This window comes from Peromyscus eremicus, chromosome 17 (assembly GCF_949786415.1).
Source record: "Peromyscus eremicus chromosome 17, PerEre_H2_v1, whole genome shotgun sequence".
Taxonomy (NCBI): domain Eukaryota; kingdom Metazoa; phylum Chordata; class Mammalia; order Rodentia; family Cricetidae; genus Peromyscus; species Peromyscus eremicus.
The window spans coordinates 27,553,988-27,626,076 of NC_081433.1; the positions used below are offsets into that span (position 1 = coordinate 27,553,988).

At 43.9% G+C, this 72,089-nt stretch overlaps 1 protein-coding gene across 1 annotated transcript; it reads right to left on the bottom strand.

The window, feature by feature from the left end:
- Window positions 1-22,514: 22,514 nt before the first annotated feature.
- Window positions 22,515-56,040, bottom strand: Lonrf1 (LON peptidase N-terminal domain and ring finger 1). Its single transcript, XM_059244532.1, has 12 exons — window positions 55,269-56,040; window positions 42,488-42,606; window positions 39,593-39,715; window positions 37,847-37,996; window positions 37,140-37,380; window positions 36,942-37,038; window positions 35,257-35,371; window positions 31,718-31,839; window positions 29,349-29,507; window positions 29,100-29,262; window positions 26,096-26,248; window positions 22,515-23,932 (listed from the first exon to the last, which is right to left on the bottom strand). Exons 1-12 carry the CDS (start codon window positions 55,987-55,989, stop codon window positions 23,771-23,773), a joined length of 2,325 nt encoding a protein of 774 aa, XP_059100515.1. The 5' UTR covers window positions 55,990-56,040; the 3' UTR covers window positions 22,515-23,770.
- Between the last annotated feature and the right edge of the window lie 16,049 nt (window positions 56,041-72,089).

Sequence of the window (72,089 nt, forward strand, 5' to 3'; positions counted from 1 at the left end):
AAGCCCTCTCCACCATAGATCAAATAGAAACTCTAAGGAGGTTCCCATAGCTACCTAAATCCTTCCTGATGACAGATATATCTAAAGAACAACCTAGGAGAGGAGGGATTACTTCATTACTGATTCAGGGATACATACTCCATCGTGGCATGGAGGGCACCATGATGGGAACATCTCCCAGGTGGGAGCACCTCCCTGGAGTAGCATTGGGAAAAGAGACTAGGGCAGAAATGGGGCCAGGCTTTAACGCTCAATGCTTGCTGGTAGCAACCCATTTCTTCTGGCTATGCGTTGTGTCCCATAGGTTCCACAACCTCCCCAGTGTCATTGGAGAGGATGGACTGTTGAAACACTTGAGACATTTCACATTCAAACCACAGTGAAAGCCTTGAAGGAGAATGTCTTTTTCCCAAGAAGGAAGAAGTTTGAGACTAACTTGAGAATTTGAAAATGTCAGTCACCTTCCTGATAACCAAATGCTGTGGGAGGCAAATGGCATCCCCCTGCATCAGTGAGCTGCTGTCATAGTCTGAGGAGTCCACCTGGAATTTCTCCCTTTCCACAGGAGAGCCAAGCCCCATGGAATTGCCCTGTCTTATTTGTATGTTTAGTACTTCCAGGAGTATGTCTAGGAGACAATGATGTCATTTTACACAGGTGGCCTCTGGGAGCAAAGAAACCATACAGCCTTTCCTGTTGTAATTCAGGACAATGGCACCTACAGTTTTGTGGAAACAGCTCTCTTAAGGACTTTACAGGAGTCAGAGAAGAGCCTATTGGGTATAGAGGATAAGGTGTCAAATTTTGTGTGATGTCAACTCTTTCTGTTGTGGCTCTGTGATATAGGAAACCTGGGGTGGGGTGGGGGTAAAGTCTGTGTTACTGTGTTAACAAAAGCATGTGTTAAAGATTGTAAATACATTTACCACTGTGTCTGCAAGAACGATCAAATTGCTTGCTAAGTGGAAATGTTTCTCCTAAGGAGTTCCTTTTCCACCTCCTCCTTAGATCGTTCCCTCTGATTCTGGGAGTCTGTCTTTCTGGGGCTTCCTTTCGACTCCCAAATATCTCAACTAATCCTCACCTCAGAGCATCCACACATGGCCATCATTTCACCTGGATCGCTCCTGCCCCGCCTGACTCTTCTCAGGTCCTTCTTTATAGCCATATCTCATTAGATTCTTTTATGGCACTTCCTAAGGTTTGAGGGAAGAAATGGTTGATTTTTTTTAAACTAATTGCACCCCAAATTATATCGACATTTGAAGTGATCGTCTTAAAACCTTAATGTGTGTTCCAGCAATGTTGTCAATCTTACCAATGTTTTATGCGCCCACTCTGTGTCCCTGTGAGATAAACGTTACCAACCATGAAATACACTTATGTTGTCATCCTGGAGACTAGAGAACTTATTTTATGTGCGCATTTCATCTCTTTGACATAATACTTGTATAAGTAACTTAAGGAACATTTTGTTTTAGTTCATGGTTTCAGAGGGCTCAGTCTGTGGTTCCTCAGCACCGTGCAAGTGGGCAGAGCCTGGTGGAGGGCATTTGTGGTTAAGAAGACTTGTCATCTCATGGTAGTCAGGAGTCTAGAGAAAGAGGGAGAGAACCAACAGCAGAGGTAGCAGAGAGGGAGGAAGGAGACTGGGACAAGATAAAGCCTAAAAAGGTCCCCAGTGACCTATTTCCTCCAACAAGGCCCTACTCCCTAGAATTTCCCAGACCTCTCAAAGAGTGCTACCAGTTGAGGGTCAAAGTTTCAATACATGAGCCTTTTGTGGGACGTCTTTATGTCTAAACCATAACTGAACCCAATAGTATCTATAAACACAATCACACACCACTACTTAGTGACATTTCCGTCAGTTGCAAACTATGTCTACAAATGTGTTTGCAAAAGATTGTCATGGAGCTGATCAATCAATATCATCTACTGACATTACAGATGTCACGGATTGCAGGGCCTTCCTCACCTGGCCATCGTGATGCTACTGTAAGCCCCAACTACTATGACTCAAGTAATGGAAATCTACAGAGCAGAGTACTTGACCATGACAGCAGGCTGTGTCACAGGTTTCGGTGTTTACTATACTTTTCTCTATTTTAGTGTTTTCCTTCTACTCAGTGAAACAAGGGTAGTGTGAAAGAGGGTGTTGCGTCACACTGACGACCGTCAACTATGTCTCCTGGTAACAGCATCTCTAGATTGCCTCACGCTCTCTGTGCTTGATTTAATTTCATGTTGCTCTGTCCACCTCGGCCCCAGGGTATCAAGGTCTGCTCGAGAGACTAGGTGTGGGTAGGCAACACAATTTATGTTTATGTGGGTACACTTTTATGATGTACCCAAATCTCCTAACCATAAGCAAGAGGCATGACCATATTGGGAAGGATAATCCTTCATGGTTGAGACGCCAACGACATGAAAAAAGCGTTCTCTTCCTAAAGCGATAAGAAAAACAGTGTTCTCTGAAACAAACCAGCCACCTCTAGGATCAAGTTCTCGTTCAACTGAGAGCGAAGTTGCTTAGCCATTTCAAACACAGGCCCATCTCTTCTACCATGACCGGCTGTGCCTGTCACCTCTCACCACCACCTGGTGACATAACAGATGTAGAACAGTACAGAGTGGCTTTCTTCACTTAACACTTAATCCCATTTTGTTAAGAGTGATAATGGATTAAGAGTGATAACGGCTAGATATGATGACTCAGTTCTGTAAGCCCAGGGGCTGAAGCAGGAGGGTTGCTGTAAGTATGAGAACAATCTGGGCCACTGAGTGAGGTTCAGGTTCCCTCAGATCCCAAAGCCCCTGACTCATAAAAATAAAAACGAATAACAAAAAAACGAAAGACAGAGACACATTTTAGATTCTAACTAAAATAAAATGGCAATGCACACTTATCTGTTCTATCCGGAGAAATTGACTAAAATGGAGATAATGAAAGAAAACTGTTATTAACCCACAGAGACCAGGAGAAGGGGAGATAACTTACAAGGGACAAAGGCCCTACAAATGCTTCAGGGACAGAAAGAAGATAAAAGAGGTAACGGATCCACACAACAGCAGTAGCTAAGACCAACAGCAGCCTGTGTGAAGTGGAAAGGTGGGAGGTTGTGCTGTCTTGCTCAGAACTTGACACTGTGTGGTGAGACGCGGTACTGAGTCTGTTCAGCTCCGATCCAGAGAGCGAGGGGTGGGTCCACTGGGAGAATCTGAAGCCAGAGTTCTAGTCTCACAGCCAGCTGGCCTTCACAGGCCGGAAGGACCAAGAGTAAGTCCACACACTGAATGGCGGCCTTGTCTCCACCTCCTTCCCATACTCTACCAGTGCACTCTCCACGGAAGGAAAAGATGGCAGTGGTGGTGGTCAACCTTAGGAGGAGAGAACCTAATTGAGGAATTGCTTCCATCAGATTGGCCTGTGGGACACCGTGGGGGCATTTTCTTGATTGTTAATTGACATACGGGCCCAGCCCACTGTGGGTGTCACCATCTTTAGGCCGGCAGGCCAGGGCTGTCTAAGAAAAGTGGCTAACTAAGCCTGGGAGGAAGTCAGTAAGTAGTTTTTTTCTCTGTGGTTTCTGCTTCAATTCCTGTCCTAACTGTTAGAATCCTGCCCTCACTTGGGCACATGCACAGCTTGGGGTCTTGCTTCTTGAGTCTTCAGCAGGCGCTGGCGACTAGGTGGTCGCAATCTGCACCTTTGGCAGAGCCAAGCGGATCTCTGTGAGTTCGAGGCCAGCCTGGTCTCCAAAGCGAGTTCTAGGAAAGGCGCAAAGCTACACAGAGAAACCCTGTCTCGAAAAACCAAAAAAAAAAAAAAAAAAAAAAAAAAGGTGGATGCAGATCCCCACCCTCTCTCTGTGTTCTCTTTCTGTTCCCTCTCCGCTCTCTGCTCCCTCCCCCGTAGGGCCTGGCTCCCCACCCCCTTTCCCTCCTAATAAAACTCTAAAACTAGCATTGGGTTCTGTCATGACTGTGACCTTTCCACATAGTAACCAGTGCTGCCACCAGTGAAGTTTATCATAACTATCACTAACTTTCCTCAATGATAGATCAAAATCTGGAAGTGTAGGATGAGTAGACCCTTTCCTCCAAGTTGCTTTTGGTCAGAGCAGTTCATGAAAGCAACAGGGCAAAGCAGAATGAGCACACCACACACCACACACCACACACCACATAGAAGTCTCCTGAGCAGAGGACGAGCCTGGGAGTCTTAGATGAGACTAGCATTCAGCAAAGCTGACCCATATCTGCTCCTTTCTCCCTTTCTCTCTCTCTCTCTCTCTCTCTCTCTCTCTCTCTCTCTCTCTCTCTCTCTCTCTCTCTCTCTCTCTCTCTCAGATGGAAATGGGGAAGCCAGGAACCAAAGGTCGTCACTCATTCCAGGACTATCACCAACAGAGGAATGAAGACTGGAACTAACAAATGGGAAATGAAGGTAGGAGAAACAGAATACTGGGAAGGAGGGGAAATGACGCTTATTGTTTGTTACTGAAAGAGAATGTTATACAAACCCAAACAAATTTAAAAAAAGAAAGAGAGAGCTCTTTGAAATTCATAAAATTTACATAAAAAAGGTAACAAATTTATAAAAATGGTAACGTAACTGAAACAACAATTCATGTTTTCAAAGACTGAAGTAGAGGAAATTCTATGAAAGGTCAACAGGAAAGAAATGATGTGAAATGAGAGATGGAAGAAAACTGGAAGTTGAGAAGAAACCTAAGGAAGAAAACTGATGGATAGTCTGACAGAATTTTTCAGGGAAAGAAAAGGGGAAGGGACAACTTCTGTTTGTGACTTCCCTTGGGGCATTTCCTGTGTGCTATGATGGCTGCTGGGTTTCTGGGTGAAGACTTGGGACCTTCCCTTCTCAGGGACGTCCTTGAAACACTTAGCAGAACCCACCAGGGTCCATTCATTTTAAACTCTACGTAGAGTTTAATGGTGTCCTTAATACCCACTCTTCTGCCAGCAGCAGATTCGGGGCTCTCCTGACTTTTTTTTTGTGCGTTTGTATGACGTCACAATGTTGCAGTTAATACCATGTAATCCTTCTCCTTATCGGTGCCTGAATACTTCTCAGGAATTTACCTTAGAGCAAGATTTCTGTATCGCCAAATATGAAAATTTTAAATTAAAAAAATTAAATGGCACTTTCCTTATGACACACTGATTTATACTCCAACAGGTATACTCTGCACACCTCAGCCAATACTGAGTGTTAATGACTCTCTTTATTGCTTTACAACCTAGTAGGTTAAAAAAAATAACTATTTTCTTTCTTTCTTTTATCTCATATTGTTCCTGTAATTTACATTGCTCTTAAGACTGAGCAGAGGCAGATTTGATTTTCTGTTTCTTTGTTTTTCATGGCTCTCTGAACAATAGACTATTGCTTACACACACATGTAATATGCCTCAAGTATCTTCTAGAAAATGGATAGCCTCCACACACCTTCCCAAATGCTTTAAGTCTTTAAATTACTAGAAATACTACGTACAATGGGCAGGCTCCGTAATCCGGATTTGGCTGAATCTGTGGAAAGGGAGGGTCCACTGTACTAGATGTCTGTGGCATGAAGGAGTTTAGGGAAGCAACTGGGGTTTTACAATAGCCCTGGAAAGGATCACTCACGGACTGCACCAAGCATAGCAGTCCCAGTGTGCTTTCCAAAACCAAAGCCATAGGAGAAGGTTGTAGGGGATGACATAAATGTGAATTAACAGGTATCATGAGGTAATAAGGGAAGAGGATGCTGTGAACTTACACTTGTTAAGAGGTACAAGTGGACAAAAATCTGACAATAGATCACAGAAGGTATAACCCCTGTCAGCCTGAAATCAGTACCTAGCCAGTGATATTCACTTAGCAAAAAGAGAGAAATGTTGACATTTGACTACCTGGCAGACATGCATATGTCGTTTAAGATCAGAGACCTGTGAAAGGTTCTTTTTTTTTTTTTTTTTTTTTTGTTTTTTGTTTTTTGTTTTTTGAGACAGGGTTTCTCTGTGTAGCTTTGCGCCTTTCCTGGAACTTGCTTTGTAGACCAGGCTGGCCTCGAACTCACAGAGATCCGCCTGCCTCTGCCTCCCAAGTGCTGGGATTAAAGGAGTGCGCCACCACCGCCCAGCCGAAAGGTTCTTTTTGACAAGTGATTCATTCACCAAAGAGCCTGTAAGGATGGACATGTACCGTATCCAGCATGAGGTGAATGTTTGGTTTTTATTCACATATTATGGTCAATTATTATCCATTTTGGATCTTTGAAAGTGTGGTGTAGGGGCATTTTCAGATTTATCAATTGAGATACTTTATACAAATCAGAAAGTGTGGCATATGACTGGCACTTCCTGCTGCATTCATGTTTTTCCAGTTTTCTATCAATTTAGCATGACTAATCTTCCAGCAAGCCTCATCCATCTAAAAACATGTCCAAATGGATGGAAGTTTACCACTAATGGGACTGGATCACAGGAACAATGGGGGTGGGTGGGGGGATGACTATGTGCTTTGTGCTTTTTGCTTATCTGCATTGGTTTTCGAAGAATATATTGTCATTTGAAACTATATTGAAAGAAACAATGTAATAACATAATCATTTAATATCAGTGCATCTGGGCCTGGAGGGCAGCATGGTGGGAGAGTCACCTGGCCCTCCCTCACATCGACAGGACCTGCTCTTTAGTGTTTGTTGCTGTGGAATGTTCCTTTACACTGTGTGAAGATGTGTCACTGTGATTGGTTTAATAAAAAGCTAAATGGCCCACAGGTAGGCAGGAGGTACAGCAGTGACTTCTGGACAGAGAGAGCTCTGGGAAGAAGAAATGTGGAGTCACCAGCCAGATGGAGAGGAAGCAGGATGGGCAATACAGAATAAAGGTAACTGAGCCACATAAAGGAATGTAGATGAAAAGATATTGGTTAATTTAAGTTATAGGAACTAGTTAGGGACAAGTCTAAGCTAAGGTTGAGCTTTCATAATTAATAATAAGTCTCCGTGTCATTTTTGGCGAGCTGGCGGCCCAAACAAAAATCCTTCCACAGTTTGCCATTGTGCTTAGATTCCCTCCCCCATTTTTTGGTAGCAGTTGGAAGTAAGAAAGGAAACCCAAATCTAGACACTGAAAAACAAATCCTGTTTTTTTGTTGTTGTTTTTGAGACAGGCTCTCACCATGTACGCCTGCCTAGCTTAAAATTCACTATGGAGCCAATGCAGGCCTCCGACTCACAGAGATCTGCCTGCCTCTGTATCCCAAGTATTGGGGATAAACGTGTGAGCCACCATACTCTGCATCTCCCTGTTTCCTTCACATCTTTTTCTACATTCCAGCCACACAGGCTTGAAGGAGATTTTCGGTTTGGTATTCTAGTGTGCTGTTAATCATCATCGCCACTAGGTGGTGCTTGTGTCCCTACAAGGGAAACCAACTCTGAGCAGCATTCATTAGTCCTCAGAGAAGTTTTTTAGAAATCTGGGAATTTAATGAAGCTCCAATTTAACTCAACAGAGAAAATAAGAATAAGTTATTTCTTGACAAAATTTTATGTGATCAGAAAAAGAAGTTCCATAAATTCCTCTTTCTTCACAGGAAAACATGATGGCTGATTTCTGTTCAAACAGCCCACATTCGAACTCTAAATGTATATTTACGATCATGGAAGCGTAGTTCTTGTAAGGAAATGGTGCATGGTGCCTACTTCAGACACAGGACTTGGAGGCTCTGAGCTGGATCTGATCTGAAAGCCTCTTTCCTGAAGACTGGCTTTCACAGTCTGAGAAGGTGCAGCATAAGCTGCCCAGGGAGCGAAGTAGCAAATAGTCCCACACAGCTGTGGCACCCATGAACGGCAGCAATGGCCAGCGTGGCAAGATGTCCCTAAGGCTCATGGAACAACAGTGTGCAGGTTCCTCAACGAGCTAGAAATAGATCTGCTATATGATCCAGCTATACCACTGGCGGGTACATACCTAAAGGACTATCTGTTCTCCTGCAGAGACACTTGCTCATCCATATTCATTGTTGCTCTGTTCACAATAGCCAGCAAATGGAAGCAGCCCAGATGCCCATAACAAAATGTGGTATATTTGCATAATGGAATATTATTCAGCTATTAAGAAAAAGTGAAATCCAAAGCAAAGGAGTGGATCTGGAAATAATCGTTCTGAGTGCTATAATGCAGATGCAGAAACCTCCTAAACGTATGTTTACATAATTTATCATTTATGAAGTCTTTGTTCAGCCCCGCCTCTTGACGTTCATAGCTCCTACGGCTTCCCAGCTCGCATAACCTTTCACGGAATTTTGATAATGCATGTGCAATACATCTGTTTTCCTACTAAACTAAGTTTTGAAGGGCGAATGTTGGCACCCAAGTGGCCGTGTCAGAGCAAGGCACAGAGCAGACCGTAATGAGGAATTTGGGGGACCAAAGAACTAGATTTTAAAATGGCGCTAGCTTATTTAAAGGACCTAAGTTTTCTCCGGGTTGCCAATGTTACTCTTCAGATATTACCAAAGTAGGTTTCAAAGCTTGCAGAAGAATGCCAATAACTTAATGACTAGGTTACATTATTCTAATAAATGCATGGGTAACTTTTGACCTCCCCAAATTCCATTCTCTTGTAGAGTCTGTTCATCTTTTTTTTAACTTTCTTTTTATTGATTCTTTGTGTCTTTCACCTGTTCATCTTTTTATCTTGAAACAATTAAGAGGTTGCCGATAGACAGTGTGAAAGCCATGTAGTCAGTGACTGACAGGCATTTGTTGGCCGATTCCTGGGCGCCTGAGTTACTGGAGTTTTTCAGATACTCTGACCTGGTGTAAGGACATAGGTTACCTGTGCAGGTCTCACAGCTCACAACGCCTCGGAATGGACTTGTGGTAACATCTCAGGAGCCAAAGGCGTGATGCCTTTGAGTCTGCAGGGAAGCTTCATCCTGGACTCCACACTTTTCCCATCCGGGCAACTTTTTCTGTACCGAAAAATCCCCCAACACCAGGTCCCTACCGTCAGCTGCCACACACAGTCTCACCACATTCCTTCACATGGCTGGGTTGACATCTTTGTCATCAATCTGAAATTAGAACCAAGTTTTCTAGGGCTTCCACAACAAAACACCACAAACAACAGAATTATTCCCCCATAGGTCGAGGTCCAGAATCTCAGTCTCTCTCTCTCTCTCTCTCTCTCTCTCTCTCTCTCTCTCTCTCTCTCTCTCTCTCCCTCCCTCCCTCCATCCCTCTCTGCTCCCTCCCTTTCTCCCCCATCCCTGTCTTTTCCCCTCTCTCTCTCTCTCTCTCTCTCTCTCTCTCTCTCTCTCTCTCTCTCTCTCTCTCTCTCTCTGTCTCTCTGTCTCTCTCTCTGAAAAGATTCCCCCTCCCCATCCCTCTCCTGTCTCTCATTATTTAGGGAATGATCCTCCCCCACTCCCCCCACCCCCCACCCCCATCTCTCTAGGGAATGATCCTCCTGAGCCTCTCCTGGCTGTGGTAACCGTCACAGGCTTGCGGACTCTGCCCTCCTGCCTCTGTGGTCACAGATTTTCCTGTGCCCCGTGCCTGCTCTTGCCTCTCAGTGGCCTCTCTTCTCCTCCATGATGTGATAGCAATCACATGGGATTAAAGACGCCTTCTTCATCGGGACCTCATTTTTAACTTAACCCCAACTGCAAAGATGCCATTTCTGTAGAGATTTACCCTCTCAGGTGCTCAGGGTTAAGACTGCAACATAGCACATTTGGGTGATAAGCAGCTCAACCTACAGCAAGCAGCTTTAGTCAGCAGAGCTAAACACTAAAAATAGCCCAAATGCCCTTCAACCTGGGAATGGATGAACAAACATGGTATTTTTATACAACAGGATATTACTCAGAAACACGAGCAAATGACTTACTGGTGTGCACAACACCTTGGATGGAACTCAAGTGCCTCGTGCTAAATGGGAGAAAGTGGAGAGCCACACTCACCAGTGGTTCTGAAGGGGCTATTTATAACATTGTGTATGAGAGAAACATACAGCACAGAAAACAGTACTTCCAGGTACAGGGAAGACGGGAAAAAATATCAAGAGGGACTTGGGACTGATAGATGATTACCATCAGCATTTTGGCATTAAGGCTGGCTTAATGACTGTACATGTTTTTAAAAAATCCACAGAAACATACCCCAAAAGAAAGAATTTAGCATATGCAACTTATACACAGTAAGCTTGACCGATCCGATCCATCCACAAATGGTATATAGGAAACTGGATATCAATGGCTATGGGCTGAATAGAGTTTGTTCCCCAAAATATTTGTGTTGAAATTGAATCCTCATTGGGACATGCAGAATGGGACCGGGAGGGATATGGAAAAGGTAAGATTAGGGCTCCACTTTCGTTCATGGGTGAGTCTGTTCATGTGATCAATGGAGTCGTAGCACAATAGGTTATTGAGAGAGAGGATCTGCTGTGGAAACTAGTCTGGCTTGGTCTCAAATATGCTCCCCATCTCTTGCCATATGATGCCTCATGCCACCTTGAATGCAGGCCCTCAGCCAGGGGCCACAAGTGTGAACCAAAGTAAGCTTACCCAGGGGCTGGGGAAAATGGTTTGGTGGGTAAGAGCCTGTGCTTTGCAACCCCGAGGAACTGAGTCAGAATCCTCATGTAGACCCATGGGGCATGTGCACTCATAGACACACACACAGACACACACATGTCCATATACACAGAAAACAATGCTAACAACAACAAAAGAATAGGCTATACCTATACTGTGGTACTGTATAAAATACCAATAAAAACTGGAGAAGACATCCACATATGAAATACACACACACACACACACACACACACACACACACACACACACACTTCCCTGTCTGTGGTGGTTTGAAAGAAAATGTCCCCCATCGGCTCATGGGGGGGTGGCACTATTAGGAGGTGTGGCCTCGTTGGAGTAGGTATAGCTTTGCTAGAGGAAGTATGTCTCAGTCACTTCCTGTTGCCTGTGGATCTGGATGAAGAACTCACAGCTCCTTCTCCAGCACCATGCCTGCCTGCACCCAACACAATGTCTGCCTGCATGCCGCCATGCTTCCTGCCATGAAGATAATGGACTAAACCTCTGAAACTGTAAGCCAGCCCCAATTAGATGTTTCCCTTTATAAGAGTTGCTGTGGTCATGGTGTCTCTTCACAGCAAAAGAAACTGTAATAAGACACCGTCACACAGAAAAATTAACTTAAAATTGATCACTAACTTCAAGGTAAAAGCTAAAGCCACCAAACTTCTAGAAGAAAATAGAACAGAAAAGTCCTCAAAACCCAGGAGAAAAGTAAAGATTTCTTAGATGTGATATGAAAAGCAGAGACTATATAAAGAGAGGGAGACAGAGACAGACAGACAGGGAAATGGGACTTCACCAAAATTTTAAACATGTCCTTTTTACAAAGGAGTTCTCTCTGGGATATTTGAAGAAGTCTCCGACGACGACTTCAGGAAACAAATGATGTCAATGAGCAAGATTTAGCAAGTGTTTTTAAAAATGGATAAGCATAAGAGATGCTCACAGTACATAGACATCAAGCAGTGCTGAGAATGCTTTAGAACAGCTAAAGTAAAACAGACAAAATAAGTGTCGGCAAGCACTGGGAGCAGCTGATGGAAACAGCCAAGCACCACATTGGTAAAGGGAGTGTAAACAGGATTGCCACTTTAGACAACTCATCGCCAGGTTTTTACAAGGTTAAACATGCATTAAAATATTATTATTTTTATTATTATTAGTGTTTATGTGTGTGAAACAGAGAAATTGAGAGAGAGAGAGAGAGAGAGAGAGAGAGAGAGAGAGAGAGAGAGAGAGAGAGGGGAGAGAGAGAGAGAGAGAGAGAGAGAGAGAGAGAGAGAGAGAGAGAGAGAGGAAGGGCATGCATGTGCCGTGGCATGCTTGTGGAGGCCAGGGAACAGCCTTTTAACCCTTCCTTCCACTGTGGGTTCCAGGTACTGAATTCGGGTCATCAGGTTTGTGCTGCAAGCTACCTGCAGGGCTATCCTTGTGACTCCCAAACAATTAATATTCGCCTAACTTTTAGGTGTATGAAAGTAAAATGAAAACACATTTATGTAGAGATGCATACCTCTCTGGAGGGTCATGATTCCTGGGGTCATAGAAGAACCCCATTTAACCTTATTAAGGAACTTCTAGAATTTTCCAAAGTGACTGCACCCTTTTGCATCTCCTAAATTAATAGGCTCCAGGAGTTTCAATCTTTCACACTCTGAGCGCCACTTCTGGTTTTCCACGGAGCTCTCGTTCTTAGTTGGTGGCCATCTGTGGTTGATCAGGAGAGCACCAAGGATAACGTACGGGTCTGTTCTAGTCCCACTGATGTGGAAATATTCTTGAAACTAAAGGCACATTTTTCTTTCACTCTCCTATCTCGCACAGGATTTCTTAAAGCCTTTTAAAAAACAAACAAACAAAACACCCTTTGCCATGACATCTTGTTTTCTTCCTTGGAAGTGTTATAACGATTACTCTGCCTGCCAAGGATATGTCCGTATGTTACTGCTTCTTTATATCTTAACTCCATGCTCTATTTGTTCCAAGGTCTATGTTCCTCCCTCCCATCCTCCTACCTCCTTCCCTCCTTCCTGCCTTCCCTTGGAAGAGTCTGACTTTGCTTCCTGGAGTAACTGATTCATGTGGCTCTGCTTTATATCAGGGGCAAGTGAATTGAGGATAGGAACGTATTCATTGAGTTCTCCTGGAAAAATTCTGAAGAGTGAAGAAGACATTTCAAATATGCACAGATCATAGGGTTTTTTTTCTGGTGTAATTATTATATATGATGGTTCTGCTTGTTTTTGAGTTTTGATTTCTGTCCAGTGAAGTTCCATGGAGATGAGAATACCCCCCTCCCCCTCAAAATTTGAGTGAATAATACAAATCATGTACAGGTAATTATAATACCTGTTTAGACTAGCTTTTCATCACTGGGATAAAAATACTCGAGACAAATCACCTCACAAGGAGGAAAAGGGTATTTGGGGCTCATGGTTTTCAGCCCATGATCACTTGGTCCCCGTTGCTCTGTGGCCAGTCAACATGCCATTGCAGAAGGGTGCGAGTGAGGGACGCTGCTCGCTCACGTGGCTGAGAAACGAGCGAGGGCTGGGTGCCAATATCGCCCTCAAGAGCAAGCCTCAGTGCCCAGACTTCTTCCCAGGAAGCCCTACCCCCTGAAAGTTCTGCTCTCTGCCAATATCGTTGCCGCCACAGGTAGGTGGCCGAGCATTCACCGCAGGGGCTCTGAGGGACGTTCCCACTCTGAAGCATGACGGACATTACAATCAGAGGAGATAGTAAGTGCCAAGGAGGAAAGCGGATAGAGGATTTCTTGTTGCGTGAGGGCGGAGATATTTGTACGACAAGAGAAATGATGTTTTTAGTTCAGCCTTAGAGGAGACCTAGAATTTTACCATTTAGGGAAAAGGAACATGGCAAAGAACCAGGGCAAAGTAAAGATCCCTTAGCCTGGCTTAGGACAGCTGGGAAGTGCAGCAGGCTGAGGTCAGAGCTGAGGAGCTGGACTTCCTCCTGCCCTTGACTAGGACAAGCAAGTGGGGAACAGAGGATGAGATCAGCATGAGGAAAGAGCATCCTTGGGAATCAGAGGACAGAGGATGAGGGGAGGGGCTCTCAATAATTCAGGGCAGAGGGAGCAGCTGAAATAGTTGGTCTCAGAGAGTTCAAACGCTTTTGATTATGACTTCTCTAAAACAAAACGGAAACCATGCTCTTCTTTGTATATTTGTAGGTTGAGTATACATTTTTTATTATAAATTTAAATGATAAAACATACCTTTCAGCTTATTTTGGCCACAGTTTAGAATAAAATGACATACAATTACGTACATGTACCTAGTAAAATAAGTTTTTACTCCACTCTCCTTCAAGAATGTTACGCGCATGTGTCTTATACTTGAAAGTCTATTATTGTTCATGATTTTTTTTATAATTTTTTAAAAATTTATTTATTTTATGTATATGGTGCTCTATCTGCATGTATACCTGCACACCAGAAGAGGGCATCAGATCCCATTACAGATGGCTGTGAGCCACCACATGGTTGCCGGGAATTGAACTCAGGACCTCTGGAAGAGCTGCCAGTGCTCTTAACCATTGAGCCATCTCTCCAACCCCATGATATATTTCTTTACAACCAGAAGTGTGTTTGTTTTTATTTATATATTATGTTTATTTCCTAGGCAACAAAGCTTTAATATGAACACTTTCCTCTGGATTGAATTTCTTCTGGCTTGAGTGTATACATGGAATTGTAATTAGTGATAATTTAGAAATGATCAAAATTCTAGATGTGCATTGTAGATTTTGATAATTTATTGAGACTGTGTCTACCAATGAAATAAGAAGAGTTTCCTCCCAGTCAGACCATGTATCCAATAATACAGATAAAGTATTATTAAAGGACACAGGGTTTACCTTTCAGGTGTTTTTATCACTGCAGCAAGAAAAGCAATTAAGCCAGGAGGAAATGGAGAAGCTACAGACTTTCTAGGCTAATGGGGCTATCTTCAATCCAGGAGAGTCAGGATGTTTTATGACTGGATCCCACAGGGTTTTAGTATACAGGATTTGTGGAGCATTCAACTGGGCCTTTCAGAAGATAAATTTGTACCTCACATCTTCATAAGACAATTGACTGGGAGATTTGGAAAACCTTGTCATTCAATTCAGTGGGGATCACAGATGTGACTGAGTTCTCCGAACAACTGTATAAGCGGGAAGAATTTTTGCAAACATCCTCTTCCCGCTCTGTGGGATGTTAACACTTTGAATTCCTGATTTCCACCTTTGCTTTCTTTTCTGAGTTCCCGGCACAGAGTTTGGGAAGCGTGAATGAGTAAGCAGCCATGCATAGATGGAGAGAGAGTGATTACAGCCAAGAAAGTACATACTTCCAGCTTCCTCCTTAGCCCCCATACAGCCCTGGACAGATTCCTGACCGCACGGCCCAGAACTTCCACCATGAAGAAGCATAGGAGACCTTGATTTTTTTTTCCTCAGTTATTTGCGTTTATTTTTAGGACAGAAACCAAGCAACTCCCTTGTCCAATCACAATGGGAAGGTACACAGTGGCAGATCCCTAAGGCCTCTGTTAGGGATTCGTGTCCTACAGTTCTTCATTATCTCTGGTTCCTACAGTTCTTCATTATCTCTGGTTCCCTGAGGAGAAAATAAGCAAAGAGTCTCCCAAGCAACCTTCCCTCCTGACTTCCTGCCTCCTCCACGTGATGACAAGTTCCAGGGTGTATCGTATCTATCCGAGGATATTTTTAGCTTTGAAAAACAATCTTTTAGGCTAGCAAATTGCTAGAATCACATATTCCTTATCTTCTGCAAGCCAGCCTTGGTTTGGTTTACTCTTCTAGGTTTGAGATCTCAGGCTCGTGTTGGAATTCTTGATTCTGCTGATCTGTTTCTCAGTCTGCCAGGAGACCTGGTTTCTACTGCCTAGTACTCTCTTGAGTTACCCCTCCCCCTACTCCACCCCCTCCACCCCCACTACCCCGCCCCAATCCCGCCCCAGTCCCCAATTATCAGCTTTTCTTGGCTCCTGAACATAACTACAGAGGATCTGAGCCTCAGGTTCCAAATTCAGGTGTGAAGAAAACACTGCCATTTTTTCATCTTAATAGAACATCAAACACTGATTCTGAATTTATACTGTGGTGGGATTGTTAAGGGGAAAAAAAAATCAACTTCTATCATGTTATACATGTTTGCCTTCTCCAAATAAAAAGTTTTCCTTCTCCCACCACAAAGTTGTTAGGATCCAGTTCTTTGGGGAAAAGGCAGATCTCAGTAGTAGAGAGTATATTTAGCCTATAAAGCCCTAGGTTCAATCCTCAACCCTTAAATCAATCAATCACGTCTTTAGTACTCCTGTTTTCTGCTTGGTGACATACACCAGACTCTATAGCTGTGCCTGCCTCACCGCAATAGACTGTGTTCATTTGAACTGTGAGCCAAAGCAAACACTTCTTTCCTTCAAAAGATGAAAACAAACAACAAAACTTTGAGGGTGGTGAGATAGGTGAGCAGGTAAAGGCACGTGCCAGGCCTTGAGACCTGTTTAATCGCGGAGTTCCGCATGGTGAAGGAAGAGAGCATACTCACGTAAGTTGATTTTTTTACCTCCACACATATGACTTATGATGATTCTCCTACTCACCCCCTGACCCAGGGCAGGGGGCTCAAATGTACTAAACATTTTGTTACAAGTAGCTATTCACATCTCAGATCTGGGGAGTCTGTTGTTTCTACACTATTCTTGGGGTTCAGGGCACATGAGACAAACTGGAATACTGTAGCCTATGGTCTTCATCTCCTTAGTTAATCTCTCAGCTACTTCTCAGTAAGATCTTGTTAATCAAGAAATGCCCCTGAATGACACAGAGTCCCCCCTTTCTCCTAAGAACCACAGATCTCAGAAAAGTTTTCTTCATCACTGATCTCAAGACCTTGCTTCTCTCATCATTCCAAATCTTCACCTAAATCTTTCACTTGCTTAGATGGTGATGGTGATGATGATGATGGTGATGATGATGATGATGATGATTATGCTGTTTTTTGAGAAAAGATTTCTTTGTGTAGCACTGGCTGTCCTGGAATTCACTCTGTAGACCAGGCTGACCTGGAATTCAGAGATCCTCCTGCCTCTGCTTCCCAAGTGCTAGGATTAAAGTCATGTGTCATCACTGCCCAGCTCAGTTTTAACAAGGGACAGCACATCTACCATTAGGGTCTCCCTACATCATGCCAGGCTACTTGCAGAGGTCAGAAATGTAAAACAGGTATCTACTTCGAGAAATCTTAATAGTGGCTACACAAATCATGGGTGTGCAGCAGCTTAACAGTGAAGAATACATTTAATTAATTACCCTGCCATGTATGCACAGCTGTAAAAATCTGGCTGTAGCTCTTCACACAAACAAGGTTTATCCTACATATACTCTCTCACGTGGATAAAGTCTTCACTCCCACACGATGCTCTAAGGCCAACAGTGTGAAATATCACTACTTTGCATCCTGCCTACAGATTCCTAAGACAGCAAGAGCTGTTTCTGAGACCGTAAACAAAAAGCAAAACTCAAAATTGCAACCGCAAATCTCTCCACCGCTTTTTATGTAGCTCTAGATGGAGTTCATTCATCTGCGGGGACTTTAGTAACTGCTGCAGGCTAAGCCCAGAGCGGCGGCAGTTCCGTGGATGTCTTAGAAACAAATGCTGAGGCTGTGCTGCAAAATGACTATTGAAATCTGCACGGCGTCCTCTTCCTAAACCTAAACCTAAACGACAGGCGTGTCTTGTCGTTCACCTGTGAGGGTAGATCCTTGACTTCCCCCACTGATTTCCAAGAAGAGCAAAGTGCTCTAAAGCAACATCAAGACACCCCCCCCCCTTAAATCCCAGGTTATATGTACCATTTTCTCCACGACCGGTTCCTCTGCATTCCTGCCCTACAGTGCATGGCTGCTTAAATGTTCACAAGAACTGTCTCCAGGCTTCATATGGCTGACTTGGTTACAGCAGTCATGGCTGCCTCTAGTTTCAGTAATTGCTGTTCCTTTTGGGGATTACTTTGGGTTTTTGTTTGTTTGGTTTTTCTTCAATTCCTATTTTTAAAAAGGGGAATCTGGAAGTGAAAGCTCATTCTCACTATCTTTCCTGTCACAGGAAGTGACGTCCTCTGACATTCGCCACTTAAGGGTTAGAATATTTCCCTGGACAGTGGTGTTGTATGCCTTTAGTCCTAGCACTCAGGAGGCAGAGGCAGGCGGATCTCTGTGAGTTTGAGGCCAGCCTGGTCTGCACAGTGAGTTCCAGGACAGCCAGGCTACATAGACCCTGTCTTCAAAAGCATTAAAATCTTTCATAATCTATGGCTCTGACGATAATTAGGCTGTAAAAATGCCATAATATAAAATCAGTTTATTTTCCATGTTCTGTCCATCATCTACATTTGAACTGCAAGAATGATCTGGTCTCCACAGTTTAGTATCCTTATTGTTATGTCTTCATACTGATTTCTGTTCATATTTCCTACTATTGAGCCATAGCAAGATGACACCAACGTCACTATTACAGGCACATGGGCATTCAATTCTTAGCCATCTAGGTTTTATGTACCTCAATAGGGAACTTATCAGTGGCAACAATACAGACTCAGACACAATGGTCACAATCTTAGATCCCAATTACCTTCCTAAGGTCGGGTGTCCCATAGAAAAGCTAGCTTACACAAGAATACATTCCTCATCAATCTTCTGATTTCATTTTGGCATCCCATCTTCTAATCTCCAAGTTATATGCTGCAGAGTAACCATGTTATAATGGCAAAATTGAATCACACATTTCCGTACATTAGTCCCTTGAGTTATTTTTAATGATCGAATACTATTTAAGTTTCTCTTTGCTGTTTAAATTAAGTGTTGGTTATTTCTGTCTTTGCTGTTCTAGAGTCACTGAAGTGTATTCCACCTATCATGCATGGAGCTTTATTTTTAAATTACTTCAACCCCTCTCAAATTCTATTGGCTCTCGAGTATGGACATTTAAATGATCTTGATAGATACATTTATGAACTATCACTACATAAAAAGATTATCAATTTACCCTGCTTCCCAAAATACAGGGCTGAATGTGACTTGAGCCTCTCACAACAGTGTTCACAAACATCTTAATTCCATAATTATGAATTGCACCCTTCACATGCAAAGCCTATGCCACCAATCATTTCTGGAACCTTCACTCTTTTGCCTTTGATTACTTGATACAGCAGTCAGGTAGATAGAGGCTCCCCAGGTTCAAAGCTCCCCTAACCACCTGGCAGCTCCACAATCCTCAGGCAGTTAGTCACTACACTCAACCCTTCTGGTTCCTCGCCCGTGTATGAACACTTTCCTTACAGGATTTTTCTGGGAGTGAACTGTGATGCCCACTATCTTAGGGTTACTATTGCTGCAATAAAACACCGTAATTTTTTAAATGTATACTTATTTATGATTGTGTTTATCTGTGTGGGTGTGCATGTGCCAGAGCATGTATATATGGCAGTCAGAGGCTAACTTGTGGGAGTCAGTTCTCTCCTTCTGCCACATGGGTTCTGGGGACTGAACTCAGGTCAGCACACTTGGTGGCTAGTGCCTTTACTGGGCTGTCTGGCCAACCCCAACCATTTTTAAATACTGTCATATTCACACTGGCTTATGCAGAAAACTCGTTCTTACATTTGTGTCCTTGGGCCTGTCACTCATCACTGGTCAACGCCGGTGATGTTTCACTGTTGGTTTTCTTCAGTCTATCTGTATACGGAGTCTTTATTATGTGAATGGATCTGGGCCCTAAGAATGCATAGAAGATGTTGCAGTAATCTCAGCATGACTCATAGAAAGTTACTTCTTTCTTTCCTTCTGTTAGGAAAAAACTGCTCAGCCGGCCAGACATTAAAATCTTCCTATTGCTTTCCTTCACGTTCCTATTGATTATTCATGCCTGTTATCCTTCACGTTCCTATTGATTATTCATGCCTGTTATCCTTCACGTTCCTATTGATTATTCATGCCTGTTATCCTTCACATTTCTATTGATTATTCATGCCTGTTATCCTTCACCTTCCTCTCTTGAACTCTACCTGTTGCCGTGGGAAAGGCTTTAGCTGCATCCTCCACTGGACTCATTATCTGCACTCAGTCTATTGGGCTCGGTGACAGACTTCACTTGGATGATTAATTCACTGGTTGAATGTTACTGAAGTTCCTAATGGTGGCAGAGACTGAGACACTTTCTTGGTTCTGCCATCTTTGGGAGGATTGGGACCTCCCCTGATCTCAGCACCCTGCTGTCTTCTTCATTATCTTTAAACTTCTGGGATTTACTTGTCTACTCATCTTTGTTGTTTGAGATTAAGCCTTTGGGGTTAGTGGTCCAGTGAAGGTAGTCTAGCTAATGTTGACCATGGAACATTCGGGAACACACTGCTCAATGTGAGGTGGCTTGTCTCTGAGTAAAGGTTCTTGATCCCATAGGAGATCAGTAGCTATGTAAGGTATGGTGAATCTTCTCTGGCCCAGCACTCATGTTCAACACTTTGGCCTAAGAACAACTGCTGTTTCTGTCTACAGCACAGTCGGGGGACGAGGACAAGTTCAAATTCACACTCACCCTCCTTAAGTGAGGTTGCTAAGATCGTCTCTGAGTCCAGGGGGTGGGGGATGCTCCCTTAGCTATTTGCACTGGGCCCACAGTTCTCCACTTGTGCAAAGCCATGGTTTCCTCAGGTCTACCACGCCAGCTTCACTTAGACCTCTGATACACTCAAAAGCTCCTGCCCATTCTTGATGCTCTGATTTCATAAAGGCGTCTTCATTACTTTCCTTTGCATTATTCCTTGAATTTGGGGAGAAAGCAGTGATTTTCTCATTCTAGCTCTTGAATCTCCTTCTTCGACTGGAACTTTTTTCTCCCCATCCCAAACAGAGGCTCACTATGTGGCTCAGGTTGTCCTTGAACTCGTTGATCCCGAGTGATGAGGTTACAGATGACTGTCACCACACTCTAGTGTTGAAGTACTTATTTCAGCTGTTCAGCGGTCAATCGTTGACCCTTCAAACGGGTCTGAACTGCTGGAGCCGTGGGAGAGCCCTCAGTGGGGTTTGTGAATGTATCTTAGCTACTCCTGCAAGTACTGTGAGCAAAATACAAGGGAAACGCTGTGGAGTTCACAGTCCCCTACCTGAAGCATCTGAGTGGGGCCTAGAAGAAGAATTAGACAAGCAGACAGACATATAGCATAGCAAACTAGACACTTTAGATAAAAGTATTGCACCTATGATGGAACTTAAGCACCTGCAGTGATAAGGTAAGCAACTTGATTCTTCGATTTCTTTTTTGATAAGATATACAGAAATGTACAGTAAGAAAAAAAAAATCTATAAACTGCCATAGAACATCTGCCACAAAATCAGAATAAATGATAAGTAAGGCCCACATATTTCCACTGGTGTATGTATGTGTACATATATAGAAACCATTCAAAGCCCATCCACATATGTAGCACACATGTACACATTAAATATGTAGATTCAACACCAGAGAACTACTTTCGCCATCTGGTATTTGAGAAACATATAGGTAAATTATGTATACACATTCTCATTTTAATAGGCACTTAGTAGCAGTATTTTTAATCACAAGAAAGTTTAACAATTCGAAACTATTGATAAAGTACTAGTAATGATAAAAATACTGTTAATAAAGTAGCACGGGGTCATTTATTACCCATTCATTGGCTGCTATCTGTGAACACTCTTCTCTGTCAATGGTGCTGGAGAACAAAGCCAGGGCCTTGAACTTGCTAGTATTCAAACAAAGGCTAAGATGCCCATACTGGCCTAAACTCCTGGCCTGAATCTTCTTGCTTCAGCCTCCTGAGTGGTTGAGGTACAGACCTACATCAACAGACACTGTGAATCGTTATCCACAGGCTAATGGTGGACGCCGTGGATGGTGGTCCACAGGTTAATGGTGGATGCCATGGATGGTGGTGCACAGGTTAATGGTGGATGCCATGGATGGTTGTCCATAGGCTAATGGTGGATGGTATGGATGGTTGTCCATAGGCTAATGGTGGATGCTGTGGATGGTAGTCCACAGGTTAATGGTGGGTCTGAGTGGGGTCTGAGAGTTCTTTCTGAACAGCTGCAGCCAATCCTGAAGGTGTGATTTTGGGCATGGAGGTGTGTGCCTGTAATTACAGCAGTTGGAGTCTGAGACAAGAGAGCAGCAGGTCTGAAGCCAGCTTGGGCCACAGTGAAATCTTGTCTGCAAACAAAACCTAAACAGTCCTGAGGCAATCTCAAAGAACTGGAGACAGAAATGGTCAAGAGTGCACAATGAAGAGGGGTCAATGGGGAAGAACGTATGCAGAATTTTATCTTCAAAATTTTAAATTCGTTAGTGACAAGACGTATTTTTAGCATATTGAAAAAGAATATCTTTATCTTAAAGGGATATGGGTATTTTAAAGGTTAAAAAACAATGCTTTAGAGAATGGTTGTTGGGCCTGAAGTCTCAAGACACCACACAACTTGTGGGTGTGGTGGCAGACGCCTTGAATCCCAACACTCAGGAGACAGGCAACTGGGTCTTTGTGAGTTCAAGGCCAATGTGGTCTACAGAGTGAGCTCCAGGACAGCCAGAGCTATGTAGAGAGAGACACCCTGTCTCAAAAAATACCACCCCCATCAAAAACAAACAAACAAACAAACAAACAAACAAACAAACCAAAACCACAACTTAAGCCCTCATGTCACAAAACAGGAAACCAAATACATGTGTTCTCTATTATATAGGGATTGGTCCCTGTATTGACGGTTTTTTTTTTTTTTTTTTGACATCATTTACAATTTAAGGGCTAAAAGTATTATGAATTTAGCTTTTATTCAAAATTAAATAAGCAAAAGCAAAAATCTTAAGAAACTTGTACAAATTACTTACATAAAAGAAAGTTAATAGAGACAGTCACAAATCTGCAACAAATAATTATAAAAGGGCTAGGGCAGCATGGATATAACCATGTCACAGCACGGTGCTCTAACTGGGATGTGAATAAGGCATAACTAACATTTGCACCAAGACCAGAGGAAAAACAAAACAAACCTTACAAGCTTAGTTCTACGTTAAGCTCCTCCTCCCCCAGATCCTCAACGGCTTTATATACTACCTAATTCCTTAAATACGAGTTATCAAGTCAAACTCTAAATGACAGAGACGGGCAGTTAATGTGAAAAGCCCCCTAGAATGTACAAGCTAACCGGCTGAACCGAGTTCTCCATCTACCTGTATGTACATTTTAATGTAAACCATATTTTCACAGTTTTGAGAATGGATGCACAGTACCATGTCAGGTTTGCAGCTGTCCCTGGAGACTGGCTCTAGATTCTGCATCCCTGCCGGCCGGCCTCGGGGATGCAAGTATTTACATAAATAAGAAACTGTGTCATAGTCAATGGCCAAGACAGTTCAGCAAGAGCAGGATTTCCAACAACAAAAAAAAATGATACTCTGTACCATAGTTTATAGACGTGTGCAAATAGAAGCATCAGGACAAATAAATCTGAGGCAAATTCAATCGGCGAAATCTCCTATGACTACCGCTGCGCTGTAAACGTGGGCAACAGAGGACCCTCAGCAAGTTCACTCTCTATGGCTTTTTTTTTTTTTTTGTCTTTTAAAATTTGTCTTTTAAAGCCAGAGAAAAAACACACACGCTACCCCACACAAACACACATGCACGCACACACGCACGCCAGCTTGCATTCACACAGGCATACACACGCACACATCATACATCCACGGAGTACTTAGTTCAGTTAGAGTATGGTACATAGTGCAACTTCATCACAATGTAGAGGTTTAACACACATTCGGTGTGTGTTTTCTGTGCAAGTTCTTAGTGGTCTAGGACCTAGTTGAAGGTATTCATTTGCAGATCCACGAGATTCAGGAGGTTGAAGAAAGAAAAAAAAAAGTTTCCTTAATTTCTTAAACCAGCACTGGGTGTGCAAAGGCAGCGGACAATCTGGCCGTCCATGAGCCAGATTAGGGTGACTTTAAATGAGATCCAACCGCTTCTCAGCCTTGGGGCTAAGAGCAAGCTAAGGAAGATCCGAGCCGTTCATGACTTAGATTGGTCTCTAGAAAAGTAAGTCAGAATGTGCTGTATCTTCGTCAGCCGTTCCTCCAGAGACTTCATCGACAGGACGGAGAGTTGATACCGAGGGTCTACAGGAAGGACTGCCAGCAGCCACCAACACCATGCAGGTCCATTGGGGGTTGCCTAAAACCAACCCAACAGTTCACACTGTTAAGAAAGTGTAACAGTAAAAACTACCAAAAACGCCCCACTAATTCGGAATTAAATCAAATTCAATTAAATCAAAATCAAATATAATTCAAAAATCAGAATCCTAAACAAGAAGAAAAAACTTGACTTCCCATTTTGAAAAATGACGTGTCTCTGACGAGGAAGTTCCTGTGTATTTCCGGAACAGCCACCGAGACAAGGAATTTCAAGAGCAGGATCTGAAAGCCTCCCTCACTGCCCACTATACTGGTGCTCACAAGGCAGGAACCACCACCTCTGAGAATGACAAAGGAACCAGGACAGTGCCTGGGGGTGGCTCCACTCACTGTCTGCATTGTCTCAACTCTGCATCCCGTCTCCTTCCTTCTACATCCCAGAGACTACGGTTCCTGGAATCCTATCCTCCACATGTCTCCAGGTTAGACTCAACCAGGCCAATGGCATTCTCAGCACATGCAGACACTGGAAAAGAGGTCATTATTCTCTGGAAACTCTTACAAAGTGTGTGTGTGTGGGGGGGGGGGGGTACAGCGTTCCAGAGAGTTCTAGAAAACCACCCACTCCACTGCTGCTGACTGACAGGCAGATGGGCACTCCCTGGGGTCCTAAAACTGTAGCACTCTCCTCACAAGTTCGTGTGAAGCATGGTGCTCGCCCTTCCGGATGAACCACGTGAGATTCTGTTTCCTCTGGTGCGGTCACCACTGACCTTCACTCCTCCAGTCTCCAGAGGCTGTATCATCTGTGCACTGTACAATGCTTTCCAGGGGCTGTATCATCTGTGCATTGTACAATGCTCTCCAGAGGCTGTATCAACTGTGCATTGTACAATACTTTCCAGAGGCTGTATCAACTGTGCATTGTACAATGCTCTCCAGCAGCTGTATCAACTGTGCACTGTACAATGCTCTCCAGAGGCTGTATCAACTGTGCATTGTACAATGCTCTCCAGCGGCTGTATCAACTGTGCACTGTACAATGCTCTCCAGCGGCTGTATCAACTGTGCATTGTACAATGCTCGCCAGAGGCTGTATCAACTGTGCATTGTACAATGCTCTCCAGCGGCTGTATCAACTGTGCACTGTATAATGCTCTCACTCCTGGACTGCACACAGTGGCTGCTTTGGTTCCCTGACTCCTACGCTGTCATTAACGGAAACCAGTGGCAGTGACTGAACTACTGGAGAGGAGTGAGACAATGCAGAAGTACTGCCGTATCTTGATGGAAGTTACTTCTGGAGATGTTAAATGCACTATTCTACTCTGTCTGATGAAAGCCTATTTCTATAACGTTTAACCAGATTCAACACCAAAATGGGCAAAGACACAGCATGGGTCCTGTCTTCAGATGAAGAGAATCATTGGGATTTGAGAAACTCAGACCAACCTTTGAAGAATAGAATGAGAGATGGTGCATCACACTGGGATCTATTATTATCACTTGATCTTCATATATTTACATCTATTCCACTGTGAAATTATCATCTTTTAACCATAAATATTTTTATTCAATTCAAATTGCTGTGCCTAACATTGGTTCCTCCGTGGGCCTGTGATCGGATCCCCAAGGGAAGTGACTCCTTAGGGTTTTTGCAATTGCTACTGCAGAGCTCCATGCACGGACAGCATCTAAACCACATTACTGATTAGGTTCAGTTCTAATGTAAAGCCCCAGTCTGGGGCAGGTCCCCAAGAGTGACAGTTTTATGACAGTGGAAATGTTAAACACAAACAGACGAAAGTGAACTGAACCGGTGAATAAGACATAATGGATAAAAGGAGAGGTGAGCAGATTTTTTTTAAAAGATGGAAACATCACACATCTCTCAATTGCCAAAGTGACAGGTGATGGTCTGGGAGGTATAGTGGCTTCATGGTTACAGTTGAATGGAGGCTAGCATCCCATGAAACCCCTCATCCCTCTGGAAACCCTCAGACAAGCCCTTTCCCCCTCTGTGACCCTCTTTCCTACAGGGAGCCTTTCATACATTACATGTAGTAGAGACCAGGGCTCTACAATATACTCATAATTCTAAAGATGGGGTCAAAGAAAATACAACAAGGACATGTGTAAAATGATTCATTAGGTTTGTGAAGAAGTGAGGCCATCAGTAACAACGTCAAAGTCGTCTTACCTGGAGGTTTTCCTCCCTCTCAGGCATCGATCCAAAGTGTTGAAGGATTTGGCTTCGAAATCTGTCTCTTAGATTCTGAAACCAGCTGCAGGCTTGTGAGTACACCAAGTCATGAAGCTCTCTCAGACTCTGTATCTCGTCTCCATTCTCAATCTAGAGAGAAGAGTCGGTAAGATCTCTGTGTCCGACTTCCTAGCCCTTAGCATCAGCCACCCAGATCACAGAAAGCATCGACAGAACGGGAACAGCCACGTCAGTGCTGGATTCTCACAGTGAGACTCTCTTGCAATATTAGCTTATGTTTCTGCCCTACAGAGTCCTGCTGGGACTCGCTGGAAAGAGCATTTCCTGATCTCCACTGAGAGCAGGCAGCAACCTGACTGACAGCCTGGGAAGGAAGAAGTATATGGTGGACGAGTTCTGGTTCAAAGGTCTACGAGAATTTGGAATAAAACAGTTGCTGCAATACGAAGAAAAATGGGTCGCCTAGGGTACAAACCGCTCGGCAGAAAGCAGTGTCAGCAGGGCAGTCATAAACACATCTTTTCCCAGAGAACTTGGTCACAACACAAAAACAAAAAGCAGCGAAAATACTTGTCCCCAAACTGGCAATCAAAAGGGAGAGAACAGAGCAGACAATGTTCAACTTCTGCCATACAGGCCGAAGGCGGGGGCTCCCTCCATTCACTCCTCCATGAACCCTCCAGACCACCGAATGGCCAGTGTCAAATGAAAGGCATCTTCTAGCCGGGAGACTCAGAACACAGGGGGACGGACCATCAGGGAACTCAGCCCTTTGAACAGGCTTCCCCACGTTCCTGGCACACACACACACACACACACACACACACACACACACACACACACACACCCCGTGTGCCTGGCTGTGCTGAGACAGCTACATCAGTTCACCTCAACAAACAGCAGGCAGGTGCCCCAAGACCGTTTTCTGGGCACAGGGGCTTGCTGCAGAAACTGCCAGCCTGGCTGCGGACCCACAGGGTGAATGAGGACTGACTTCAAACAGCTGTCCTCTGAACTCCACATGAGCACCATAGCATATGAGTGCCCCTGTGCCCACTACAGTGAGTGAATGAATGAATGAATGAATGAATGAATGTAACATTTTTAAAAGGCAGGCTGACTCAGACTTCCATGTTTTAAAGGGTGACTAACACTAAACAACCAAGGGACTCAGGAAGATTTTGAAATACAAAAACGTAAAACCCCGAAGGTCATGCATTTTACTTCTGAAAAAACTAAAACGACAACTGAAACTAAGCATCAAAATCAGTTGTAATTTGCATAACATGATCTACCCATGAGCTGTGCTTAAAAATAGCTGAAACGGGAAAGGGCTGCACATCGGAGAGAAACGAAACCAGCCCAGAAGCAAACAAATTTCAAAAGCAAGCGTTTTTAAGGTTAAGAACACTGCTACAACAATTAAATGGAGCTTAAAATTTCATTAGACATTACAGAAAATAGGATTACCACAAGAAAAAAACGTAAATAATAAAACTGAGATCTTCCAGAGCAGAACAGGCAAAAACAAAAGCAAAGAGCCAAAACATATGAAAGAGAAAAAGAATTCTTAGACATTGTTATGACCAAAGACAAGAGCCCAGTCTCCTAAACATGCACCACTTTCTAAACACACTTCCAACATGCTACTCTGCGGATACGGGCTTCCAGCCATAGATGGTCAGCTACGCACTGAAAGGATTTTGCCTTAACATGTGATATATCACTATACAAATTTACCTAAAATTAAAACAAAGAACACTGTCTTTCGCAAACAATTCTATCCCAAGTACACTAAAACAAAGACTATCAACCAACTAAAATTTTCAAGTCATTCAACATTCTGCCCTAACCGAGCAAAGCATCCCTCTCCCATGACATTTTTGTTTGTTTGTTTGAGGCAGGGTCTCTCTGTGTAGCCCCATCTATCCTAAAACTCACTATACAGACCAGGCTGGCCTTGAAACTCGGCCTGCCTCTGCCTCCTCCCACATGACATCTTTCTAAGAGAGACCAGGCAACATCAGGCCAGTCAAGTCTATCACGAGAGAGGCAGCAGGGTGCAAAGAGAAGGCCCGGCGTGTGGAGCCGGCCAGCTGTCAATCATTTGTTACACACTACAGATTCCTGGGCAAGTGAACAGCTTTCACCTCCTCTCTCTTCAGATGTTAACTGTCTCAGAGTTGTGAAAGTCTATGAACTCTCTGTGAGGCGGCCCGGGCCCCACGGTCAAGAATGTTGACTGAAATGAAGGAACAAAATAGATCAGGGAACAGTGATAATGTTAGACCTGTGCTTTACCCTGCCTTTCCCATAGAAATTGTTTTCAACTTGATACTGCAAAGAGCAACAATTTTCTGGTACTTTAATTCCAGTTGGTAAACCGGGTCCTGAAAACATCGTGAGGCCACATCAATCTTGTCTAAGAAAGATATCTGTCACCTTAGAAAGCTATCAGCAGCCTGTATACACTGGGACATCTTACCATTTTAAAACAGCATCCAATTGTATTTATTTTCTAATTAAGATTGTCTCTGACACAGGACAAATCCTAACACACAGAACAACCATTAAAGAATTTGGTGTTTACTTTCACATTAAATTTTAATTTACGAATGCTAACAGTTTTAATTATTAATGAATCAAATACAATAAGGTAGAGATTTGATGAGCTGGGGGCTCAATTAGTCAACGGCTACTGTTAAAGTGATTACCACAAATACAATATGAACAAGCACAGGTACCATCCTGCCGGGGATGCCTGGAACGTGACGAAGCTGGAGATTCTCATCCCCAGGTTCTCTTGAACGGGCAAACGATTCAAGAGCAAAATAAAAAAGGCAACTGGAGCAGATCCTTCTATGCAGCAATGGTGAGTGAAAGAACTGGTTCCTGTGCCTACAAAACCTCACCTACATGTAGGCATCAAGCCCTAGGATGCGGCAGCCCAGAGCACAGCGGAATAGAACACTTTTAATACCTTAACATCTTCCAGATACTCAATGTCTGCAGTGCAGTATCCGTCTTTCATTCCTCTTTTTAAAACTCTAAACCGCTTTCCTCCAACTGTGTCAACCACAGACCGTCCATCGGGTAAGAAATGCACATTTCGAATTTGTAACATACAACCATAATCTGCAAAACTAAGAGAAAAAGAGTGTTTGAGCGTTAAGTGTGCAAAGCCTCATTCAGACACACAGGAAGATATCGAAGTTCACAAGCAGTCTACCTGTTCTGTGTATCACTGACACACATCCCGAACTGCTTGGTTCCAGTCTGTATACTTCTACGAATCATCAGCCTGTATCTGGGCTCAAATACATGGAGAGGGCAAGGCACAGTGGGATAGGCCATAGTGCAAACAAATATTGGGACATTCTTGGTCAAGCTGAAGAAGAAGAAGAAGTTTCATTGTTATAGACCAAATCAGACGGCAAAAACACATCAGGATACAACAGTGAGAAAATGGATTCAAAACCACCAAAATCTATTTTAAGTACGTGCTCTCAATTCCTGGCCGGGACAGGAAGCAGTTCCCCTTTCTCAAGTTCACACTGCTGCATCCTGAGCCTGAAAATCTGATTACGATCCTCTTATTTATAAGCTTGAATTCTAAAACAGTAGGTACCATATCAAGCTAACTATTTTTAAGAATGAAAAGGAAATTTACCAGAACTAACATTTTATATTAAGAACTTGTTTAAAATACTTACAATGCAGGACAAAGTTATAGCTTTAATCCATAAAACACTGAGGAAAAAAAATGGACTCCTAAAATGGACAAAAATTCTGAAGCATGATATTTTCAAGTTATCAATGGAGATAACTCAACAAAACAATGTTTTGTTTTTTTTTTCAGATAACTAAAATGTCAGTTACCTTTCTTCTGCCAGATTGTGAATAGTAAGAGCGACCAAGGCAATGCCTAGGTAGCAAGGATGAGTAGGCCTGGCCGTGTGTGTGTGTGTGGGGGGGGGGGGGGGGCGAAGCTGAGAAAGAAATGCCCATCCAAGTACTTGGCTCCACAGCAGGAAACCTCACAGGTTTTTGGGTAGAAAATGTTCGTGTTTCTTTGGACCAAGAATTTTTCTTTTTAGAAACAACCCTACAGATGCAGAAATGAATATTCACAGCAACATTGTGGGGGGGTATCTGGAAGTTGGCAACTGGAAGAGGAGACCGTACAGTATGGGGCAAAGCGTGGACTGGCCGAAGACGGAGTGCCACGCTGCCCACTGACCTACAGAGTGACCTGCACTGTGGAGAAGAGGACGGTGAGGAATAATGCCGCCAGCGTGCTCCCTTTACACCTCACCAGCGTGCTCCTTTTACACCTCACCAGCGTGCTCCCTTTACACCTCACCAGCGTGCTCCCTTTACACCTCACCAGCGTGCTCCCTTTACACCTCACCAGCGTGCTCCCTTTACATTTCGCTGCTACATGACTGCTCATGACCTAAGGACATGTGAGGCTTCACACAAAAGCCCAGTTGGAAAAACAGGCCTGCGAGCAAGCATGGATGCCCCTGGCTTCTCGCCACCTCTCGGCTCTCCACCTGCTGCTTCTGCAACGCCTCTCTCTCTCTAAGGGTGGGCTGGCTTCACCACTGTGCTTCCCATCTGGAGCGTCCGTCACCACATCTCTCTGATCTAGGCTTCTTGTTCAGTATCAAAGACAGGCAGGGTCTTCACCTCAGTATCTTCTATCATAAACTACACAATAAAACATGAGTTTCTTGGGAGGACAAATCACTAACGGGCTGTAAAGAAGAGCTTAGGAGCTTCTGTGTTGAAGGTCACTGGCCTGGGAAGAATTTCCATGGGCAGGCAGAGGTGGGCAAACGTACCCAGCTCCAGCCAATCCATGGCAGTGGGGACAGCTGCTAGCACCCCAAAGTCGCCTCTGGGTGTTTCCTCATCCTTCTACTAACCTGCATGTTCTCCACCCTGGCATCTTTGCTGAGGATTTGACCCCTACGGCATTCCTTCATATTTCAATCCCACCCCATTCCAAGTCTTTAGCCTAGGGGTTCTCAACCTGTGGGTTACGATCCCTTTGAGGGGCCGTCTAAGACCCCTGGAAAACATGGAGAGTTACATTACGATTCAGAACAGTAGCAAAACCACAGTTATGAAGTAGCAACAAAAGAAATTATTTAGTTGGGGGTCGCCACCACACACAGACCTGTATCACACAGCTGCAGCCTTAGAAAGGTTGAGAACCAGTGCTCTAGCCTGTTAACATCCCTGCTAACGGAGGCTGATGTTCCTCCTGTTCCAGGATGTGGGAGACCAGTCTGCATCTGCCTTACCCAGTTCACCTCTACCCCATCCCACCGCCTGTTGTCAGAGCAGGAAATCGCCCCCTAACCTCTAACACTGCTTCAGTCCTAAGAGCTGCACTGGTGACTCCCTACAGAACATCTGCACTCGACCGATCGAGCTTCCGCGATCCCATCTGCTCGGGACAGGAAACTTGATCAACAGTTGGCTAACATGTGCCTCTGTGCTAGACTGACTGACTGACTGCGTCCAGCTCGCTCAGGGAAGGCTCTCTTGCTGCTTCCATACTCCCGGTTCATTTCACTAGAGACTTACTGTGAGAGCTCGGCAGTCTCCTCATCATAGATTTTCTTCCTCTCAGACAGCTCATCCGGCAGATACTTCACTATTAACTCTTCCAACAGCTGCGTGACGCAGTACCTCCTGTCTGCTAGATACTACAAGACAGAATTATTTCACACTCCAGTAGATGTTTTCCTACAGTACAAGGCAGGCAAAACAGTGTCACTGAGAGATCAAAGCCTTTGTTATAGACCGGCACACTCGATTCTGACTGCATTTAATTAGCGAGGGGGACCCTGCAGTTCGTGTAGCTACACAATAAACCTGCCTGGGCCTCTGCTCCAGCGCGAGGCTGGAGACTCAGCTGGAACCACGCCCCGTGTAGAAACGGTCCTGCCATGAGCACAAATCTTTTATTGGCAGCAACCAGCCTGGCCCCTGCCATCTCCCACAACACAAGCCAATTTCTAGGAAGCAAAAAGAAGACGTGGATGAAGACAATAATGCACTTGTCTGATTTCAGAAATTCAAAACAATTCCTGTTTTGTCTACTTTCAAAGATGAAGTCTCTACATGGCTTTTGTGGTTGGGAGTGCTGTTTCTATTTCTGTGAGATAAGGTCTCACTGTGTAGTTCAGGATGGCCTGCCTGGAACTTGAGGTTCTCCTGCCTCAGCTCCCCAGGTACTGGGATTGGAGGCATACAATACCACTCCACCCTTTGAATTTTTTCTCTTAGGTTTTCTTTCCAATGTTACTATCCCTTAATGTTCATCGGGATGATGCTTTTCCTGTATGATTATCCCCACCTCTATGTAAATGGTACATTAGTGTTCCCCTTTAAACACTGAAAAGCTGCTATCTGCACGTAGCATGTATCATTGCTGCTACACCAAAAAAAAAAAAAAAAAAAAAAAAAATCCACCTTACTCTGTCCATGAAAGCTCTCTTCCTTAATTACTCTTTCTTTACCTTACACTGTGTATTTTACAGTTTTTACTACAGTAAAGGGACATATCCACCTCTACACTGTACCACATGGATATGGATACATAAATCTCTGTAACTAAACTAAAAGTTGCTTAAGACCAGGTACAAGCTCAGAGTAGGTAGACAAAAAATACACATGTATTAACTACACGTAGTCAGAATGAACTCGGAAGAAAAAGCATAAGAGAAGCCATCCTTCAATCTGTAGAGCCAACCAAAGACCAAAGCAGCAGTTCTGTCCAATGAAGAACACAACGGGAAACCAGAGTTCGGGAAGGAAACGAGGGAAGCCATTTTCAGCGCTGACTAGGAGACTGCAAGACCCACCCCGGGACTGACTTAGGGGTGTGGTGTGGAGTCTGAGAATCAGTTCCTGCAAGGTCTCAGCTGACCCAGGTGCTGCTGCTCAGTGCACACACTGGAAGGAGGGCTGGATTTACAATGGAGAGGAGGCCTGAGCAGCACTCCATTAGACTGTGTGTGTGGACAACAGGAGTTTGCCATGAGACTAAACACATTATACACTTCGTAAGAGCAGTCTCCTTACTGTTTTCTGTTAATAAAGATTTCTGAAAAAATGGAGGTGCACACAGTTACAGCTGATGAAATAGTACCTTAGGCCCCTGGGAGGGGTCTAAATCTGTGTAGCAGTTGTAAGGGACTAGGCAATCCGACAAATATTTTAGGAATATTATAAAAATATAGCCACTGATTCAGTAGTTCACCTCCCAGGAACTTAGCCAAGGATATTGTTAACTAGCTACACTCATTAATTTACAAAGGGACAGACCAAGTGTAAGCTCTGGAACAGGGGAATGCTGTGAAGCCAATGTCTTTACACCATACTTCATGGAAATATGAAGATGGCAAAATGCAAGCAGGAAATACGCAAAACTACAGAGCATAACAGTATTATTTTCAAATTCTAACTATCTATATTTACACTTTACAAATGGCAATATAAGGTATCTTCAAAGTTGGAAATAGGATATTTTTAAACAGCTAATTATATATTCAAATAGTATGTTCAAGGTTTCCTTCAAACTACTAATATTTTTAAAGACAAAATTTCTCTAAATGAAAGCAATGTACTGAATAATTGTTAGCTTGAAAATAAGAGCAATGCTAACACAGATTATCTAAACTCTGGGAAAAATTAGCATGTTAAGCACAGTTTATCCAAAAACACTGAGAAGCTGTTGCAACTGGTAAACCCTTCTAAGACTTTAGCTTACATTTCTTGACTTTGCAAACACTGTATGTGGGTGTATGTGTATACACATGTGTGCTTGTGTGTGTTTTGAACATACCAGCTTGCTATGTAAGACACATATCAAATGTAGCAATACACACCACTGTGTTTTCCACACAGGTATTTTTTATATAGAAAATAAGTACATTTAAAAAGGTTTTATTCATATTTTAATTCACTGGTAGAGGATGCTTTCTCTGTACAGATGTGATACAGGGAGGCATGTTCCCATGGATGCTCCCACTGCAGATGCTACATAGCACCATGATGAGCCCCACTTTGCTGATCCTGGTAGAGAGGGGCCAGAAGACGGCCCTGCCCCCACCTTCCCATCACAGGATGCTAGTACTGGTCTCTGACTCTGAGACAAGGGGGATGCTTCTTCTATCCCACCACTCCTTAAAGCTACTCTGTCCAGCATAGTAAGCACTGGTCACCGTGCCTCAAGGTTTAGTTTACTGAACAAAATGAAAACCAGTCCCTTGGCCACTCTAGCCACAATTCAGGCGCTTCAGCAGTCACATGGGCTGGTGGCCGCCAAACTGGACAGGAAAGCTGACCGTTTCTACCACGCAGAGGCTGTACGGGACAGTTGCTCCAGGTGATAAGGGTTCTGAACAGGCCTCAAATCTGGGCAAGATGCAGGGCAGTAGCGTTTCCCCAATAGTGTCATCATTAACACTGAGCCTTCCCCTGACCAGGGAGCTGAAAGGGCTCGGTCTTTAGGACCTGTCTCTTCCCAACTCTCAATTCCTCTTTCCTAAACAACATGGTATCTTAGTTAGGGTTTCCATTGCTGCAACCACACACCATGACCAAAGGGCATGAAGGAAGCAAGGGCTTATTTGGCTTACACTTCCACATTGCTGCTCATCACTGAAGGAAGCCAGGACAGGAACTCAAACAGGGCAGAATTCTGAAGATAGGAGCTGATGCAAAGGGCATGAAGGGGGGCTGCTTATTAATTGGTTTCTTGTGGCTTGCTCGGCCTGCCTTCCTGTAGGACCCAGGACCACCAGCCCAGGTACGGCATTACTCACCATGGGCTGGGCCCTCCCCCACTGATCACTAATTAAGAGAAATGCCTAACAACTGGGTCTCATGGAGACATTTCCTCAACTGAGGCTCCTTCCTCTCTGATGACTCTAGCTTGTGTCAAGTTGACACACAAAACCAGCCAGTCCAGGGGGTAATGAGCAGTGTGTGCATAGTCAGACAGAATGTACAACGCACCTCGCTTTGAAAGTGAAATCACTCTTTCTGGGCCTGAACAGAAACCAAACCACGTTGCCAAACTTAAGGCCAATAAACAGATACAAATGCACACTTACCTCCTTTAAACTCTCTTTGCAGAGGGGGCAGTACGGCGTGTGATCTAAACAGCGCTCAAGACAATTCTTACAGAACGAATGTCCACAAGGGGTTGTTACTGGCTCAAAAAACAACCTGAAATCAAACGAAGTATGTGTTAACTTCCCCACCAGGAGCCTTCGCATTGGAGAAGCGTCTGTTCATGACGGATCACAACACAAATCTCCACTTAGAGGAGGGAGGCCGAGCTAGGGGGCAGGAGAGAAGGAAGAGGGCAATGCTAAGTGTACTATGCCCTCCTGAACCTTCTTCTGAAAGATCTCCATCAACAAAGTACGCTCCCGGGGCCTAGAACTGTGCTGGCCACTAAGTGGACGCCTGTGGCTACCAACCAGTTGAGCTGTGGCCGATCCAGACTGAGCCTCGAAAGTAAACTGACAGCAAATGCCAATGTCAAAGACAGTTCAAAGTAAATAAAGTTCAAAGTAATAGAGATCCTTATACAGCCTCATCAATTAAAGACGGTACTTTGTAGTTTTATAAAAGCTTTACTACACAGAATACACTAAAAAAAAGAATATTCTAAGTAAACTATAATGACACAAGTATGAAGATGCCATGATGAAATTCCTTTGCATATTAACTCAAAAACTTAATTTAGGGAAAGAATGATCTAACATGGCATGGTGGAACAGGTATTGAATTATTTAATTTATTTAATTTATTATTAAATTTATTTATTGTGTACACAGTGTTCTGCCTGCATGTGTCCCTGCAAGCCAGAAGAGGGCACCAGATCTCATTACAGATGGTTGTGAGCCACCATGTGGTTGCTGGGAATTGAACTCAGGACCTCTGGAAAGGAGCCAGTGCTCTTAACATCTGAGCCATCTCTCCAGCCCTACTCCCAATATTTCAATCCTAGCACACTGGAAGATGAGGTAAGGCAATCATCAGTTCAAAGCACAGGCTACACACTGAGACCCTGCTTCACAAAAGGAAAACAGAATAAATATGACTGAGGAAGCACCAGAATGTAATATCAGATATGACTCTCAACACAGAAAAAATGTATTTACTCTATAATTACTTCCTGAAAAATAACCCTCTGGCTTCCCCAGAATATTGCTAGATTTGTATATACTTTAGGAATGATACGGAAACTGAGGTTCCCAATAAAGAGACCCACAGAGGAGTACCATAGATTCTCACCCTCAGCCTAGAATGGCCAGCCCCAGGCCTTGGATGGGTTGTGAACTCCCGAGTCTACCATAATTCATGAAAATGAGAAAAGTCCTTTCAAGCCATCCTAACATCCAGGATCATAAGTAGTCGCATAAGGGAAATCCTCATCCCATGTTACTTTAATAGGACTTAATGGTTACTATGAGAAGGACAAGATGATATCCATGAAACACATACTCTGGATTCTTACTCAAATCTATGTCAGAACACACTACAGCTTGCCACGTTCTTTTTCTAGTTGAACACTGAGGTACAGGCTGTGCCAACACTGGCCTCACTTTCTAAACCTGTAAATCTGAGATTCAGAGATCTAGTCCCTCAAAGGTGTCAACAGCTAAACCTAGGACTAAACTTCCATCGTCTGATCCTTAACTAGCATCATTACTCTTTCCTAACATTACCTTTATCTCTACCACATTTACATCAATAGAGTCATCTTTATAAAATGTGATACACTTACCTCATACAGAGAGAACATTCAAAATCGGAGACATCTATCAACTCTTCTGGGATGTCACCGTAAGCTAATGACAACACACAGTCTTCACTGGGGGACTCTATTGAAATAAACAGACAGGGTTTCACTCTTCAGGGAGGAAGTTCAAAGGCCATTCTCAATCAATCCTTTATGGGGGTAAGGGTAGGACGGAAGCCTTACCACTCTGCTTTTTAAGTTTATTCCTCCCGTCTTCATTAATAATCACATCCTGTTCTAAGAGAGACAGCTTCCTTTTCAGCAGAACGCCTTTTCCCTGAGCAGACAGCAGAGGTTCTGAGGACACGCGCTTCAGACCCTCTTCCCTGGCAAGCGCTGGCGCTGTGTTGACGGCTTGTGCTGACCGAGCACGGTTTAAACTTCCTTTGACAGGCGCTGGGGCGTCCTCCGGTCGCTCTTCAGCCTACAGAACACAATACAGAGGTAACTCTTCTCGCCATCCTTTACTCTTGCCCAGAAGAAAAATGGAAGTGAGATTTCAACTCATTTAACGGAACTTTTCAATTCCCAAACTGGGCAAGCAAATGAGTTTTGTCAGGATTTACACCGCCTTAGACATCAAGCTGACTGACGTCACCGTGCGGGTTAAGGCAGTGGTGCTAATGTAGATGCTCCGAGACCGAGAAGAAACTAAAACTGTCTGCATGTTCTAAAACACTGTCAACTTCCTGACAGTGAAGTGACCTAAAGTGGTGGTCAATGAGAAAATACTTGAGTCTAAATCAAAAGCCGCAGACAAGATCCTGCTACGGAACTAGATAGGCAATACACACTTAAGCAGGTCTTCATGCTTGACTATGAGAAAGCGGGGTCTTAGCTGTGAGGTGGCGGGGCTGCAGAGCAGATGGTCACCTCTTCCACCATCTTACCTGCCTCAGGCTAAGTTCCCCCCGAGAGTGAGGCTCTTCCACTACTGCAGGAAAACCCACAGGTTTGATTTTAACACACGGTAACGAGCTCCAGGAAGACTCCTTCAGGCCTTCCTTTAGGTTTTCAGGCGACAGTAAGTCACACAAGATCTGTAAGAGACACGATAAAAATAAAACAAAAGATATATACTTCTATCCGGTGAAGAACGGCAAACTTATCTATTCAAATTCTCAGAGGTGTTTGTAGCTGACGTTATTTTTAATCATCAGGGAAAATAAATCAATATATTTTAAAGTTTTTTTAACCAAGGTAAGTCTCAGCAGGGATCATATCACCTCAAGAAAAAAAGGTCAAACCTTTGAAAGAAAGGAAGGTATAAAGTGGACTGAGAAGACACTCAGGGGAAAGGCTGGCTTTTAAACATAAGGATTATAAAGGGAAGGGGTTTTAAGGGAAGCAGAAACTATTTAATCTATTAGTGAGCCCAATTCTGTCAAGATAGACCAAGGGGTCCACTCCAGTGTATTCTGAGGTTGGAACCGGAGTCCTGTGGTCCTGTGTGAAGCACAGACCCTGGACTCAAGCACAAACTCTGAAGGTCCCTGTGCTTACACTGCACTCAGCCTGTCACTGACCAGCTACCCATAAGGCAGCCTGCACTGCTGGGCACTTGCTCGGGAGCAAAGTGCTGCCCTGCAACAGCTAGGAGTTCAAATGCAGCTGGCTGCACCATTGAACCTTCTGGGTGTGCAACAAGCGATACATCTCAGGCACTCAGATAAACAGCTTTATTAAGGTAGAGGGAATGCCTGGTTTTCAGACGCTGTGTCAGCCTGGCCTTTTACTTCTGTTTTGTTTTGTTTTGTTTTTTTCCATGATGGCACCTATTTAACTTGGTTTGGTCCAATCTTTCCTCTGAAGTCCTCTGATCATGGAACTCCCGTCTCTTGCCCCCCACCCCTTCCCTCCCTCGCTGTCTACTAAAATAACAGCTATATCAACAACTCCAGGGCAATCGATGGACAAAGATGTGTGGTGTGCTGAGATAGAGAAGGCAAAGCAAGCTGAATGGGACAACACTACTGTCAATCATGGAAGGAAAAGGCCTGAATGACAGGTAAGTCCAGAGATTCCTGAGTGGGTATAATGAAAGCAACTTTCAATAGGGACCATCAGCTTGGTTCTGACAGAACAAAGGACAGCCCTTTCCAAAGTGCTTGGGGCCAGAAGGGTTCTAATTAATTAATTAAATCATTAATTAATTAATTAAGTTTAAATTTTGGAGTACGGACAGAGAAGTATCTTGGGTATGGGACACAAATCTAAATACAAAATTTGTCTGTCTGTATCTTGTACCCATAAACTGATGGTAAATTTATATCATGTTTCCAGTGCTCTTGTGTTTTGTGTTTTGACTATGACCAATCACTCATATGAAGTCAAGTATGAACTTTTACACATACGGCATCTCATCCCCAAAGTTTCAGATTTTTGATTTTCATATTAGGGATGTTGGACATCAATTTGGAAGCATCTGTATTAATAAAGCAAAACTACCACAGTGAAATATCTGCGACTGAAACGCCTTGGTTTCCTCGAGAATCCAATATCTGAAGATGAGCACATGTTTGTCAAATTGCTCCTCAGATGAAACTCCTGAAATTCCTTGTCTCACTGATTTTAGAGGGCCTGGTGGCCATCCGCCCTGGCTTAGACAACGGATGACTATAAACACACTGTCTTACCTTCTCTACTTGCATCTTTGCAGGGGCGAAGTCCTCATCCAGGGCTAAGCACTGGAGGAAGAGCTGTAAGGCGTCGCCTAGGAAGCCGGCGTCCTGGAGGACCTTCCCCTTCCGGAAGTAGACCTTCAACAAAGCACACGCGCCAAGCGTTAGGACTCTTGGCCAAAACCATCTGGGAAACAAAGGGTGCTCAGACATGCTGATTCCGCAACCGAGTGACTCTGAGAAGGACAAAGCGTGTGAAAGCCTACCTGTCGCTCCAAAGAAATACTAATGGGTAAACTGAGGCCCTCAAAATGACTGGACCGACGTTCATAGCAGTTAGTGTTTCTCAAGACCAGAGACACATCTTCACTTGACAAATTACTGATGTAAAGACTTATTTATCTTTTATCTGTGTGTGTGTGTGTGTGTGTGTGTGTGTGTGTGTGTGTGTGTGTGTGTACATGCAGGTACCCAAGAAGGCCAGAAGAGGGTGTCTGAATCCCCAGGAACTAGGGTTTACAGGTGGTTATGAACTGCCCTCCACAGGTGCTGGAAAATAAACTCAGGTCCTCTGGAAAAGCAGCAAGTGATCTTAACTGCTAAACACCCCAAATCATCAATTGAAAGATTACTCATATAAGAAGTTGTCTGAGGGAAACAGAAAATAACATGTAGAATTTATTGACTTTAAGTTGTATCAGAAGCATGTATTAAAAAGCATGTAAAATCCTCATCTTTAAATCAGGGTGAATAATATTAATATTTAAATTATGAGTGATTTCTTCCAATACACTGAATAGATCATTACCAGTTACAAATAATTTCAGTAAAATTTAAATAACCTTGTAACTGTTAGTGACAAATAATCTAGGTAAAATTTAAGTTATTATCTTATGGTTCTGAACAAACAGAAGTTGCTACTCAACTTTCAAATGTGTCTAGTGAACAACCTATGCATGTAAATAATTCAACAATTCATGCTATGGTGGGCTGTATATTCAAGCTAAAATACGGCTGGATGGTGGTGGCACACTCCTTTAATCCCAGCACTCGGGAGGCAGAGCCAGGCAGATCTCTGTGAGTTCAAGGCCAGCCAGTCTACAGAACGAGATCCAGGACAGGCACCAAAACTACACAGAGAAACCCTGTCTGGAAAAAAAGAAAAAAAAAAAATCAAGCTAAAATACAATGTTCATACTATCTACAGAATGTGAGGGGATCTAAATAATCAATTCAGGGCAACAGGCCAACATCTCCCAAGTTACTAAGGAATGTATCTTTCTCTCTCTATTTTGAGACAGGGTTTCTCTGTGTAGCTTTGGAGCCTGTCCTGGAACTCTCACTCTGTAGACCAGGCTGGCCTCAAACTCACAGAGATCCACATGCTTCTGCCTCCCGAGTGCTGGGATTAAAGGCGTACACCACCACTGCCTGGCATATCTTTCTCTTTAGTCTGTCTTAAGTAAGAATTTATAGACACAACCTTGTCAAAATCCTTGTCCTGTCTTATTTTTCTACATGATATGAGTTCAAGTTCTATGACAAAAGGTGAATCCTAGAAATCACCATTAACTCAGCAAAGATTCAGTATGGGGGTCACTTCCACAGCAGGCAGCTTGGAAACATCTTCTGTGGTCTTCCAAATCACAGGCTCACGAGTGCTAAACAGCGTTAAAGGACACTAAATACTGTCCACATCAGTTCTTACTATCATTTCAATTAGTAAAGACAATCACATTTCTTTATAAAGAACATAATTTAGGGTTATTTGATGTGTATGGTATTCGGTCCACATGTGCACCACATGCATGCCTGGTGCCTGTGGAGGCCAGAAGAGGGCATCAGATCCCCTAGAACTGGAGTTACAGACAGTTGTGAGCTGCTACATGAGTGTTGGGAATTAAATCCAGGTCCTCTGGAAGAGCAGCCAGTGCTCTTGACCATTGAACCATCTCTCCAGCCTGAAAACTATACTTCTTATTACACCATTTCAATGAAATCAGCAGAGGGCTCTTTTCTTTTTACGTCTGAATGCTATTTCCCTTGTGTGAACGACCAGGAGAAGTGCATCATTTTCCTCACTATTGTATGACAGAATCCTTATTGGACTATCCTCAGAGACAGTTTTGAGTGGAAGGAGAAAGCCATCCAAAAGACCATTTCTAGATCAGAAAAGGCAAATCAGGAGACTCGGTAAGTGGATCACATCTTATATACATATATCCCTTGATCCTTGTAAAAACTACCCAGGCAAGGCCTACTTCTGTACAAATCCACTGTGCAGTCACCTCATTGCGACTCCACCACCTCCCAGCATCGCCTGGCTTAGAGGACTACGTGCTTTCCAATAACAAGCTCTTGGTGAGATCGCATGAATCCATCTTTACAAGGCAGTAAGTGGAAATTTTTACTTAAAAAATTGTATAACATTGTCCTGTGTCATGAATTGTTTGTTCTTTACTTGGGAAAAAAAGGAGTTTAACAATCCATCTTTTCTGATAATAAAATTTGCTTAAAATACTTACCTTACCTAAATTTCTAGGAAGCTATGTATTTCTTTTCAAAAACGATTTTCATTTGTGTGTATGTGTTCATGTGTAGGCAGGTGTGCACAGAGCCCAAAGGTCAACGTCTGGCACTCTCCAGGCACCACCTTATGAGCCCCAGGGCTCTGCCTGCCTCTGCCTTCCTGGATTATAATCCTGTAGCAAGACACCTGGATTTTACATATGGGTTCTGAGGCTTGAATTCAGGTTTTTACGCTTGTTTGGTAAACATTCAGTGACTTAGCTCCAAACTGTATTTCATCTGAGGCCAACCATCCATTCTGTTAAGACCTGTAGCTCTAACAGAAGTTGCTCAAAGCTGCCACTTTAAAATTCATGCAAACGTGACCGTCAGTCAGCTTACCTCAGGCCAGTTTGGGAGCTGAAAGAGAACTGCGTTCAGATCCTCTATGGCTGCTTTAAACTCCTGGAGGCCAGCGTAGGACTCTGCTCTGTAGATTTTGAGAGTCAAGTCACCAGGCTCTGAAACAGACATTTCACAAGGATAGCATTAATTTAGAAATTAAATTAAATTACTATATTACTATAAAATCTGCAAATTGTTATACTAGCTTAAGAAAAGATGAGTCCAAAGCCAAAAACTACCAAATTGAAGTTTATAAACCAAGTACAGCATTCATGCAACACACTTCTTATATTAAAAGTTGAACACAAGTTTTGTCATAAGATTAGTTTAGTGACAAGAATTATAATTAGGAACACTGGAAATATTTTTGTGATAAAAAAAAAAATTACTTGTAAAAAAAAAAACCTTTTTTTCCAAAAAAGTACCCTATAAAGATTTTCAAGCCACGTCTTACATGTTTAGAAAACTTGTCTTTTTTGAAACTTTATCAATTAAAATAGAATCATATTACTCACCCCCGAAACCTTAATTTATAAATCACTGTTTATAAAAACAAATGAAAAACCAAACCCACTTCAGATGAAGTGACGGGAGTGTCCAACGTTCAGTCTTACGACAGTGTAAAGTGGCCCTGATTCTAAAGGGAATGAACTGATCAGAATTAGTTTGTATGTGGTCAAATCTTTAATTCCCAGCCACAGCAGGGCTTGTACCTAAATACACACATCTAGTTCCAAATGCTCCTGGAAACCAGCTGTCCCCTCACTGTCCATTATGCACGTGCTTGAAAAACCAAACTATTATCCAGTAGCTTCAGGACTCAGGCACTTAGCTGGTCCTCTGCTGTTACTGTAACTAATTACTACAGGTGCTCAAACCGTCAGCTAAAGCCTAAGCAAACATTTAATACACTATTGATGAGGTTCAGCTGAGTCTTCTTTAAAGCTATTCAGCTTTCAGCTTCCAAAATCTTATGTTTATAAAATAAAGCATTTGTTGTAAATGACACTTAATGCCTCCAAAAATACATTTAATAAAACTCAGTAGTTCCTGATTTACTCTAGTTTCTAAGTAAGTGTTTTCCACAGATAGCCCCGACTTTAGAACTCAATTAGGCACTTTCAAGTCTCTACAGCATGCTTGAGAAACTGGAATGATACTGTTCCCTCAATTTTACATTGATGAAAAACCTTGAATCAATATTTCATGAGAAACGCCTTACTTCCTAAATAAAAAGACCCGGTAGCTGCACACAGGAACTCACAATGGTGGTGACGGCATGCACAAGCCAGACACATCCTCAAACCACAGCAAAGCCCAGCATGGTGAGGGGAGGCAGACAGGAAGTCCCACCCCGAGCAGAGGAGCCTGGCAACTGACAGCTGCTGGGAGATAAGAATCTGTGTCAAGACTGCTGCAGATGGGTAGGCCAACCATGCGCCAGTGGAAGGCCACACATCCATGAATCCATGGGCCACACAAATTGCATTTGGTGGGTGGAAAAAACAAAAAAAAACAGAGGATACAGAGCTGGGAGGAGGAGTGGATCTGGGAGGAGCTGGGAGAACAACCCAAACTTGTTGCATGAAATCTCAAAGACCCGATAAAAAGTATTTTGAAAAAGACATGACAAAAGTTCCACGTTTCTTCTTAAAGCAATAATTTAAAACAAACTCTGAACAAACCTGCACAGAAATTTTAAAAGCCCAGTGATGGACCAACCAAGAATTAAAGAGCTCCCTTCCATTCCACCTGCCTCTGAGCACCTTACAATCTAACGGGTAAGCAGCCTCAGCAGCACTGACTGGGGAGCCGAGTGTGCGAGTCAACGCCACCCAAAATCGAGCAGCAAAGTCTCGGCATCCAGGAAGTGTAACTTCACATCACAGCTCAGGGGCTTCCAGCCGCCTCGGTGGTGAGGCAGAGACCCCTCAAGAGGTAGTTCAGAGCGGAAGCACAGCCCCTCCGTCCCTGGAGCCCCTGGTGGGCTTCTCCTGTCACATGTTTACACAGTTCTCACCGTGCTTGGCACACGGTGCACACTCCCATCTTCCCATCCACCTGCTGAGACTGGAGTGTGAACCGGCTTCCTCCTGCTCCCGGGAGCACCTGGCCTCCAGCTGCTGGCAGTTTGGGGAGGACGGGGAATGTTTTGCACGTGGGGTCTAGATGGCAGATACTACTGGGCTAGGGGGCTGTAACCCAGCGGTTCCCAGTCAGACGTGCTTCCTGGTTGGTAGCATGTACAGTGCAGTCCCACCCTAGTTCGCCACCACCATGAAGCCACTGCGGGCCACGCTCTCCTGGTCACCATGCATAAATATACATCATTCTACAACAAGAAAAGGAGGAGCAGTCCTCACTCTGACAAAAGTGGAAAAGGGGCCCTATCTTCTCTACAAACACTCAGCTACATCGCCCGCCTAAAGCCAGTCCTAAAAAGTGGGTGCACCTGGACTAAGAGAAGAGGTATACTCTGAGAAGAGAGGAAAACAGAGCTGGAATAATTTACAACACTTGCCCAGCTCCCTGTAGGTCAAATGTTAATGGAGTCATTATTCTGAGTGACTCCATTAGCAAACAGCAGCGTGTCAGTGAGCTCACACTTTGATCACTTCTGAAGGAAGCAGGGCCACCCCACTCACTCACTTCCCATTCTCAATTCTCCAAGGGACCCAAGCACACTACTTCAGGCCCATTGGGTATTCAAGCATACAGAATGTTTACCCGCCACAGAAACTTTCAAGAAAGCCCAACTGAAAATAGCACCCTGCCCTGCCTGTCATCAACTCAAGATTGAAAGTCAACAAGGATGAACCACCTGCTCCGCACTTGGAGACACTGGAGTAAACAAAGGACTTTACCACCTGGGTCACCACAGAGGACCCCAGTCCACCACTGCAGGTGTCCACGGCACCCGGCACATGCCTGGCGTGTTATACACTCTGTTGAAAAGTGAGGAGCCTGGGATGACTTGGTTTGGGTTAACCATACTGAGGGAAAGCGCTGTGGTTCTTGAGAGCCTGGCACTGTAGGGCCCACCTGTCACCTCCACATTCAGGAATCTGGAAGATCCTGAATTAGAGGCTAGTCTGGTCTACCTGATGAATTATCGGACTACATGGTGAGACCTGCCCCCCCCCCAAAAAAAAAAACAAGATGAAAAAAGGTGTGGTGGTCCTGAACCCTGTGATCTCATCTAGCTGTTTCCTGCCACCAGGCACATATCCAGTTCTCTGCCATTATTTACCTCTAGGGTCTGTCCCCTCAGTCTTGAATTTTCACTCTAATAGTTCTCCTCCAATCAGAATGTTCTCCATCAGAAAGTACTTTGACCTTTCTATGAGTGACAGCTCTGACTTCTCAAATCAGAGTCATCCTTAGCGCTGGTAAGTCCCTTCTCTTTCCCAGTTCTCCTGCCAGGAGTCCTAAGCTGGGCTCCTGTTAGAGAAGCTAGCTTTCTCCCGCCAATAGCTTTTCCTGTCTTGACCATCCACAAGACAGAGATGTGAGGGAAGGCCCTGCCTCTTTCGGCCTTACCTCTTATCATCACCGCCCCCCACACCCCATTTCAATTCCCAATGAGACGACTGCTCTTCCGATGCCAGTCTACGTCCCGACTCCTTCCCTTTGCTCGGTCTTCCCTCCTCATCCTTCTGTCCCTTACGTAGCCCTCTTCTTCTCTGCATGACTTTTCCATCCGACATGTGACTCAGCTCACCAACCTCCTTTCAGGATGCTTTCCTCTGGAGTCTGCCTTGGTACAGAAGACCATTAGGATCAACAGTGTGTGAGGTCAGACGACTTGGCCCCTCCTCACTGTCATCTGGGGAAAATGACAAATATCCTTTACTTCACTTAGCTCTGCCTGAGGGGTTTAAGGTGTTAAAACTTAACCCCCCCCCAAAAAAAAAAAAACTTGCGCATTAGAATGGGTGTGTCCATGCCACAGTACCCATGTGGAGGTCAGAGGATAATCTCGAGCATCAAGCCTAAAGACAGCGTCTCTCTTGTTCCATGCTGCGGCTGCCAGGCTGGCTGGCCACTCAGCTTCTTGCTGTTTTCGTTTTTGCCTCTCACCCCACTATAGAAATGCCAGGGTGAGAGATCCATGGTACTGCCTCAAGCTTTACTTGAATGTCCATGCTCGCACTCACCTAGGAAGACATCACCCCACCCCCCCTGAAATTTATTTTTATGAGACTGGGCCTGCTGGCTCGGATTTGTAATCTTGGCTACTAGGGAGACAGAAGCAGGAAGATCTCAAGTTCAAGGCCTGCCTAGGCAACTTAGTGAGGCCTGTCAAAATAAAAACTAAGTTGAGCTGGGGATAAAGCTTGGTGCTGTAGGGCTTGCCCGCATACATGAGACCCTGGTTGTAACACATGCAACTTGCCCACGCTGGTAATGACAGACTCAAGATTCTCAACCCGGTGTTCATGCTGTTCACAGCTCCACACAGCTAGTAATGAGAAATTAACACAGGACTGATGCATGGGACACATGAAGGGCTAGGCCGATTTCGTCCATCACTCTGTGTGCACAGCACTGAAAAGCAGCTCCATGTTGAGATGAGGGACGTCTCCATCTCTTACTCTGTGTCCTGAGTGTCTTGTGATCTAAGGGAAACACTAAAACCTGAGCCCTCTGAACTCCTCGGTCAAGTTCTCATTTCCTCTTGCACTTGGTACTGTTGTCAATAGACAGCTAAGCTCTGCTGCACAGCTGAAGAAACTAGGCGGGCCGCCCACGCACACCATGGACTGAAGGGGTTCTCTAGCCATGGGTCCTCATCACCGGGTCTATCTTCAGGGATCCACAACATTAGCGAGAATCTTAAAATATGTTTCTTTAATCCACCTTAGAGATTTTTTTTTTTTTTTTGCCATAGTGCAAAAGTTCTAAAATGCATACTGAGAAATTGAAAAATAAAATTAGGAATTAAGCTGTATAGGGTGGTACATGTTATGACTTCACCATGTGGGTAGGTTGAGGCAGGATGGGGAACTTGAGGCCAGCCTGTACTAAATGTGTTCAAGGTTAGCCTACATGATACTGTAAGAACCTACCTCAAAAGAAAATATATGTGTGTGTATGTGTATATATGTTGTTATATGCATATATATGTGTGTATATATATATATTATATATATATAATATATATATATTTTCCCCTCTCACTCCCCATCATCTCTAAATAGCCAGTATCCGTACCATCAAAAGACAAAATCGAGGTACACTAGCTGCAAGCTTTATCCTAGGGAAAGAAGAGCAAGCTGAGGTGGAGGCGGCAGTGGAGGCAGGTGGTACCCTGGGCAACCAGGAAACTAGTGACAGGCGAGCTCCTCTTCCAGCTGTTCCAGCGGCAGTAATGGACTAAGGATCACATGCCTCCACCATCACCAATAACTCAGACTATTCTCTCCTCCAGAAAATCGTCAGAGACAGGTAGGGATGAAATGTTCTGAGCCGTCACATGTGGGAATTTGGGAATCCACATCTGCACCAGCCAGGAGTCTCACCATCCGCTCAGTTACATGAGTTTTAGTTTAACCAGTCTTCAAACTCCCCAAGGTACACATACACCATCATCACTGCACACTGCCAGTGGAGTTCTCGTCCTACCCAGGAGACAGGCCAGCCAGCTGGGACCTGATCATAGATTGCAACAAGCATGAGTCTATATGGAGGCAGAGACGGTTTCTTCAACAAAGACAGGAGTCATGACCACAGGAACCATGACAATGGAAACCATACAGAAACTAGTAAGGACAGAGAGTGCCTGTCACCTCAGCGTAAGTGTCAAAAAACATTGTTTGACAGCCACTTCAGGCCCTGGAACTAAAGTGGTCTGAATTATTTTTGAAAATCTATAAAGAAGAGCTTTACAATTTGCCACGTTTCTTTATACAAATTTTAAAATCCACATCTAGTTTTATACAGAAAGGAGAATTGTGGTTCCAGTTTAGTTACACTGATAACCTCTCAACGCTGAGATCCATCCATCTATCCGTCTGTCCGTCTGTCCTCCATCCGTGTGTCTGTGTAATAACAATCTCGCACTGAACCTGGAGATCACCAATTCAGCTCACCAGCAAGCACTATGGCGTCTCCTTCTTTCTCCCCAGCCTTGGGATTACAGGTAGACGCTAATATGCTCAGTTTTCTCCATGGGTGCTGGGCAGAGAACTCAGGTCTCCACGCTTGTGTGGCAAGAACTGTACATAATGCCTCATTTTCCCAGCCCCATCTGTGGGTTTTATGAAGAGAGAAGCGTTTCCATAATAGGAAGTGCCACAGTTCTTAACAATTTCTGACAGCTTGGGATGGGCGAATTGTATAGATTAGCTGTATTATAGAATAAGTATTTTAAATACAGTATCTATTATACTGAAAGAAATCTCTTGCCAGTGTATCATTTTGGAGGGCTTGAGAGAAAACTTTCAAGTTGAAAGGGATATGCATGTTCTGGTGATCAGAAAATATGCTTTTTCAGTGATTCACTTTTATTAGCATTTTGAGAAAACTTATTGGTTACATTTAGGGATAAACCATATTATTTACCTCAAAAGTATAGGTTCTGTAAAAGGCTTTAATGATTTTTAAAACTCTAACTGAACACACGGGTCAAAATCTAAACATGTTACTGTGTCCTAAAATTGCAGAAGTTTTTCGTTAAACCACGTGTGATGTATGGCTGCACCCACTGGATATTATCTATCTCTACATGCTCACCTGTGCATTAAGATTAGTGTTGCGATTGTTTTTCAAGGAGAACAAAATGCCAATACATAGTCAGATAAAACTGAATCAGTTTTACTAAAAGTATTCTTTTTGAGGTAAAGACTCACGGAGCCATATAATGGGGAGACAATGCCCTACCTGTATGTCCTACGCCACATTAAAATGGACATTTCAATCCTACAGGGTTCAAATACCACCTCGCTGTGTAAGCCAGTCCACTTAGGCCTGTACATAGACTACGAAGAGACAGGCTAATGATACACCCTCAAGCGATGTAGGACTCTTAGCAGTCAGTTTCTACATTGAGTGTGTGCACAAAATGTCCTTGTTGATGGCCTTATTATTTCTTCCTTATTTATATATTAAACTATCAAAATATCCAATGAGTACAAAAAAATAAACTTTTCCATTATTTTTGAGTAGTCACAGGTAAGGAGAAAGATCCCAACTGATGTATGGATCCCAAGATGTGGGTTCAGGTTCCCTTCAGGCAGCTTAACTCTTTGGCTCAGTTTCCCCACCTAGAAAGTGCTTCTCTATAAAACAGCTATATCGGCAGGCATGGTAATACATGCCTTTACCCCAGCACTCAGGAGGCAGAGCAGGATTATCTCTGGGAGTTCGAGGCCAGCCTGGTCTACAATGTGAGTTCCAGGATAGCTAGGGCTGTTACACAGAGAAAGTCTGCCTCAAAAAAAAAAAAAAAAAAAAAAAAAAAACCCCAAAAAACTTTTATCTTAAAATCACTAAAAAAACTGAATAAAATAACAAATGAAGGGAAAAAACTAGACGGGCCTGGCACGCAAGTGCTCAAGCAGTACCGAGAGTGTCAATGACATGGCGAAAATTTCAGAATGTCATAAAAGCAGCCGATTAACTCTTGATGTGTTTTAGAAGAGGGTGCTCCACCTTGTCATTTACCCACATAAATCTCAGACGAGAAGATAAACATCTTTGGGGATCAGGAACGGAGACTGGACACCACAGCTGTCCAAAGTGAGTTGGGCAGAAGAAGACTTAAACAAAGCTGCTGTCTTGCAGATCAGAGTGTTCGGAGGAAATTCATTTTCCGTAACAACTCAATTCCAATTCTGAAAAATACCTCGTAATAAAAGAAATGGAAAACTATACCATGGTATCTAAAATGTTACTTGAGGAGGCTGGAGAGATGGCTCAGTAGTTAAGAGCACTTGCTGCTTTTGCAGAGGACCCAGGTTCGATTCCCAGCACCCATACTGGGCACTTGCTAATAGCCTGTTAACTCCAGCTCCAGGGAACCTGACATCTCTTCTGGCCTCTGCAGGCACTGGTACACATATGGGGTGTGTGTGTGTGTGTGTGTGTGTGTGTGTGTGTGTGTGTGTGTGTATAGACACATGCATTTACACACACAAATTTTAAAAATAACAAATCTCTAAAAAATGAAATGTTTTAAATTAAATAGAAACAATTTTGAATAAACAAAAAGTTACTGTACAAATAACTACAAATTTAAGGTAACTATGTTTTGGTATACTTTTCATTATTTGATGAATAAGTGACAGGTAAAATATGGAAAGTACTTATTTAAAACGGGACACTTAAAAGGTATTTGTAGGGCCAGGCTTTTCCATCGTCTATAACAAAAAGACTACTCTATCAGTCTTTTCAGTAACACAACACTGTAAAGACCTTTCAAGCTCCTCATTAACTAAATGACTATAGTATCAATTAATTAGAAGTCCATAATTAACAAATTCAATTCTTAAAAATATTTTTGAATAAATATCACTTCGCTACAATTAAATAAACCAATAATACAAACTCTGCAATGACAGGGACTTAATTTTGTTCTTTATTCTATTTCTATATAGCACGTGTTCCTGCTATATCAAAGACACTCAGTAAATACTTGCTGAATGAACAGCATGGAGAGTTAATATTCCTTCCATGCTAATACTTCAATCTACTCCATTTGCAGGGGCAAGTCACCTGGTTTCTGCTTAGTTCTAACTTGACTATTGGTCTTAGAAGCCATCTACAACTCGTGGGCTTTCTTTCCCCAGCCCATGAACTAGAAACACTGATGCTTGCCTTTCAGTTCACACGGGTTTTGTGGGGTTCAGCTAAGATGACGGAAATGAAAATATTCTGTGAACTGTAAGAAGCACATTATCTGCCCATGTTCTTTGTGCAACAAGGATATAAATACGTTTAGAGTAAATGAAAATGCAATCATTTAAAACTGGTTGAATTGTGGAAGACTGCAAAGCTCTTTACATTCTCTTTAAACATATTCAGAATGTACTGGATTTGATCAATCTTTTTATAACTAAAACTTTGTAGTATCTTTTGCTTCCCCAAACTGATACAGCAGGCTGCTACTAACTGACATGTATACTCTACAATCAGGATTTCACTTTTATTTGGTAATAATGTATATAGAAACTGGAATTGAGCATGAAACCACAAGGCTTAGATTTCAGTTTCAGCGAATTCACTAACAATAACAAAGCATTCGCGTTGAGAAACTGTCTATGGTTTTCTGGGGATTTACTGTGCGAGGCACTTTTTTTGAAGCAGTTCACATGTTTCAATCAATTAATTCTCACAGCATCCCTCTGAAAGAGAGACCACGCTCACGTTTTAGACAAGGAAACCAGAGCACAGAGAGGTCAGGCCACATACCCGGGTCACACAGTAGGTAGAGGCTGTATCGGGACTCGGTTAGGTAGTCTGCTTCCAGCGTGCGGAGCTTTGTCATTAGTCATAAAACATCTCTAGCTTTAGAGGCCTCAACTTCCTTCTGAAGGTTCTCTGGAGGATCTATTCACACATATAAAACTACTGAGAGTCAAGAACTATATAATTAATATTAAAAACAAAAATCTGGGCAGGTAAGAGAGCTCAGCCAGTAAAGACATTTGCTGCCAAGCCATTCCCAGATCCAACGTGGAGGAAGAGAAGCGATTACCACAAGTTGTCCTCTGGCTTCCACACGCACACCATGGCATGCATGTATGTGTGCACATGCAATAAAGTAAATAAATGAAAACACCAAAAAAAAACTCAAAAATGCCCCCTCTTTAACAATTTAAATGAAAGCGCACACCGGATTTTTTAAAAGGCCAGTTCAAATTGTCAGTTACACTGTTCTGTTTTCATTTGGTGAGTGGGGGCACAGGAAAGAGGGGAGGTCAGTGTAAAACTCCAGTATGAAAAGACAGCAGCACTCCACAGTGGGATCAGTTCAAAAGACTTGAGTATAAAGATTCAAAGCAGCAAAGACTTTTACGTAAGCTCCCTGAATACTAAGAGGAAAGTTATGAAACATCTGAGAGTTAATACCAAAAGATCAATGGATTAAATGTTATCTAAATATATTTCAATGCAACAGAACCTTATGTAATCTCAATGGGACTTCTGATTTTTTGGCAAGGGTTTCCAAGCTTGCTTTTTCTGTCGACAGGGACAAGTTTGGTTGTGTGTGGGCCAACTGCAGACTGGATTTTTTATTTTTCTAATAGTATTTGTTCCATTCTCAGAAACACGAAAAATTACAGCAAAGGATTTTTTTTCCCATTATCAACAATGACAGGACCATTAATAAGTATAGCTGGGACAATTATAAATGCATTTCAAATGCTGACCTAGCTAATTCACCAACTTCAGAAAAAGTTTACCCTGGCAACTGTGCGGACGGATTTACGAGGCTAGCAGCTAGCAAATTGTGGTGGGTTGTTCGTTTTGAAGGCCGGGAATGCAAAGCAGAATAATACACATGCCAGGCGAGCCCTCTACCCCTGAGCTACACGCCCACTCTTATTAATGCCCATAAATTATGAAACATAAATCTGCCATCTACCAACTAAAATACGTTTTCTCTAATTGTTCTCCTATCTCACATGAAGAATTCAAAAGATAAAAATATTATTCCCACTAATATCATTGAGATACATATTCAGGTGTAGAATTACTGATTCTTGAGAAACCTATAAATAAGGGGAAAAAATAATAAACCAATAAGCCAACAAAGTGAAAGGCAAGAGACCTGAGTTCTAGTTCTGCAAAAGTGTGGTTACATAGCTTGTAGGCAAATTCTGCACGCAGTCTGTGAAGCTCAGAAACAGAAGAGTTCATCACTCACGGCTTTTTCTATTAAAGATAATGTCCTGGTCTAAGCCCTAGAATCTTAATATTGGGCACAGGACACTGAATTAGTTCCTACTTAGGAAATGAACTCATTATTCTCCCAGGACAGGACCTGAATTGATCAGATCAAATAACGACATCAGAAGCTAATAAAACATTGCTTCAAGTTTCACTCTCAATTATATACTAATGACAAAAAAACTTTCATTGGAAATATGCATTAAATTTTGGTGAACTATAGAGACAGGTGAACCCCAGTCAACACGTAAAAATGGAGGGTCTGAGCTGCCTATACAAGCCACCACCCCGGTGACTGTGGACAAGTCACTTGTCCTAGCTCTGCTTCCTCATTAAGGTCAGACCACAGCCTGTTACTGGATGACTGGAACAGCCAAGTCCAGCTTCCCCACTCGACTTTATTCACCCAGGTACTAGTCATCCCCACCAGAACCGTGGCTTCCAAAGCTTTCTTTTGTTCTGGATTTATCACTACAGCTTATGAGTGCCTGCTCCTCATGAAGATCCTGGAAGAAAATGAAAACACTCCATATTTGTGCTCTAAACTCTAGGGGTATGACTGAAGCTACTGTCACCTGTTCAATATGACTAAAAGACTCACGAGATACTTTTTGTAACAGTTTACAACTTACCTAAAACCTAAAATCAGCTCATATTTCCAGGGTCTGATTCCTGGAAATTCCACTGATTTCCTGGGGGCTATTCCCATAAGTAATATGGGAATTCTTGTAGCAGGCAAGAGATACAAAGTATACCCTACACCCGGTGACCAACGACGATACTGTTGACGTTTGGGCCTGATTAGTTTTTCATGTATGAGGCTGTGAGTCTCGGAATGTTCAGCAGCATCCTTGGAAGGGCTTTTGATGTCTGTATGGACACGACCCCCACAAGGGGTGGCCATCCAAAGATGTCTCTAGATGCTTTTCTAGATAAGGTCCCCTGATGTAAAATCCCCAGGCGCTAAACCTCTGCACCCTCACCCCCCGCTCCCCCGGCCCGGTAGAGAATAACCGAATTCAAAGGTCTAAAGAGAAACTTCGTGGTTTTGCTAAGTTTGCATGACCCTTTTTCGCAGCAGCCTAAAGTCATCTCAAGAAAAACGCTGAGCGGGAGACGACGACGACAAGGCTGCTGCTTCTTGGAGACGAAAATATAAACAAAAGACAGACAAAGCTTCCCTTCACAGGTCTACTGTGAGTAAGGCGAACTCTTGATGGGAGCCAACCTCTCCACCAACACCAGGGGGTATGTGGGAGCACGCCCAGCGGTCTATGGAAGCGCGATCTGAGATAGGCAGGTGGCGGTTCCCAGGAGCAAGCGATCCCGCAGGCGCTTTCAGGTAAGAGTTGACCACCTCGTGGGCAGCCGGCCACCAACTCCGAGCCCGGCCGCCGCTGGGCCTCCGGGTGCCGGTGCCCGCGCCGAGCTCCCGCCACGCCCACCGAACGTCACCCGTTACACAACGCCCCCCCACCCAGCTTATGCAATTCTGCCCTCCCGTGGCATCCAATTGCCCCGGTGACTTTAGTGCAAGACCAAGGTAGACGCGGTACCCCCGAGTCCTGCCTCGTCCGGGGGGGGGGGGGGGATGCTCGGCCCACCCCGGGCTGGGGGGGGAGGGGGTGTTCCCGGACAGCGCGCAGCGGGAAGCCCGCGGCCCCCACCCACCCCGCGCCCCGGGCTCCGCGCCCCGGGTCCCCCGCTCCGCGCGCGCGCGCACGAGGGAACCTCGCGTCCGCGCCCCTCCCCGCGCCGCGTCACTCGCGGCTCCCAGGCGATTCCCCCACCGTGACCGAAGCACCCCGGGGCGCCGCCCCCTCCCACACCCGCGATCCCCGCTCGCCCGCACCGCACCGCACCGCACCGCAAAGCCCCGCGTCACCTGCTCGCAGGGCGTCGCAGGCGGCGGCCAGGGCCTCCCGGTAGCGCCCTTGGTGGAGCAGCTCCCCGAGGCGGCCGGCCGCCCGCGCGCGCTCGCGCTGGCCCGGGAACCACTTCTCCGCCAGGTGGTTGAGCACGACGCTGGTTCGGAAGTCGGCGATGGCGGCGGCCAGGGGCGGCGGCCGCGGGGTCCCCTCGGCGGCGGCAGCGGCGGCGGCGGCGGCGGCGGCGGGCGGCAGGCGGTCCCGGCACAGGCGGCAGCGGGCTCGCAGTTCCCTTCGCAGGCAACGGCGGCAGTAGCTGTGGCCGCACGGCACGGTCACCGGCTCGCTCAGGAAGCCCCGGCAGCCCAGGCAGCTGAGCAGCCCGGCCGCGCCCGCCGCGGGCGCCGCGCTCCAGCGCAGCCCGTGCCGGAGCCGGTAGCTGAACACCAAGCAGTCCACTAGCGACCCGAGGCGCTCGGGCCTGGCCGGGGCCCCGCGGCGCAGCGCGGCCGCGAACGCCTCCAGCGCTCCCTTCAGGTGGCCGCCCAGCGCCAGCAGCTCGCCCCGGCGGAGCAGCAGCTCCCAGCGCCCCGGCTCCGCGCCCGCGCGCTCCAGCCGCTCGCCGCCGCCGCCGCCGCCGCCGCCGCCCACTTCCCACGGCCCGTTCCGGCTCCGCGGTCCGCCGGCCGCCTCCCGATTCCCGCCGGGGGACGCCCTCGCCACGGCCGGAGACGACATGGCCCGCGCAGGGCTGCTCCGCCACCGCCGCCCGCCGCCACGGTCCGGGAACCTCCGGGGCGCGCGGCTCCGCACGCGGCCGGCGAGCAGGGGGGCGTGGCGCGCGGACATGGCGGGGCGGCGCGCGCCCGGGGAGCCCCGGGGGCGGGGTCTGGGCATGTGGGGCGGGGCCTGGCGAGGCGGAGCGGGGCGGGGCTTGGCTGCGGTGCCCGGCCTCCCGACACGCGGCCGGCCACCCAGTTCCCCGGAGCTGCGGGCCCACCGGTCCCGCCCTCTCTCAGCCCCTCCTGGAGAGGGATGAGAGATCAGATGATTCCCCAGCGGGGATCTAATTGGCTTCTCTGACAAGGAGGGCCTGGCTCGTGACTGAACAAAGCCCGGAGTCTCCCTGGCGGCCTGCCCGCGGACACCTCCCGGAGCCCTGGCCAGTCCCCAGGCCTTATAAAGTGGGCGTCTGCGCACCCGCAGCACTGTGGCCCCAAACCTGCTGCACCTGAGTAGGGTCTTCGGCCCCTCTTGGCGGTAGAAGGAAGCCTTAGGTGGCTCTGGATGTCCTGGGTTACTGCTGGCAAGAACAGGCAGAGGCACTACGAATGCACGGTGGGATGACTTTGAGACTCAAATCTGAAATCGGCCAATTTAACACACACACACACACACACACACACACACACACACACACACACACACACACACACTCCTGAGGCTGCTTCTTCCTAGCACGCAGTTTTTCCTGGTGCTAGGTTAGTGCTGACTTCTGTTGAAAGTTCATGAAGAGTACGACCGACAGGAATGAACTGTCCTAATGGAGCCCGATACTTTGTATGTGACCTTTAAATTTAAATTAAAAAGTGCGATACACCAAAACCATAATGGTTAAACAAACAAACCCAAAAATGTTAAACAAACCCAAAAATGCACTTAAGAGAGTGAAAGTCCCCAGGTTCCTCAGGTGTGCTCCACATCCTACATATCACACTAATCCACAGTTGGTTAAAGTTCTTTTGAATGAGAACACGGGAAAAACATATTCTTCCCGATGGCGGAAACCAGATCACTACGATGTAAGCAGTCTGCAGCTTTGTCGACAGAAGACGGTTTGGCTCATATATAATGGGTTCTAGTCCCTTTAAATGTGACAGCAGCGAGTTTAATACTCTCAATGGAAATATTTATAGATTTGATTACAGGGTAGTGGATTGTTAATGTAGGAAGGGATTTGAAGCTTTTGGTTCTTTTTCAGATACTTGGTAACAGGAAGGGAAATATATTTGTACAAAAAGCCCACAGTCAATTTTATAAGGAGATTTTAAGATCTTCTCACTGTGGCCGTATCATATACAACGTTTGATAAACTATTACCTTTCTTTGAAAATTTTTACTTGAGATTTTCAAAACAAAGCAAGTCGATAGTCATGCTGTCTGGAATTAGCTAACAATTGATGATGCCCCTGTTGACACAGAGCAGGTAAGGAAGGTTCCAAAGTGTCATCCCGCTACACAATGAGCAAATTCTATCTTCAGAAACAATAGACGGGACAGGAAGAAAGAGGCAGAGAAAGAAGGGTTAAGAACAGTCCCAGGCTCCTACTCCAACAGTGATGCAGACTTTCATATTGTCTCTGAAATAAGCTACAGCCAGGCAAAGAGCACGTCATCATCTGTGGTGGGGAGCACGGGGAATCATTCATGAGCAGAACCTTAAATCTAAGTGACCAGGGCAGAGCAATTGTGTTTACCTTATTTGTGTAGCTCTGGGATCAAGCCCAGGACCTCCTGCCTGCTAGGCAAGCCCCCAAGCATGGAACCACAGCCCAGGCAGAACAATGGTTTTAATTAGATGCTTAGGTATTCACTTAAGACTTTAAAATCTAACCAGTATAGCACACACACACACACACACACACACACACACACACACACACACACACTATTCACTTTTATGCTTCATTCTTATCCCCAGCAGTTTTCAAAATGTGCCCTAGCAAACATTTCATTAAGTGCATTCATGATTAGACAGAGTATAATAAATTGATACGCATGTATTTCTTTTCAGATACAGTTTAAATCAGGTCTGTTATGAAATTTCTCTCCAAAGGAAAATGGGTGCTTCAGAAAATGAAATAAAGAATCACTCTGTCCTTTGGAGTTTCTTTCCCTAGTGAATAAGACAGATACACCTGATGCTGGCATGAAATGAAGTGGTACAATTATGATAAGGTTGGGGGGAGGGGACGGTAGGAGAAACCACATCCTGTTCTCTGTGGCATTTGTGAATGGTTATAATTCATGTTTGCTGGTTTATACATTTACATAACCTGTTCTCTCTCATTTATGTAACTTATTTATGTAAGAGGCAGTACTTCCACTGTGGCCTTTGTATGCAGCACAACTTCCCCGGGAATCAGGAAGCCTGAACACAGTAACCACCGGCTTGTAATAGGTCATTCTTCCGCCTTCCTGTACCACCAAAAAGGGTATGCCCTTTGATGCAACTGCCTCTTAAACTCAAAGGAGAGAGAAATTAGTAGCTTCGTTCGTTTTCTAAAATTTAGCCTTTGGTCTCTGACTCATCCAGAAGTCTGTGATGAAAAAGAGGGCATCCTGCAAGCCAGCCCCTGGGCAGGAGGCGTCAGATGGCTTCAAGAGCTCTTTCCTTTCTTCCTGTGAGCATTACTGGCTCTTGTCATTCTTTGCTAACAGAGTAGTAAAGTCAGGAGATTTGTATTTCATTTCAGTTTTGTGTGTGTGTGTGTGTGTGTGTGTGTGTGTGTGTTGTCTTCTAAAATAGATCAGTTATGTAAGAGAGGCAGAAGAAAAGTGTATCTGTTTCCTAATTTGGAAAATGCTTATCACCATCGTTCCATACTTATCCCTCCTGCCCACTGCCGCACCCCAAGACTTTTCCTGTTATAGTTAGAATGTTAAGAATAACATCGACACAATGGTTTTCTTGCACACACTTCAGCAGAAGGGCATTTGAACCTCCCGTCTGTACAGTCAATGAATTTAACCATTTGTTTTTCACATCAGCATTAAAAAAGAAAGACAGCTGAGTTTCAGCTTGAAAGACCATGGGCTGGGGGATGTGACACAAAGGTAGAATTTATACTTAGGCAGTTCTGGGTTCAATTTTACACACATATAGTATACATACATACATATATACTTACATATATTCATACATACATACACATACAGTCCATCTCCTGGTTCAGGTTAATGACATTCTAGCAGGTAGAATCTAGCTAATGCACTGAAAACTAAACCATAAAGTCTCATATAATCAGCCCACATCCAATAGTATTTCTATAGGTGAAACACCTATAGAAAGTCCTCCTTCTACTAAGTCTCATTCATTATATATGAAAGCAGCGCTGAGAGACCCTTGGCTTGACAGAAGTCCTCGAGGGAAGGGAACCCAGACACCTTAGTGCTAACTATGTTCCCTGGGGGGGAGGTCGCCTGCTTCACTGGCTCCCATCTGCCATATGTACAGAGGACAAACTCCAAGTGGCTCTGAGTGGCCTCCTACCCTTGGAACCTAGCTGGAGAAGTTTATGTGAAAGCAACGGCAGGTGGAACAGTGTCTCCCAAGCTTAGGACACACAGCGGGATGACACCTGATGCAAATGGAACAGAAGAAAGAGGCTGAAAGGGAGGGGACCGAATCTTGAGAACTGTATGTTGTTGCTGCACATGCAGCCCTGCTCAGAGCAGGTGGAATGAGCCTCTGGGACAGGAACATGATGCAGCCACTGGACAGGGGTCCCCTAACCCCTACCTAGCTGCTTACCCCTACCATAAATCTGGGCGAGGCTGGAGAAAAGCCTGGGGGGGGGGAGGGGGCTGGTTATGTAACAGGCATTTGTAAGGAAGTTTATATAAGATGCTAAAAATACAGTATATGATCGCTGCAATAGTGTTCTAAGTGAAAAGCCCTAACGAGGACAGCCCGAGCAGGTTAAATAGAGGTGATCCTGAACAGACGTCTAAACCCGGGTCCTTGCAGTGGCAGCTGTCTGAGTACAACCCACCGCTTGCTAAACTGCATGCTGTCCCTGGGAGGAAAACTCAAGGGTCTTACTAAGGGCGCTTGCCCTAACTCTTCCAAAGACTCTAGGAGTACTAAGCATGTAGTTGCTACTCTATCTTATTATGTTCAAATAGATGTGTTTCCCAAGTGAGCACAGCGATGAACCTCATATGCTAAATTCTAAGAACTAGCTACCCATGACTCCCCAGGTAGTTCTCTGGTACCATTATTGTCTGAACACACACACACACACACACACACACACACACACACACACACCTCTTTATTACCATTATCATCTGAACACACACAGATGCAAATTCACACACACACAAGCATACACATACACACATACACACAAAACCTCCTTAGTACCATTATCATCCAAACACACACACAACCACACACACACACACTCACATACAAACATGCACACACACATATAGAGCCCTCTAGAACATGAGCTCCTTTGGATCTGGGATTTCTGCCCTCCTTTTCACTGATGAGTCTATAGTGTGAGCAAGACGTCGATAGGTAATTGTTAAATGAGCCCACTCACAAATGGGAGATATCATCTGGTAGGCTGCTTTCCTGTTAACACCAAGAATCTGTTTTTTGCATTAACATACTGGAACACCCATTTTCTCCACTTCCTTCCAGTTGTGGCTTGAAGGCATCCTCTTAAAATTCAGGTGGAACATTGCCTTCTCTGTGATGGTATGGGGGGTTTGGGAAGCCATTGGGATGTGACAGTGGAGCCTCATGAGTGATAGAACTTTTATAGGAGGTCTGAGGGCTTGCTCCGTCTCTGTTGTTAACTGTCATTATTATTACTATTATTGCTATCACTCCAGTGTTGAGGATAGAAGGACACCTTCATTAAATATCCTACAAGTCTTATTGACTGATTAATGCTGTGGATTATGCACATTGTTAATAATAAAGCTGACTGGCTGATAGCTGGTCAGGAAGAGATTGAGTGTGAGAGCCAGATAAGGAGAATTCTGGGAAGAGGAAGGGCAAAGTCGGAGCAGATGCCAGCTAGCTGCCAAAGAAGCAAGGCATGTCAAAGATGAGGTAACAAGCCACAAACCATGCACCAAAGAAGAAATATGGGTTAATTTAAATGTAAGAGCTAATGAGTAATAAGCCTAAGCTACCTGCCAATTATTTATAATTACTATAAGCCTCTGAGTGATTATTTGGAAGCTGCCGCAGAACAGGAAATCTTCCAATTATATATGATAGTTCAACATGCCCCCCCCCCTACATCTACATAAAGCCTGAGAAAGCTTTAAAAAGAGCAGGGGGAGTTCTAGAACACAGAAATGGAGCCAAAACCAGCTTCCTAGTTGTGTCTCTCATGCAGGCTGTGGTCCAGAGACACAGCAGTGTGCAGGCTTGACCTATAGCATGGTGGATTTCCAACATGGTACACAGAGGCATCTCCAAGCTGTTCAGTGTGCTATGTGGTGGATTTAGCTTTTGTTCATACAGACAAAAAGGGTTAAGAAACACAGAAAACAGATTCAGACAAAAAGGCCTCTAAATGGGTCACGATATGTTTAAAAGATGTGCGTAGGCTTGAGAGAGAAAAGAGAAATATATATATATATATATATATATATATATATATCCTTAAATTAAAAATATAGATTTAAAATAATAAAGTCCTTAGAAAGGGGAGTACAGTAATATTTAAAAAAAATGAACCATGTGTGAATGAAAAATACACAGAGAGTCTGGATTATGTATGTTGTTATGTTTTATTTGGATTTTTTGACTGTTAATGAGCTAACTCTGAGAGACATTTGATTGTGGGGACTGCTAGGTTAAACCAGCCTTTTTTATTTTAAAAATATCTTGACTTCAAAATTTGAGTCTGAGAATGTGTTGCTTTGGAAAGGAGGTTCTGCTTATGTTTCCACAGAAGGTGAGAGTCTATGGATTCATTTTGAGTTGGAAAATATCAGGTTTGTTTGAGGAAGACCCCCTGAAAATCCAGACTACAGACATGGGAAAATAAACATAAAGTAACTACAAGACACATGACATGTATTTTACTTGCTCAGACATAAAACAAAAATTTATCTTTGACTGCTTTTGTATAAGACACAGTTTATACTTCTATTAATATGGATATATATATGTTACCTTTAAAAGTTTATATATTCAGAACAAGGGGACCAGACACCAATAAAAATGGATGACCCAGATGATCCAATGTTTCAATACACCTCTGTTAGTTTCCTCTGAGTTGGGCACCAAAACAGATTTAAGGCTGTTGGCTGAGATGGACAAACAACACAAAATACCCGTCAGGACTTGACCATAATTTTACATTTTATCAGGGTCCCCATAAGATTACTAGTACCACCAATCATCAGGAAATAGTCTAGAGAACTACACCCAAATTCCCAAAAATATTATTTATGGATGTTTGATTTCAATTAAGGTGATTGGTTATAAATTGTTAATGGTCATAGTCAATCTCTTTCTAAAGAAGAAAGAGGGATATGATATAGAAATGATGGAGAAAAGGGTAGATTATTATGAAAAAAAGGTAGATTATTGAATCTACTTTAATCCATAAAACAACTGTTGATCTCAAAATACTTTACATTGATATGAATTTTAGTTTTATTGATACAAATTTAAAGTCAATTTTGTTGTACTTTATGTATATTTCTACTCTTGTTTAAGGTATTATGTTTATGCAGCTCATTTAAAAATGTAATGTGCAATTAAAAACTACAGATTAATAGTTAGTCATCTATAATAGTCAAACTTATAGCCATATTAGTTAGGTCTTCTAGGTATACAGAGTTATATTTCAATTAGGTAATCGTCCAACACTTCAAAGACTAGAGAATACGGCATTTAAAATGTTTTAATAACTTAGACTTTTCATGGCAATGATACACATCTGTTCCTGGCAGGACCAATTACTTCTTCAAAGAGGATGGTGGACATTGAAGAAACTCGTTATGGAGTTTGCTTTCAGTGTGGCAAGGCTAGCCATTTTGGTAAGAAACTGCTATTACCTGGACTGCTTGACAGTATGCTATATAAACTGGACATGCAGACCCCACAGGAAAGTGACCACTAAACCTTGCCAAAACAAGGCAGGATAGTCCTTCAGGTTCCTGTTTCACAGAAGAAACTGCCGGACATTCTGAAGGACACAGGAAAGTGACTCACAAACTTTGCCAATATAAATGGGACAGTCCTTCAAATTCCTGCTTCATTAAAAAGCCTACCAGATACTCTAGACCTATTGGCTGAAGACAGATGCCCCAACATTACAGAACTTTGGATGACTGTCCAGGCAGCCAGATGTCTCTGTCATTTCTAGAATTTTGAAAGTTGCTTGCAATGCACTTCTTGTTTACTCGGGTAATATTATATCCTTCTGGGTCTTTGATAGATTTGAAGACTAGATAATTATAACTATAGTTTTCCTTAGTTATGATAAAAGGTAAATTAGATATGAAACTTTAGACTCACAAAGATAGGATAGATAATAGAATATTTTCTTTAATTTTGTCAAATACAAATAGACTGGATATTGTTACTGTAATTCTTACTTGATAACTGTTTTTGTTGTATATGATTTTACTATGTTAAGATTAAAACCTTCTTTTTTAATCAGACAAAACGGAGGAAATTCTGTGGGCTATGCTCATTGTTAATAATAAAACTGATGGACTGATAGCTGGGAGGAAGAAATTGAGTGTGAAAGCCAGACTAGAAGAATTCTGGGAAGAGGAAGGGTGGAGTCGGGGCAGATGCCAGCCAGCAACCGAGGAAGCAAGATGTGTGGAAGATGAGGTAAAAAGCCATGAACCATGTGACAAAGCATAGATAAGAAACATGGGTTAATTTAAATGTAAGAGCTAGTTAGTAATAAGCCTGGGCTACCTGCCAATCATTTATAATTAATATAAGCCTCTGAGTGATTATTTGAAAGTAGCTGTGGGACAAGGTGGGACAGGAAAACTTCTGCTTACAGATTAATATTTCAATGACTATGAAGAGTTTAAATGTTGCAGATTCAGATCCAAATTATCATGGGCTATCTTAAATCCCTAGGTAGCCATTTATTGCCTACCCTTGTATGTAATGTAAAATCCTTGTAACTGTTAGGTAAGTCCTTTTGGAATGTACAGACCTCTAGCTTTCACCAACATAAATCTAAGAATATCATCAGGTAGCAGCTGAGACCTATAGCTGAGATCCCCTGTAACCTGTCTAAAAGATGTGTCCAACCATGTATTTAAAAATGCCCTGATTTATAGCTTCTTTTATTCTGCTACTACAACAATTTCATGAAACTCTTCCTATGGACTTGAGGCAACCTGAGGATGTGTTCTCAAACCATAGCCACTCATATTTGGTAACAGAATACTCCTTTTTATTCCCTTTGAAGCAAAAGCTGTGTTTATCCGCATCGACACTAGCATGTGGGGATGTTGGAAGAGACTGTCTGTCTGCAACCTGGAAAAGACCCGAGCATTCAGACACCTCGACCACAGACTCCCAGCGTCCAGACCATGGTTCACTAGCTACTTTGTCATAATAGCTGAAGCAGACGCAATCTCAGTGTCTCCCCTGCCCCCACCACCACTTCTTTTCATCTGGCCAACCTGACAACCCTTACACTCTACCTTCAGAATATACAGGGAGTCGTCTTCCCACTTAGCCTCACCCTACAACCCCCCACCCCCCCGCCCCTGCCCCGTAAGGAGTTGCATGGGAAAGGAGATGGGGAGGATCTAAGAGGAGATGAGGGAGAGGAACTGTGATCAGAATATACCACATTCAATTTTTTTTCAATAATAAAAAAAACCAATTTGGTGTCTGGTGAGGGCCATCCTATCCATAGTTGACATCTTGCTGCTGTGTCCACCCATGGCCAAGGGAAGGAGAGGGTCTCCACACCTCCTCTAGAAGACGATTTTACACTTGCAGTATTTCCCACATGCTCTTGTTCATGGACACTTGCTCTCCAGCTGGCTTTTGTGGGGCCTTTATGAAGTCAGACCTGGGGGTGGTAGAAGTAGATTACTACTTTGAAGGTCATATCCACTTCTGCTTGTAGCCTGCTCACTCTGGTTCCTGGTCTTTCTTCCATGTGGCTGCTCCTTTTGCCATGCACCCCTACTACCACAAGTTCCCTCTGCTGTGGATTGACCTGCTCATCTGCCACACCTTCCCCTCTGTGTGACACCATAGAGGCAAATACACTTTTTCACACTTCAGTTCCATTTGTCACAGTGATACGCAAAGTAACCAACATAAATGCCAGATTCACCCAAGGGCTTCACTTCCATAAAGCCTTCGAATAGCCAGAATTACTTTGACCAGAGAAGTCTAATTGCAATATGAAAGACAGGAACACATCCCAGCACATGTCAGTTTATAAAGACCCTCTCACATGACTATTTTATACTAGCATCCAGAATTCTGGTCACCAGTATTATATCAATCTAGCGCTAATTGTTGTGAAAATTCCAGACCACTGAGCCGGATCCTTATTTCTTAGTTGACACCACTTCTAATCTAGTTGTGGGGAAGTGAGGCCTTCTGTGAGCGGAGTCATTGCCAGGCTAACTTTGACTCAAGTGCCTTTGGCTCTTAACAGATACATGAACCCACGTGTCCCTGTATCATTGTTCACTAGCCCATCAACACAAGCGTCTCTCATAGAAAGCACTTTGCAGATTTGGACAGAGCCTCTCCAGGCAGCTTGGTACATTCGAAGTAACCAAACAGCTGCACATTTGTTTTCCCCTAAATTTGATCTAGCCAAGTTATCTGGTTCCAAATATAGCTAGATAGCTCAAATAAAACCAGAAATAGATGAGTTTACTGAGTGTCCTTTGGTGTCTGTTTACCTCAACAACCTGCTTAAAAGGACGCTTTGTGATGCTTTATAAATCCAACCTGTGCAGGTGCTTCTATGGAAAAGAATAGAGAGCCCTTGCATGCAGAGCAAAAGTTGGCAACAGCCAAGCTGGTGTGAATTGGACACTGTTCATGAAGTAACACTAAAAATCATGACGGTAAGCCACTTAGATTCTTATACCCAGGAAAGAAGTTGCTGGAAGGCTGTGTGATGGGGGGCAAGGGGGGTTGTTGAGATCATTTCTAAAACCCTTTCAGTTCACAGATCCGAATGAGCATCCAGGTCTAGAGATAAATTTCTAGAGGAAAATGAAGCTATGCATGTCCTTGCATAGTATTTTTTTTTTTTTTAAGGAAGGTGGTGATGAAATCTTCCATGGGCCCCAAAGGGGTGAGCTAGTCCTTGTGTCAGTGTTCCAAACTCACTTCCTTCTAACTAGGAGGACAGTTGCTGAACAGGGCACTATTAGCCTTTCACTAAAGCCACACGTTGGAGGTGACGTCAGCAAAGGACAGCATGATGGCATTAGATCACAATGGACAAAGGATAGATAGTTTGGGAGGAAGCTCCACAGGAAAACAGCTGTGGATTGAGGCCCAGGTTGATCATGGAAAAGCAGAGGCAGAGGTATGCCAAATCTCAGGCCAGACACTGTGCTCCCGCATCACTGTGTCCTTGGTGGCCTCAATCTAGATACAGATGTCAGGACATTCTCAAGTGGTATGCTGAGTCAAGAGATGGGCAAGCATCATCTCTGTTCTTTTCTGGCTACCCCTGAGGTAGTTGGAGGCAATGAACTCATGTGTGCTAAAGCAATCTGGAGAACATGGGTGGCCTGTAAGGTGTGGACAGGAGGCAGTGGAGGAGCTATAAAGAGCTATCTTGATAAAAGCCATGAACAGTGAATCTTTTACTCTATTACACATTGGGTAAAGTCATGCAATGGGCATTGTTAGTAAATTATTTCATGGGAAAGCTGAGGTGAGCACCCAGCAAAGGCCAGTATACCATACTCAACTACATAGTGATCTTTTAAAGCCTTTAAAGCATTTAACCAGCAAAAGAGTTGGTACCATATGATCCATGTACGTACCATGGGCATAGTTACTGTGAGTCTCATATCTACCAGCCCCAGCCCCAGTCTCAACCCCAACCTTGTGACACCTGATGCCATGCTCCTGGCTATACCAGAAGTGGTGGTGGCACATTCAAAAGAGGTCATAGGTCTACAAAGACCAGGCTCTCTGGCTTGCTTTTTTGGACACCTGTGGGACCATCCAACAGCAGAATTAGTGCAAAGGTTTCATCTTGCCTGCTCTTCATTTTTAAAAATTCATTTATTTATTTATAAACTCTTTATTGATTCTTTGTGAATTTCACATCACGTACCTCAATCCCACTCATCTCCCATCCCTCCATATCTGCCCTCCACCCTTGCAACTTCTCTCCCCCAAGAAAACAAAAAGTAAAAATAATAAAAAATAAAAACGGAGAAAAAAAAAGTTCCACTGCGGAAGCTGCGATGTGTCGTGGTGTGTCACCCAGTGCACACTTTTGCTCAAATGGGCTTTGCTTGCAAATGTGCATTGCAATGAGTCATGGGTCTGGTTCCAGGCCTCTGGCTTCTACAGCACTGTCAATACTGGATCTCCATGGATTTTTCTCAGACATCCTGTTGTTGTCCTGAGTCATGGAGGTCCTGCAGCTTTGGCTCTGTAGGTCCAGCCCCTTCACATGCTCCAGCAGTTCTTAGAAGGGTGGATGTTAGGGTGGGCCAGCTCAAAACCTTGGATCTGGGCCTGGATGGTAGTTGAGTTGGTCCACCTGTCTGCTCTCCCTCTTTGTCCAGGTGAGGCGTGGGACCATCTCTCCCACATCACCCCATAAAGGATTGGGATCAGCTCTCAGGCATCCACACCTCCAGAGCCAGCTCTCCCATGCTGCCTAGGTTGAGGTGGGGTGGGTCAGTTGTCCTCTCTGCTGCAGGTGGCCATGCCACCAGGGTTCACTTTACTGTGCTGCCTAGGCAAAGTGCAGGCCTGCTCTCTCAAGTGCTGCAGCCTGCGAGGGCTACCTGCCTTTCATTTTTTACTGTGTCCTCTTCAGATGCTAAAGGTCTATTACCTCAGTGGAAAACTCTAATGTTCATTATGGTGGGGTGGGAGTTGCTATATCTATACCCAGCTGTCTCAGCTGAGAACACCATGGACATTTGATTCAGAGCCCACGGAGCTCCATGAAGGAGATCCTTTCAGGTTACTGATGTGAGGCTACATCCTCTAATTATATTCTGATATAGAATCGTAATCCAGCATATTTCTTACCACATGTGCCGATTCAACACGCCCTCCGTGTATGTGTATTCTTGGAAGTACACTGTCTTCTAATTACAGCATCTCCAGTGCCCAACAAAAGATTAGCAGGTGGGGATGGCAATTGCGGTGCAAACATCTGGCATCCCCGCAGGCAGTGTGGAAATGGTGGCACCCAAGTCTGAAGACGAGACACACAACAGCAGCAAGAAAGCCATGGTGACTTGAGAAAGAAGTCGAACCGACATGTCTGCAGTATGTGTCCCCTGAGTCTTCAGGATTTGGAACAGGTGCTTTCTAGCACGTCTTGTTCTAGAAGGGTATACACACCATAACAGGAGGTATCACTGGTCTCTCTCTAGAGGGCCACTGCGCCGTGAGAAGAGTGTGGCACTGTGTGTGGATCACTGATACCATATCGGACACTAAAGGGACAGTAACTCTGAAGTCTATCAAAAATACAGCCAAAGAGTGCAGGCCAAGGGAGCCACAATTTTAGCTGGTCTTGGATTTAAGGAAATAAATGAAAACAAAACATTGTAAAGATGAAAAAACAAAATAAACAAACCTGTAAAGCAGAATCCAAAAGCACAAGTCCTTCTTCAGAGAAGTCTCATGCATGTGACAAAGAGAAGAGTTGTCTCAGTAGATGAAGGGAGAGTTAAGAACCCACGTTCACACTTTGGGTGGGAAGGTGATGCAATAGTTCTCTGTTGGTGAACAGAAGGGAATCTTGCCTTCTTTTTCTGTCTGATGCACACATGGTGTCATTTAGTACAGTAATGATCTAAACTATCTCAGGTACTTTTTTTTCTGGAATGTCATTTATTAGGCCTGAGTCAAGTGAACCAGATGTCACACGGTGGAACAGTAGCAGGTGCTTTAATAGAGACGATCCAAGATCAGCTCAAGGCGAACACCAACACACCATCCAGTTGGAAAACTGGCCTTGAAAGGGGACAAGTTGGCCCTGTGGGTTTTGCTGTACATGTGCACATCTCTTTGGATTATAAACTAGTTCATTTCAGTCATGGCTTCAATAGATTTTCATTCATTAACAAATGCCAGAATAAGAGTCTACCATGTGGTGGGCAGTTCTGGGTGCTGCACTTACCAAACCTTTCTTGCAGTGATCACTTCTATAAGAAAATATGCAGACTTTCCTCATTCCCTTTAGCTGATGTATATTGCATCACCTTATGTGTGAGCACCACAGGGTCATTATTCCTAAAGGCTGGAGACAAGAGATAAGGCCCTTTTTAGTCTTCAATTTAGGTCTCATGTAGGCCAGGCTGGACCGAAATTTGTAATAGCTAAGGATGACCTAGAACTTAGGCTCCTCTTCTATATCTCTCCAGAGTTGGGAATGCATGCCTGAGTCAACAGTCCTGGTTTACGTAGGGCCAGGGATTGAACCCAAGGTTTTATGAATGCTAGGCAAGAGCTCTACCAACTAAGCTACTTTCACGGCCTCACTTTCTTTATTCTTGTCCTGATGAATTTTGCAAAGCTTATCAAGTCTACTGACTTTGCAAATCTTTAGTATATTGCCAAACAGAAAAATAAAGATGTCATGAAATAGATTAAAAAGGAGGGTAGGGCTGAGAAGCAGTAGATAATATATGATAAAATTACACATCTCTGATATTTTGACAAGGAATCTACACTGAGGCCAGAGATAAACCTTCCCTTCTACTTCCTCAGTGGCTGTATCTACAGTGATACACTGGAAATTAGGCTGTGGAAGTCAGGTGACACCCATATTTCAGGTAAAGGAAATTTTGTATTGCCCCGCAATACCAAATAATAGCTTCTTTTTCAATCACGTCTAGTTTCAGCCTTGAGTAATATTTTACTTTTCTCCTTGTTGCAACAAAAATGCCTTACGAAAACAAGTAAGGAAGGAAAGATTTATTTTGGCTCAAAATTTGTGGCTGTGGTCCATCCTGGTGGCAGGAGTGTGAGGTGGTTGGTTGTGCTGCCCCCGGAGTCTAGAAGTAGAGAGATGAATTCGGGCTCTAGGTTCACTTTCTCCATCTTACTCATTCTGTGGACCCAGCCTAGAGGATGGCACCACCCATATTGAGGGTGGGTCTCCCTGGAAACACCATCACAGATATGATTCTAAATTCTGTCAAGTTGAAGCTCAAGACCAGCCACCTCATATAGCACAAAGAATTTATTTTAAAAGAGACACTTTTAGCAAATTATGGTTATCGCGGGGATAGTCATATGCACTGGTCTGCACATTAAGAGAGCAAAGTCTCTCAACTTGACAAACATATTGAAAGTTCTATTGTTAATGGCGAGGATCATGTGCTGCCTAGACTTGGTGAAATCCAAAAGATGAATATTCTAACTGGAACTTCTCCTCCCTGATCTGCTCCCAGGGATGAGGTTCCTTACATGAATAATGTTCTTTATCAAGGGCACCAGAGGCAGTTCCCATTCTGCCAACTTGCAGAATTATTCAAGCAAGCCAGTCATATCTTCTGCAAAAGCAGCAGACACTTCATCCTGAATACTCTAAATCATGCCTCCCACAGTCCCTGGTTGTTCCCTGTGTTCCTGTGTGAGACCTTCCTCTCACATGAGGGCAGATATAACAAATACACTATGAGTCGCCTCTGTCTTGAGCTGGAGTTTCTGACCATCCCTGTTAATCCTAGAGCTGGCATCCCACCCTCACAAATACGATGAAAGGAGGTGATTAAATCACACCTTTTCCCAGTGAAATAAGAGCTTTACTGAAATAAACTTTACATTGAAATTTTAGGAAGTATTAGAAATCAAGTATTTGTTTAAATAAAAAGAAAACAGCATGAAGAGAGTGAAGCAATCCACTCAGATATTTCAATAGCTTGTCCATGTGATACATCAGCAATAAAAATATATATAAATGGTAGGTTGTTATCAGCTGACACTTGCATGGGCTGTTAATCTACTCTGGTTTTTGAGGCAGGCACCACTATCCACATTTACAAATGAGGAAATTGCCTGAAGTAACTTATGCAAATCTGCAAAGCTAAAAAAGAAGGGAAACCTGGATTCAAATCAGAGCAAGTTTCTTAAGAGCACCAGCAGGCACCTGGGCTCTTCAGGGATACGAGACTAGGGAGTAAGGATGGAGGGGGTGGTACCTGGAACTATCGGCTCCAAGGGCAAAGCTAGTAAGAGAGCAGGCTATGCCTGCAACACAAGTTTTAGATGATTTTGTTTTGGACAGAGAAAACAAACCGTCTGTCCCATAAATACACATAGTTAGGGACTAGTAATACAGGTAGACCCATGCAATAAGAAGTGACAGTGATAGGAAAGGACATGAAATAGATAGATATCCACACTGTGCTGTGATGTCACTTTCTGGATACCTCTAAATTCTACATAGCATCCTCTGTAGAAAACACGGTCATAAACATGTATGCTCTGAAGGCATTGATCAGCACCCGGCTCCCTCCCCTTACATAAGCGTATTTATGTTACATAACGTCAATACCCAGAGCACCAGCCAAATGATGTTATGCTAACTGATGGGAACAGGGAAGTACTGCAGAGCTCAGCACTTCCCAACAGCTTCCTTCCGGAGGTATCTAGTAAGGAGAACCGACTCACCTTGGGAGTGCATCTCCTGCAGGTCGGTAATAGGTTCTTTTGCGCCTATTGCACTTTGTGATGAAAGCCTGATATTAATCCCCATTGATTCCATGTATGCATTGATTTAAGGAAGTACATTTAAAAATTCCTCATGGTTAAAAATCAAAACAAAAACAAACAGCAACAACAAAAAACCCACCTGCTGATGACCTCTTGTAAGACTGCCCTGTTTGGAGGTGTTTAGACACAG

Bases quoted from the DNA above. Each gene is read 5' to 3' on its own strand.
- Lonrf1 (XM_059244532.1), bottom strand. From the start codon at position 55,989: ATGTCGTCTCCGGCCGTGGCGAGGGCGTCCCCCGGCGGGAATCGGGAG. The intron at 35,372-36,941 runs GTAAGTGTATCA...GTTTGATTTCAG, and splicing joins GAATGTTCTCTCTGTATGAG to GTTGTTTTTTGAGCCAGTAA. The intron at 29,508-31,717 runs GTAAGTCTCTAG...CTTCTTCTTCAG, and splicing joins GAGACTGCCGAGCTCTCACA to CTTGACCAAGAATGTCCCAA.